This window comes from Hyperoodon ampullatus (assembly GCF_949752795.1).
Source record: "Hyperoodon ampullatus genome assembly, chromosome: 17".
Classification (NCBI taxonomy): domain Eukaryota; kingdom Metazoa; phylum Chordata; class Mammalia; order Artiodactyla; family Ziphiidae; genus Hyperoodon; species Hyperoodon ampullatus.
Window position 1 is genome coordinate 70,143,400 of NC_136930.1, and position 72,089 is coordinate 70,215,488.

General features: G+C 50.6%; 1 protein-coding gene across 1 annotated transcript; it reads right to left on the bottom strand.

Annotated features, from left to right (window-relative positions):
- Window positions 1-24,457: 24,457 nt before the first annotated feature.
- ST3GAL1 (ST3 beta-galactoside alpha-2,3-sialyltransferase 1) lies at window positions 24,458-44,946 on the bottom strand (the record flags this gene model as incomplete). Its single annotated transcript, XM_079722447.1, has 6 exons — window positions 24,458-24,631; window positions 26,539-26,658; window positions 27,780-27,825; window positions 29,095-29,274; window positions 30,431-30,627; window positions 44,635-44,946. 6 exons carry the CDS (start codon window positions 44,944-44,946, stop codon window positions 24,458-24,460), a joined length of 1,029 nt encoding a protein of 342 aa, XP_079578573.1.
- Between the last annotated feature and the right edge of the window lie 27,143 nt (window positions 44,947-72,089).

Genomic DNA, 72,089 nt, shown 5'->3' on the forward strand with positions numbered 1-72,089 from the left:
GGCCTCAGCTGCCATCTCTGTCCTGGCTATCACGCTGGCTCCAGGTTGGGGACACTGGCAAACATTCTCTGGCACTCCCAACATGAGCCCACAGTTCGTGTTGGCTTCAGAGTTTCATGAATAATATTTGTAGAGAGACAGAAAAACGGGAAGAAAAATGACCACCAAGAGAAGCAAACAACAACCTCAAAGAAGTGCTGGAATCTTCCAAAGTCCCCACGGCACTGTCTTAGCTGATGGGTGTATGAGCTTCCTATGGCTGCTGTAACAAATGGCCACCAACTTGGGGGCTTAAAGCAAAAGGAATTGGCTACCTTATATTTCTGGGGGTCATGAGTCCAAAATGAGACTGTGTTCCTTCTGGAGGCTTGAGGGGAGAATCATTTGCTTGGTCTTTCCAGCTTCCAGAGGCTGCCCACCGTTCCTCGGCTCAGGGCCCTGCATCATTCTGCCGTCACATCTCCCTCTGGGACGCTGCCTCTCCTGCCTCCTTCTTATAAGGACCCTTGCGACCACTTTAAGCCCAGCCAGAAAATGCAGGATGACCTTTCCACCTCAAGACCCTTAACTTAATCACATCTGCAAAATCCCTCTTGCTACCATGTAAGGTAACATGTTCCCAGCTTCTGGGGTCAGGATGTGGACATCTTTGGGGAGGGGGCCATTATTCAGGGGGGCACAGTGGGTTTGAGCTCTCTCTGCAATGAGCACTGACAGCCCCATTGTCCTAAGGTCACCAAGCTTCCCACTGACCCTAGACACAGGAATCCCAGAATCTCCTTCCTTATGGCCTGCTCCCCAGGCCGGGAGGAGCCTTCCCTGAGGCTGACATGGCGCAGCTGTGCTCGGCGGGGGTGGCACTCATGCTGCCAGGAATCAGCCCCTCTGGGCACATCCTCACCCTTGGATCCTGATGGAGCTCTAGCTCTAGCTTCTATTCTCTTTTTTTTTTTTTTTTTTTGCGGTACGCGGGCCTCTCACTGTTGTGGCCTCTCCCGTTGCAGAGCACAGGCTCCGGAGGCACAGGCTCAGTGGCCATGGCTCACGGGCCCAGCCGCTCCGCGGCATGTGGCATCTTTCCGGACTGGGGCACGAACCCACTTCCCCTGCATCGGCAGGCGGACTCTCAACCACTGCGCCACCAGGGAAGCCCTTTTTTTTTTTTTTAAAGAAGATGTTGGGGGTAGGAGTTTATTAATTAATTAATTTATTTTTGCTGTGTTGGCTCTTTGTTTCTGTGCGAGGGCTTTCTCTAGTTGTGGCAAGCGGGGGCCACTCTTCATCGCGGTGCGCGGTCCTCTCACTATCGCGACCTCTCTTGTGGCGGAGCATAGGCTCCAGACACGCAGGCTAAGTAGTTGTGGCTCACGGGCCCAGTTGCTCCGCGGCATGTGGGATCTTCCCAGACCAGGGCTCGAACCCGTGTCCCCTGCATTAGCAGGCAGATTCTCAACCACTGTGCCACCAGGGAAGTCCTCTAGCTTCTATTCTCAACCAGGGCTCCTCTCTCAGCCTTGGCTTTGGAACCAGACTTGGCCAGGCCAAGGTCATGAGTAACACTGGACAGATTACTCCCGTCTCTGACCCTCCATTTCCTCATGCACACAAGAGTGTCAATGCCATCTCCTCCCCAAAGCTATTGTGAGGACTGGAAATGGCAAACTGTAATTCAGATAACTCAGACACCCATAAAGGTCTCTTTGCCCTTTGGAATAAGGACAAGATCTCTGAAAAACACAGCTCGGATTCTGGCACTCCCTGCCTGAAATGCTTCAGCGGCTTCCGGTAGTGCTTGGGTTAACATCAGGCTCCCTCCCGAGGCTTCCTGGAACAGCAGAGCCAGGCCCCTGCCCACCTCTCTCCTCTCACCCCAAATCATCCCCACCGGCCCACTTCCTTTCCTTACATACATCAAACCCACTTCTGGGATTTGTCCTTCTCTTTCTGTCCAGAACATTCTCACCCAGCTATGTGAACCAGTCTCCCACTCGCCCTTCGGCTCTTAGCTCAAATCCCATCTCTTAGGAGCATTCAGTCTGAGTCGGTTCCTCCACTTCCTCTCCATCTGCACACCGTGTCTCTTTCCTTCATTACACATGTCACTTTCCTCCTCCTCCTGGACATCCATCTGGACCACACCTCCCGCCTTCCTTGCAGTGGGATGTGGTCACATGACTGTGCCCTCTCCGCCAGTGGCACATGGGCAGGAGGGGTGCCCACCGTTACATCAGTCTGTTATACAGATCTCCTGCACGGTCCTCCCTGCTCTCTGCTCCCATCTATAAGGCCAAGTACAGAGGATCTGGGGAGGATTAGGAGGTCCTAGCAGATGGGGAGGGGGCCACATTCGAGTAAAGCCTGCACCCCCTAATCCGAGAAGACCTGATAAACACCTATATTGGATTTCTCCATAAGAAATAAAGTTTTATTGTTTTAAGTGGCTGAGATTTGGGGGTTGTTGGCCAACCCTGACATTTTTGTTTGTGTCTGCTTCCTTGTTTATTGTCTATCTCACTAAAATGTCAACTCCAGGAGCACAGGGGCACTGGATGTCTTGGTCCCTGTTGTTGTCTCAGCTCCGAGCACAGTGTCTCTGACACAAGGTAGGTGCACAACCTAAGCTTTTTGAATTAATAAATACATGAGTGAATGAATAAAGTTGGCCTGACTCCCCTTTCTATGTTCTATAGAAATCCGAAGCCCACCCCACGGTTTTGCAAATTCCCATGGACTTGGGCTCAAGGGTTCAGAGTTCTGGCGTTTTGCTCCCCTTTCCGCTGGATTATTTAAGTCTAAGCATCTTCATTTCATCATATTCACAGTTTGATAAGTCAAGCGTGGAAACCCATCTCTTTCTGTGTGCGCATGCTCACATAGAGCCATGCACATGCACACACCAGCCCAAGACTGACTAAAGTTCGTGGAGGGAAGAGGATGACATTGCATGCAACATCCAAATGAAGTCAACAACTCATTTTCACTTTCTGGGGCCACCCACTGCTCCGCCCAGGCACTCTCCCCAGACATTTCCCTCTCTATGTTGTTCTCACCGCATGGCCCTTTTCTGGTTCTCTTTTTCCTCCTCCTCCTCTCCTCTCTCTCCTCATGGCAGATTGCGCCAAGATTGCAGCATCTTCTCCCATCGTGCATGCTCTTCAGCTATGGGACCTCTCCACCCTCCCGTCAAGAGGTGGAGTCTCCGTCCTCCTCTTAACTCTGAGCAGGTCTGTGGCTGCTTCACCCCGATACCATGAGAGGGAGGTCACATCACGTGATTTCTGAGCCCAGGTCATGACAGGCAATGCAGCTTCTGCCTGGTCCACTGGGATGCTTGCTTTCGGGAACCTTGGCTGACATGTAAGAGGTCCAGCTCCCCTGAGGCCGCCATAGTGTAAAGAAGCCCAGACCACGTGGAGATGCCATGATGCTGGCTGTGGTCACCAGCTCCAGCTGAGGCTACACCAGCCACCAAACTGGCGAGTGCAGATGCCTTTTGTTGCTACCTGCTGTTGAGACACCCTATTCGGCTGAGTCTTCCTGTCTGTGCTCCACCCCAATTTCCAACCCACAGAATTCATGAGCGTAATAAAATTGGGGTTTTCCAACAGCAGGTCTTGGGGGGCTTTGCTCTCCGGTAATACAGCAATTGAAACATCCCTTCCCAGCTCTCCCAGAGGCAAAAAAAAGATTTTCCTCATTTTCTTAAGCATCCCATTAGCCACTTCTTTTGTTGTCCCAAGTCTCTGCCCTCAGGGTCTCAGATTCCATCCCAAGTAGCTTATTAAGGTATTTTCCTAAACAAAACTTCTCTCTGGGATGTGTCCTGATGCCAGCAATTAAGATAGCAGAGTGTTTTATTTCTGCCAATTTTTTGAGTGCTTGGCATCTAGAGATGCTGAATTAATGTTAGTTTTGAATTCCGTCTTCTTCTTTGAACTCCTGGGGAGCTGGAAGATGAATAGAAGGCTGGGGTAAGGGAGCAACTTTAGAATTCCAGAAATAAGCCATTGGATCCTGGTGGACTCGGCATTTATATCAAGCAGGATCCAGCAACGAAAGAGCCCTTACCAGGAAGTTTAATAGAGAACATTTAATACAGAAAGTTATTATTTTTTTTCCTGAGGAGCCATGCATTTTTTTTATTAGTTTCTGCTTTATAACAAAGTGAATCAGTTATACATACACATCTGTTCCCATATCCCTTCCCTCTTGCATCTCCCTCCCTCCCACCCTCCCTATCCCACACCTCCAGGCGGTCACAAAGCACCGAGCTGATCTCCCTGTGCTATGCAGCTGCTTCCCACTAGCTATCTACCTTATGTTTGGTAGTGTATATATGTCCATGCCACTCTCTCGCTTTGTCACAGCTTACCCTTCCCCCAGAAAGTTAGGTACAGTAGTGTAGGAAGAATTGAGAGGCCTTACATGTAGGGTCGCCAGATAAAATACAGGACGGTCAGTTAAATTTGCATTTCAGGTAAGCAAGAATGTTTTTTCACATAAGTCTGTCCCATGTAATATTTGGGAATACTTACTTATACTAAAAAAACAATGTGGGGCTTCCCTGGTGGCGCAGTGGTTGAGAGTCCTCCTGCCGATGCAGGGGACACGGGTTCGTGCCCCGGTCTGGGAGATCCCACGTGCCGTGGAGCGGCTGGGCCCGTGAGCCATGGCCGCTGAGCCTGCGCGTCCGGAGCCTGTGCTCTGCAACGGGAGAGGCCACAACAGTGAGAAGCCCGCGTACCGCAAAAAAACCAAAAACCAAAAAACAAAAAAACCAAAATGATGTGCTGTTTATCTGAAATGCAAATTTAACTGGGCTTCCTGTATTTTTATTTCTTAATTCTGGTAAACTCTACTCATGGGAAACTCTGAGGCAACCTAGAATTTAGCAATAGCTGGGGCTGGGGGACAAAAAAGGAGGGGCTATTACCAGGGTCCAGGGGCTGAGGCTGCTCCCTGGAGCTGGTACCGTGGCAGGGAATGCCTCGCTGGGGCTGGGGCCCAAAGCTAGGAGAAGTTCCTCAGCCTCTAGGCTATTTTCCCAAACAACTGGATTCTGTGGCCTGAGGTTGGCCTGGCCGCTTCTGGGCAGTAGCTGCCACGGCTTTATTAGTGGAAGAAGCTAACAAGCTTACCTTCAGACAGCTACTGGAAGTCCAGACCCCTCATCAAGTACAAGGGATTCTGGAAATTAAAGGCCACCATTACCTAACTGGAAGCTGCCTTACTAAGTACCAGGCTTTACTCCTTGGCTCCCCAGAACTAACCCTTAAAACCTGACGCACCCTCAACCCGGCTACATTAATGCCTGCTGAGGCCCGGAACTAACACATTCCTGCCCTGAAACCCTTGACCAGGTTTATACCTGTAGGCCTGATCTAACAGATCAGGCCATAGAAAACCCTGAGGAAGAATGGTTTACTGATGGCAGTAGTTTTGGAGGGCAGGGTATGCTACTGTGGGCGCTTACAGTGTTATATAGAAGCAAAACCTTTGCCACCTAACACTTCATCCCAGAGGGCTGAGCTAATAGCCCTAACTGGAGCCTTAACCTTAGGGGAAGTAAATTATAAATATATATACAGACTCAAAATATGCCTTCCTTGTGTTACATGCCCACGCAGCTATCTGGAAGGAAAGGGGACTTTTAAATGCAAAAAATTCCCCTGTAAATTACGGGCCTGAGATTTTAAATCTTATAGAAGCTGCTCAAAAACCAAAACTAGTAGCAGCCATTCACTGCCGCGGGTACCAAAAGGAAATTCTCAAGTTACCCAAGGGAACAACAGGGCAGACCGGGAAGCAAAGAAAGCAGCCCTGATGCCCACACCAGGTAGAAACCAACACTGAGAAAATTCGACAACAAGCCACTTGGCTTCAGCAGGCAATTAACCACCAATCCTTGCTATTTGATATGGGTGAGGAAATTGAAAACTGGTTCTCTAGTTTGTTCTCTTGGATCCCACAAGGTATAAAAAACTTTCTGGGGACTTCCCTGGTGGCGCAATGGTTAAGAATCGCCTGCCAATGCAGGGAAGACAAGTTCGAGCCCTGGTCCGGGAAGATCCCTCATGCCGTGGAGCAACTAAGGCATGTGTCACGACTACTAAGCCTGCGCTCTAGAGCCCATGTGCCGCAACAACTGAAGCCCACGCGCCTAAAGCCCGTGCTCCGCAACAAGAGAAGCCACCACAATGAGAAGCCCGCGCACCACGACGAAGAGTAGCCCCTGCTCACCGCAACTAGAGAAAGCCTGCGTGCAGCAACAAAGACCCAATGCAGCCAAAAATAAAATTAAAATAAATTAAAAAAATAAACTTTCTGGCAGGAGGCTTTTATTTTCTTATAACCCTTTTCTTTTCAGTCATACTGACTTATGCTGTTTCATCTAGTGCTCCATTGTCTTCCCTACTGTTGTAAACCTGTGACTAAGATTTTCTGTCCAAGAAGGAGACCTGGGACCAATGGGTCCAGACCTTCCATTCTAAAAATAGAGAAACACATTAAACTTTAACCCTGAGATTAACAAAAATACATACCCAAGCAGAATGGCTTTTTGGCAGGGGTGACATCACCTCCCCTGTCTGGTCAACGGTTAAGGAAGCCCTCCCAAAGTTAAGCTGGTTCCTTCCCTTTCCAGGCCCTTTAATGGCTATTGTTGTTCTTCTCCTTTTTGGCCCTTGTTTATTTAACCTTTTGATTGAGTTTGTGTCTTCTAGGCTCCAACAGTTTGAAGTAAGGCTCATGATGACTCAAGAATTCAACCCATTCCTGCGGAGGGTGGCCCAGGTCCCTACAGGTCCTTGGAACAGTCAGCAAGGGACTTCTACACCTCTAGGGGAGGCTAGGGTCTGTGGCCCCTGTCCAGGAGGAAGAATTTTCAGAAGAAGAGACCTCTGGTCCCTTACCCCTTAAGAATAAGAGTGTAGAGTCTCTTAGGGGGAAATGAGACCGGCTGGGACCTGGGACCCTTTGCTGCAGTGCTTCAGTGCTCACACCTGGACAAACCTCTCCTCCAGCAAGAAAATACAAAGAAACTATAAGGGACTAAAAATAATTTCATGCATGCACAGTTGGGGCAAATTCTGGACAAAAGGTACAAAAGACCAAAAAACTCAACTGCCACTTCTGAAGAGCTGGGAGCAAAAACAGGGCATTGGGAGCAAAAGCTGGGTACTGAGCATGCCCCCTGCACTCAACACCACCTAAGTGGTGGGCAAAACACCTAAGCTACCCCTCCAGCCCGACTCCTGGACACACCCCTACCCTCACCCCACATAAGGAACAATCTCACCCCCCAACCCGGGAGCCAGCAAGCAAGGGAACCTGTTGTTTGTTCTCACTCCCCGCTGCTGCAGCAGGGGCCCCAATAAAGCTTGCCTGAAAAAAAAAAAAAATATATATATATATAAGGCTTCTTTAACCATTTCTTGAGCCCTCACAATATTTGTAGCATCATATCGAGCAATTCATAAGCATCATGTCCTTCAATCCTTAACCAAACTTCAAGGAAGACACGATTCTTTTGCACATTTTACAGAGGAAGACATTGAGGCTCAGTGAGATTAGGAAATTTGCCCCAAATCCCACGTATAGTACATGGCAGGGTCAGGTCTTTGCTATACCAGCAGGAGGTACATCAGCCCTGTGGGCAGGATGGGAGTCAGAGAACCACAGCAACATCAATTCATCATAGACTGTTGGGTCTGGAAGGGACGCCATCTTGATCCATGTCCATAGGCTCTGGCTAACAAAGTACCTGAAATGCCTTCTCATTCTTGGTCTTCCTAAAGGCATTCAATCCATTAGTTCTTCCATTCCAACACCCCCAGACTCACCTGTTGGCAGTCCCGTGTGGTAGAAAACAGCAGAGTATACTAGTTAAGAGCTTGAACTATGGAGTCAAAGGGCCACTTCAAATCCTGGCTCTGTCATTTACTAGCTCTGTGACTTTGGGCAAATTCCTGAAGCTCTCTGTGCCCCTCACTCTTCATTTATAAAATGGGGCTGATGATGACAATGATGATGGTGACAATGATAATGATGGTGTCTACATTACAGGTAGGGTCACCACGCACAGTCACTGCTGCAGGCTGCATATGGGTCGCTGCTCAAGGCTGTCTCTACAAGCAACAGGCCAGGAGCAACCCTGCCCATAGCTGTGCACCTTCAATGGATTCATCTATGGGGGGAACCAGTACAGCGCCCGGCCCATAATCTGCACCTGATAAATGTCGGCTGTTATTATGTATATACTACAGAATTGACTAAGTGCGGGGCACTATGGGAAGCACTGAGTGTACAAACCTAAAAGCCCCCGTGAACCGTGTGATGGGGGAGGGGAAGGGGGCGGGGAACCACAGCGTTTTAGCAAGTTGTACTGCGTGCTGATTAGGGCACTGTCGTTAGCCCAGGGGGACAAAGGAGAGAAGGGACCAGTTCTGGCTGGAAATAAACATCAGGACTGGGAAGGAGTTGGTCTTACAGAAAAGGGCATCAGAGGGGGGAGTAGACAGGGTGTGGGCATGGAGGTGGGGCGTGACGGGCAGGTGTCCGAGGGAAGGCGGGGAGAAGGGGCGTGCAAGATGCAGAAGGCTGGAGAGGTTGGCAAGGGGCAGGGCCCTCACAAGGAACCCTGGCTGTCTTCAGTGACAGGGAAGCTTTTCAAGTTGAGAAGTTGAAAAATCTCAGCAGGAGGGCAGGAAGGAGCATGCTTGGTGTCAAGCCTGTCACTGTTTTCCTCGCCCCACCAGCACCGATCGGCCATCACTTTGTTGCACTGAGGCTGGCATGCCAAGTAATTGACACACAGGGTCCCGGGCATCCGGACTTACTGAGCGCTTTCTCTTGGGTCAGTTTTGCATGTGAACAGAGACCTTCAAAGCCTAATGAAGGGTGGCAGTGTTATGTGTTGTGAGGTCCTGGATAAGCCACCGCTCCTCCCTAAACCTGGAGCTGGTGCCCTCTGCTCCCGGCTGTATGCACGGGTGCAAGCAGCAAATATGGTTGTGGACACGAATGCATAAGGGGAAAGTCAGAATTTGGAATACTACGTGATATTCCTGGGGACCCCTGACTCCTAGCACAAAGTACCCCCCGATCCGTCCACCCCTCGTCCCTACCCCAGGTGGATCCTTCCAGGTGATGTATCTTGGTCCAAAACTGCTGACCTGAGACTTCGGCCTTGGGAAAACCCCTCCATGCCACCTAAGGCCCCAGGCTCCGAGTCTCATAGAGGATCAGATTAGGAGAGGCCTTCTGGGATTGGGTCGTCCAAAGCCCTTACTTTACGGCCGAGAGAACCAAGGTCAGAGAAGGGACAGGGAAATCCTATGGCTTTCCAGTGGGTCTGGGATGACGCAGGGAGGACTCTCCGATCTTCACACTTCTTGCCCCCTATCCTTCACATTCAGCTTCATCTCTTCCATTTACCTGTCCACCTATCCAGCCAGCATTTTTTTTTTTTTTTTTTTTTTTTTTTTGCGGTACGCGTGCCTCTCACCACTGTGGCCTCTCCCGTTGCGGAGCACAGGCTCCGGATGTGCAGGCTCAGCGGCCATGGCCCAAGGGCCCAGCCGCTCCGCGGCAGGTGGGATCCTCCCGGACCGGGGCACGAACCCGCGTCCCCTGCATCGGCAGGCGGACTCTCAACCACTGCGCCACCAGGGAAGCCCTGAGCCAGCATTTTTAAAGTGATGCCTTTTCCCATTCAGCCAGCACTGCCCGAGCACCTGCCAGCTACCAGGCACTGTGAGAACACAAGGAGGACTCCGCCAACCCTGACTAAGAGCTGCTAATTTTAAAATAAATAAATAAATAAACCATTTTATTTATTTATTTATTTTTCATTTTTTGGCTGCACCACACGGTATGTGGGACCTCCCTGACCAGGGATCGAATCCGTGTCCCCTGCAGTGGAAGCGTGGATTCTTAACCCCTGGACCCCCAGGGAACTCCGCAAAGAAACAATTTTGGTGCAGAATAAGCATGTTCTTCTGAGGATGGATGGCTGTCCTGGGAGCTCTGGAAGCAGGATGAGACATGAGATGTAGGTGCCAGGAGGGAAGGGGTGATCCATCCTTCAGACCAAGCTGAGAGGGCAGTGGATGACTTTCCTGTGGCCCAGAAGGCTGCTCCTGTCCCCATCCAGTCAGTTAACACCAAAGCAGGAAGGGAGGTGGTCCACGGCAGGCCAGCAAGGAGATGGCTGGCAGAGCTGGAGGTTGGGGACGGGGCTGGGACAGGGCTTTGGTCACCTGGTCACCTGGGCTGGGACTCGGAGCCCCCGGGGAAGAATCTGACCAGAGGCATCACCTGATCAGCTCTGCTCTTTCTAACCTTCCACTCTCAGCCGTGCCTACGTGCGTCAGGACGGAGAAACTTCCACTGTTTATGCAACTATGACCTGGAGAGGCTGCGCTGTTCATTTGCTACCTCTATTCGGAAAGTTCAGCTGGTAAAGGGGAGCCACGTGTTTGGAACAGGAAGTCGGATTTCCAGGACGTGCCTGCAGTCACAGCTCTATTTCTGGAACAATTCTCGGGCTCCGATTTCTTTAGAAAACTTAAATGAAACCCTGCAAGGCCAGCTTTTCTCTCTCGTTGTCTCTGGTCCTGACTCGCCCTCCCTGCCTTCTCCCCGTCCCTCCTGCCCTTTGCAGAGACCCGGCTGTGGGGAATGTGTAACCTGGACACCTTCCTTCGGGGCTTCGAAAAGAATCCCCTACCCATCGGACACAAGGCTGGACAGCTGCCCAGAGACTCCGCCCAGAGGGGGCTCCCGTCTCCCTAACCTCTGGCCGTGGGCCCAGTGATGCAAACACTGGCCCCTAGATTCTTCCCCAAAGCTGGACAGTCAGGGAACCTGGTCCAATCTTTCTCCTGCTGCTAAGACCCTGTTAGACTCTGAGCAAGCCTTTAACATGCTGGGCCCTGGTTTCCACGTCCATAAAAAGGGATTATTAATCCACAGTCTGCCCCCCTCATAGGGCTCATCAAATGGGAGAATATAGGAAAACAATTATTGATTACTATTTTAATCTTTTAACTTATGCGAAATGTAGATAATATATAAGTAAGCATTTTAAAGTATACTATCTAGTGGCATGTGGTATTTTCACAATGGTGTGCAATTACCGCTTCTATTTAGTTCCATGACATTTGCATCAACCCAGAACTTACCCCTGTACCCGCTGAGCAGTTACTCCCAGCCCTCCCCCTGACCCCACCTCCAGCCCTTCCTGTCTCTGGATTGACAAAGTATGGATACTTCACAAGGATGGGCTCATATCACAGGTGACCTTTTGTGTCTGGCTTTATTTGCTTAGCATAATAATCCACATTGCAGGTGTATCAGTACTTCACTCCTTTTTATGGCTGAATAATATTCCATTGTGTGTGTACATCACAATCTACCCACTCTTCTGTTGATAGACACTTGGGTTGTTTCCACCTTTGGGCTATTTGAATAGCACTGCTACAAACATTAGTATGACAATAGCTGACTGATACAATCAAGTTTGGGTTTTAGTAGATTACATGCATATGGATAATGAATTGGAGAGTGACAAGTTGAGTAGCAGAGAGAGGACTTTATAGTTAGTAGGTCCTTGATATTAACTAATTGCAAGGTAATAAGGAAGGCTTAATGGGGGCTGAGGGAATGGAGCTGGGGAGAAGAGTAGATGTGAGCAATACATGTTCTAGAAGCAGAATGGACAGGGTTTGGGGGCGGGATAGCTGTGGCGGGTGGAGAGAGGGAGCCCCAGGGATGCTACCTTGTACATCTGTTTCGCAGAGGAGGGAGGCCAGTGGAGACCCCAGGAGCAAGAGCAAGGGAGGAAGATGATGGATTTGGTTTGGATTTGTGGAAGGTGAAGGGCTTTGGGACATAGAAAGGAGGATATGCAGAAGACACATGGATATGTGGGTCTGAGGGAGGAGAAAGGGAAAAAATAGAGAGTCATGGCACCAGCAGTGAGGGGCAGTGTGACTGTAGTTTGTAAGAAGAGGACCAAAGATGGCGCCTTAGGAAGCCCAGATATATGAAGATGAAGTGCGAGATGGGGAACGTGCAAAGGTCCAAGAAGGAATCAGAGAGGAAGGAGGCATGCCACAGAAGCTGGCCCTTCAGCTGGGGAGGCCCTTTCCCTGATTTTCCCTTTTTGGTAAGCTCCTATTTTACCCTTAGCACCCAGCTGAGTGTGACCATCTCCTCTTTTTGGAGCTGCACCAGTACGGCTGCACCCTCCACCCCAGTCTGGTCAACACTCTTGGCCAAGGTGAAAATTAACCTTCTGGCATCCCTGGGCATTCCCCGGACTGGGCTGGCTCTTCTGTGATGAATCAGCCCACGGGGCTCACCTCCAAAATGCCTCGGTTTAGGGCAAAGCTGAGTTCCCTGTCCCCATGGCCTTGGTGGCGGATGGAGCACACATAATCCTTAGTCATGACTCATTTCATTCCTAGCATAGTTTATCTCTAGGAGCTTGTCCTCTGTATGTCCCACGGCCTTAGGTGCCTCAAAGGTGTTTGACAGCTATTTTGGGAGACACTGCAAGGGGCTTAGGGGTTCCGAGTGCAGGCTCAGAGCCTGACTGCCTGGTTTACATTCAGGGTCCACTGCTGATGGGCTGTGTGCCCCTGGGCAAGGTGGTCTACCTCTCAGAGTTTTGGCGGGTTTTTTAAACTTTTTATTTTACATCCGAGCACAGTTGATTAACAATGTTGTGTTAGTTTCAGGTGTACAGCAAAGTGATTCAGTTAAGCATATACACGTATCTACTTTTTCAAATTCTTTTCCCATTTAGGTTGTTACATAATGTTGAGCAGAGTTCCCTGTGCTATACAGTAGGTCCTCCTTCATTATTCATGGTTATTCATTTTAAATATAGCAGTGTGCACGTGTCCATCCCAAACTCTCTAACTATCTCTCCCCCCCACCCTTCCCCCTGGCAACAAGTTCTCTGAGAGTGTTTCTGCCTTGTAAATAAGTTCACCTGTATCATTTTTTTTAAGATTCTGCATATAAGGTAAATCATATGATATTTGTCTTTCTTTGTCTGACTTACTTCACTCAGTATGACAATCTCTAGGTCCATCTATGTTGCTGCAAATGGCATTATTTCATTCTTTTTAATGGCTGAGTAATATTCCACTGTATACCTGTACCACATCTTCTTTATCCATTCCTCCGTCAATGAACATTTAGGTTGCTCTCATGTCTTGGCTATTATAAATAGTGCTGCAATGAACACTGGGGTGCATGTGCCCTTTCGGACCATGTTTTTCTCCAGATATATGCCCAGGAGAAGGATTGCAGGATCATATGGTAGCTTTATTTTTAGTTTTTTAAGGAACCTCCATACTGTTCTCCACAGAGGCTGTTTTGGGTTTGTTTTTGCAGGTCTTTTTTCTTCCCTTCCTCTCTTGTGGTTTGATGACCATTTTCAGTGTTGTGTTTGTGTTGCTCTTTCGTTTTTATCTGTAAAATGTGCATGCCAGGAAGAATACTTGCCCCTGGAATTGTGTAGCAGGTAAGTTACATCCTGCAAACACTACAAACAGACTGGAACATGGGAGATATTTAATAAATGTTAGCAGTCATTCTATTTAAACTGAATAAATTCCCAAAAGCTCACTTAGTCAAGCAACACAATTTTCGAGTGCCTACTACATGCCTGCTACTGTGCTAGGAGCAGGGAATTCAGAAGGGAAGAAATTGACACCATTCCTGGCCTCAGGGAACTTCTGTTTGTGACTTTGGGCAAGTAGGAGATTAGATGTCCTTCGGTATAAAGGCTTGAAACACATAGATTTTGTCCAGATCCTCCAACGTACAGAACTGGAAACGGAGACCCCAGAGCCAGTGTGTGGTCCAGCTGCCATGCTGTCTGCAAGAATGGGAATGGCTTGGAGTCACTGGTAAACTCCACCCTCTCTTCCCAGTGTGTCTTTCCTGACGTCCAAATTGCTCTTAGCATCTACCAAAAGTGGTTCTCTGGCCTTTGCTCAGACAGCTACCAAAAGAGAGCCCACTTCCTTCCTGAGACAGCAGCTCATGCCATCGCTGGGGGGTCTACATTGGGAAGAACCATCTTGCACAGAAGGAGCCAGACAAAGGTAATGCTAACAGCCGCCTGGACACACCAAGCTTCTCATCTGCACAACAGCCCTTCGGATAATAGAAGGCATTGATGAAGACGAGGCTGAACAGCCTTGATTCCACTACCCCTGTCTCTGTGGTCCTTCCCTAGGGTCTGGGCTGGCCTGTCTGCATTTTGCTGAGCCTGCAGAACGGAGCGCTCTGCCCAGGTACACTCAGGACTCACAGGGCAGAGCCAGGGGGCCTCTCACCAGCACCTCTCTGATGTCTGTGACGTCAAGGAAAGACGTGGGTGGAGATACTGCTCCTCTACTATCCCAGACACTCCACCGCATTCCCAGCCTCCCTTGCAGCTTTGTTTGGACCACGTGGGTAGTTCTGGCCACTAGACCTTGAGTGGAAGTAGTAGGTGTGGACTCCAAGTTAAGATTTAGTGAGTCTTTTCCATCCCCTTGTCCCCTTGCCATTGGCCTTGAAGGCCAATTGAAGTTGAAGCTGGTACTGTCACAAGATGAAAACAACAGGGGAGCCCAAGCCACCACATGGAGGGCCCATGTAGGGAAATGGCCAAACCCACCAGACTCTGACACAGCAAGAAATACACGTCTGTCGTCTAAGTCACTGGGATTCTCGGGCTTATTTGTTGCTGCAGCACTAGGCTGTTGTATCCTGACTGATGGAGTCGGGTCTGATCTTGAATTCTCTGATCCCTCATGGAGTATGTGGCCACAGGCAAGTAGCTAACAGTCTCTGAGCCTCAGATCTTCCGTGAAGGTGGTAGCACTATCGCATCCAAGGGAACTGAATGAGAAGATGCATGATGAATGCCTGGTACAGAGAAAGAACTCAGAAAGTGTGATGCTGCCATCTTTGCTTTCCATATACTTTTTCATTTAATACTCATTCTACAGATTAAGAAACTAAGTCCAAGAAATCAGGTTTACCTCATAGATTAGAAAGCTAACGAGTCACAGAGAAAGGGTGGGAGTTTGAAGCTAGTGAAATTCTGAGGTCTGGAGGTACAGCAGGGGCCTGGGCCCAGGTACGCTGTGTGACAATGCGACACCATGTAAAGCTTTTTAGCCAGTCCTCATTTGCTTGGGGTCTTGACCTTTTCCAACTGCGTCCAGACTTTTCCTCTTGACCCATTTCTCTTGGCTGAGTGACAAAGATCTCAATCTCCTTATCTGGAAGTGGTGGACTTGATAATAACCAAGTCTTTTTAAGTTCTGACCTGGGTGTGTGTGTTTTTTCACGTGGTTTTCAAACCCTTTCTGCGTTGAAAATCCGGCTGAAGGCGATTCCATTGCACCCTCTGGTGGCCACTGTCTCTCCATGTTCTGGTCAGGCTCTTTCAGTTTGGAGCAAAGCAGACAGTCCCCCGTCCTCACACTCCTGTGGGGAGCTCAGCACCTTGCGGTTGAAGTCCTAGTTCTACCCCTCCCGCCCTGACAAGTTACTTCATCTCCTGGAATCTCGGTTTCCTTGTTAAATTCTCCTCTAGAAGGAACAGTGCCTCTTGGCAGGATTGCTGCAGGATTAAATGAGATTAACGTAGGCAAAGCACTTAGCGTGTGAAAGGGAACTCTGATCATTATTAATAATCTCCCACTTTTCCTGGTGTTACTGTTGTCTCCCCTATAAGACTGTGACCTTCTGATGGTGCAGAACCTGTCCTGCCGAGCCCCCAGTGGCTCTCGGTACATATTTATCAAATGAAGTGTACGTGTATCGGGACATATTTATCAAATGAAGTGTATGTGTACATAACGTATGTTAGTTTCTCATACACTCCCATGAGACAGGCAAATCAGGAATCATCGTTCCTACTTTACAGAAAAGGTCCATGTCTTTGACTCCCAGGACCTGTGTGTGCCTGTGATCCAGCCAAGCCTCCTTCTTGGGGGACTTACAAAGGAAAGGAATCTTCCAGTGATCCACAAATCTACACCAACTCTAACTCCCTGTTTTGGATAAAGTTTCAGGAAAGCCAGTCCAAGTGTTTTAAAACATGGAGGGGAAGGAGTTCTCAGAACTGGTCGGTCCCCATAGGAAGCTGAGCCTGGACATACACGGATCTGAAGGTGCCCTCAGGGCACTCAACTTACCACAGTAATAGGTTATACGTAAGCACCCCTTCCCCAGGGCTGGAGAAAGGATGCTCTGAATTGATAGCAATCAGGACCCTTTGCTGAGGCCTTCCGCAAGCCAGGAAGTGTGCTGGGCATGGGGCGTCCAGGGGATCCCTGGCCCTGAAAAGAGGGTGGTAGCTCGTTGCCCTGTCTTGTGAGACGTGCCTGGAGGGTCCTGTGGGCACGACTGCCACCCCAGCCTATGGCCACTCACATCCAGCTCTCAGCAGCAGTGTCCAGGGTGAGGACCATGTCTCCGCTGGCCACACTGATGTTTCTGGACATCACACACGCCCATTCCCCAAACCCTCCTTTGCAGCGTGTGCCATCTGGGTGCAACACGTGCCTTTCCCTATCACTGGTACCCACCGCCTTGCTGCCTACTTTCCCTCATTCGCGGCAGACTGCAAATTGGGGCTGTGAGTTTCTACTAACTTGTGCCCTTGGCCTGCAGGCTTCCAGCCAGATCCACGGCCTCCAAGGTCCATAGCCTGACAAGGCCCAGGTCTCTGATTCCAAATGGCTGGGGCCTTAGGGCCTCAAGCCCACCTTACTGTCCTGAGCTCTGGGGTCATGGCAGGATTGCTTCAGGAGCCAGTCAAAATCAAACGCTAATTGTACTTCAGGTCAAGCTGAATTGGAGAGTGCGGCCTAGAAGTGGAGCAGAATATTCAATTCCCTTTTGCTTATCTCATCCAGTTGAACTGACGTTTCTATCGCTGATTGCAGCAGCCAGGACAGCCTGAGCAATGAGCCACGTGGAGATCTGGAGATGGAGGAGAGATGGGAGGAGGGATGTGCTTCCCAGAGCCCAGCTGGGATCTGGTTTTGCTGAGCTGCCTTCTCACTAGGTATCATCTTAAAAGGGCACTAATCCCATTATGGGGCCTCATCGAAACCTAACCATCCCCCAAAGGCCTCATTTCTAAATACCATCACACTGGGGGTGAAGGCTTCAACATACGGATTTTGGGGACACAATTCAGCCCGTAGCAGTGGGACTGGAGTTGAGTGTAACCAGTCTCTGAATCCTTCCACGTGACCACAGATAAAAGGTGTGGCGAGGTGCCTAGCCTCTCTGAGAAGCAGGTTACCTGGAATTTGCTGATTCCATGAGGATCTGATGCTTCAGCTGAAGATGACCAAAGAGCTGTGACTCTGACATGTGGAAGGGGCATCGTCTTGCTCTTCAGGGCTCCAGAGTTTGGACAGACCCAGTGGTGGGCTTTGGGGGCGGGGGCGGGGGGGAGGGGAATAATGCATCACCATCATCGTCCCACAGATGGATACTGATGAAGTAGGACTGGTTAGTACCCGAGCCCCGGAGCTGTTTGGTGGGCGCTGACTCAGTGAACGAAGCAGAAGTGAAGGAGAAGCTGGCCCTTCCCCAGCGGGTACAGAGGGACCCACGAATCAGTGGTGGTGTTTCTTCTCAGGCCCTTAGAAGCACAGCATCCTGGACCTCACATGACCTCCTTGCTTAGGAAGGGACAGACCTTTGGTGACATGACTTTAGTGAATCCTGGTGTAAATAAACCACCTTCCAAAGGCATTTGGAGGACGGGGCGCCAGAGGGCCTGGGGACGCCTCCACTTGGTGGGTGACACTCAGGCGGATGGGACAGGCACGCTCCGAGAGAACTACTCACTCACGCACAGGGGCCAAGTGACATCTGAGGCAGATCCCTAAACACAGCTGGACATGAAAAAGGATGATGAAAAAGAAAGGAAAAGAAAAAATGAGGGGGCGTATATGGAAAAACACTGAGGATCGCTGAATCTAACACCTGGGATCATATACTCTCTCCTTTCAATCTTTGTGTACATGTAAAGACCCTTATGGTAGAAAGTTAAAAGAAATTAGAAATTTTTTTGGTTGGTTTTTTATCTATTTTTTAAAATTTTACAAACTTATTATTTTTTTAATTTTGAAATAATTTTTATACAAGTTTTAAAGGTTACTTTCCATTTACAGTTATTACAAAATATTGTCTATATTTCCCGTGTTGTACAATACACCCTTGAGTCTATCTTTTTTTTTTTTTTTTTTGCGGAACGCAGGCCTCTCACTGTTGTGGCCTCTCCCGTTGTGGAGCACAGGCTCCGGACGCGCAGGCTCAGCGGCCATGGCTCACGGGCCCTCACGGGCCCAGCCGCTCCGCGGCATGTGGGATCCTCCCGGACCGGGGCACGAACCCGTGTCCCCTGCATCGGCAGGCGGACTCTCAACCACTGCGCCACCAGGGAAGCCCGATCTTACACCCAGTAGTTTGTACCTCCCTCCTCCCACCTCGTGCCCTCCAGATTGCTGCCCCCCATCCCAGCCCGTAACCACTGGTTTGTTCTCTGTATCTGTGAGTCTGTTTCTTTTTTGTTATTACTAGTTTTTGTATATTTTAGATTCCACATGTAAGTGATATCATGCAGTATTTGTTTTTCTGTCTGACTTACCTCACTTAGAGTCATGCCCTCCAAATCCATCCATGCTGTAGTAAATGACAAAATCTTGTTTTTGTTTTTGTTTTTATCCCATTAGCTCTTTGTTGAACAATCAAGTGCGTGTTTGGAGCAGCCTGAGGGGTGTTGTTGGGTGGATTTCCCCAGGGTTCCCACAACCAGATCCTGGGGGACCTGCGTTTGTGGGAAGGGTCGGGTTGTGCAGAGCAGGCTGGCTTTGGCTTGTCTCTGGCGGGTGCCTGAAGGGTCGTGAAGAAGTGCCTTTAGATCCTCGGGGCTCCCTGCGGAGGGCCCTGGCTGATTCCTTTCCCTGCTGGGGGCTCCATGGAGTGAAGAGTTCCTGCCTGGCCGAGCTCATCCAGTGGGGCTGGGGTCCATGTGTCGGCACCTCGTGGTCACTTGTCCACATTGCAGCTCTAATGTGATATCAACTAGAAATACATTTGGGGTAAGATGGGTCTCTGATGGAGTGGAGGGTCAGGAAGCCCGTGAACCATTGATGAGAGAAGGTCCCAGTATGGTATAACTCATTTAACCCTCAACGCCTGTTTATAGGGGAGGTACTTCATCACCCCAACTTTATCCATAAGGAAATATGCACAGAGAGGTTAAATAACTCGCTCACACTCACACAGCTAATATGTAGGAGCCCAGGCAGCCTGACTCCTGGGCGCCTGTGTTCATCTCTGCACCGTCCTGCCTCTGGGGGCTGCCTTCAGAAAGTCACCACAGACAAACTTCTCAAGTGACTTGGGCGGTGTCACCGCAGAGAGCAGGGAGCCCCAGATCTGGAGAGGGAAGGCTTGGCTTGCACCTTACCTCTGCCCTCAGCTGCCTGCACCCATTCACCAGCTCTGCAGTGCTGCTGAGAGAGTTCAAGATGGTGCCTAGGGAGGCGCTGTGCAAACTGTAAAGTGCCACGCAAATCGGGAAGTAGTATTATTTACATCAACTTTACAGAGTCCTGGTAGTGGATTGTTGGACCTATTTTAAGAATTGGGCAGTTTGTGCCAACTCTGGATCAGACTTGCATCCATTCATGGACGAGCCTTCTTGGGGAAGGATGGACACTAACTCTGCCCACATTGGGCTATTTCATTCAGCAAACGCTTGGAGCAGTGGGCTTGTGTCTCCTCCAGCCTCCTACGATGCATCTATTCTTGGTTTCACACTCCCTCTGCTGGCCCGTAGAGTGGTCCCCATTGGACAGATGAGGCAGCTGAAGTTCAGAGAGGTTGGGCGACTTTGCCACAGTCACACAGCAGGGAGAAGGCACAGGTGCATCTGAGGAGAGGCTGTCTCTCCACGTCCTGAACATCTGGGCACTTGGTTCAGGGCAGACGCTAACACAGGAGGCGTCTTTTTAGGACTGAAAACATCTCCTGAGTGGAAACCTCAAGAGACGGCACCGAGGTACAGCCCTCACAGAAAAACGACAGACACAGCCAAACAATAAAATAGCTCTTTTTTATTCACTTTGATTCGGATCATTGGAAATGTTCAACAATAAATTAAAACTAAAAAACAGAGCAGAGGCTGAGGAAGGCAGACTCTTGCCAACTTCATTCGAAAAGCATCCAGATGAACAAACATTTAGCTGCAAAACATGGGAGTGAGGCAGTGGGGGGCAAAGAAAGCAGATTTTAAAACACCACCAACCAACCCAACAAGATTGCGAAGAGGAAACAGTGCTCAGGGAACTGTGGCTTTGACATGAATTCAGTTAAGTGCTAACGTGATGGTGCACCCATGTCCATCGCACCGGGGCCCAGTGAGGGCTCCCAGGTTAAAGCTGATGTCTGGACCAGAACGTTGGGCAGGGGGGCGACAATGGCAGTTCAGAAGCTGAGCGACGGGGTCAAGTTCAACACGAGAACGGACCTCTGATGGTCTGGGAGGGAAACAGGAGGCCAGAGGCTGGCTGCTTGTAGGAAATGCAGTGCTTTGGGTAAGGACAGGCTATGTGATGCTGCTTTGCCTGGCCCGCTGTGCCTCCTACACCCTCTTCTTTTGTTTTGCAGAGGTGTCGTGGACTGCCCCCCAGGAGGGCTCAAAACTTGTTAGCCCAGACCCCAGGAGAGGATGACCAGCCAGTGGCCTGAGGCCACGTCTGCTGCAAACCAGATTCCATGATGGACACAGTGATATCCCCGAACTCTTTGGAGGAGCGAGGACAGTTGCCGGTCCCTGATGGCACGTGGCTGGAGTCCAGCCATCTCTGGCTTCCCTGGAGAAAGCATTTCCGACCACAACCACGAGACGGAGAGTGCGCTCTTTTCAGTTTTCCACTTTTCCTTTGGGTTCAGGCTGCCTTGAAGAGAACAGTTAAAGCGAACATCACAGTTCTAAATATTCTCTGCGATTCTATTCCACCTTTGATCCAGAGGCCCAGATTGCGTCGAGGTAGGATTGGCCTCTCGCTGGCCCTTCTGGCCAGGGCAGAGCCTGGGATGCCATCAAGTCCCCGAACCCACCCCCACTCCCCGCGACAAAAGTCCCCTCCCCCCTTCTAACCTGGCTTCTCTCTTTTAGGTCCTATTTCCTTGGATCTGGCTTCTCCCACTAAGCCCAGCCCACGTGGTTTGCTGGACGATGCCTGATGAAGCCAGGGTTTCAAAAGGCATCAATTCAAGAACTTTTTTCTCTTCCCCAGATTACTACAAACCCACCCTCCTTTCTTCCCCTACAGGTGGGTGAGGAGGGGCTCCAGAGGTCGTGTGGCTGCAGGCATTGCTTTGCTCCAGCTGAGAAAGCAGCCTCTTCACTCCTGGGGGAGTCAGATGTCTGGGATGTCGGTGACATCTTTCTCCCTCATCAGTTCAGCCTTTCGGCTTCAGGCTCAGCAGTGACTGTTGCAAGCTTTGTGCCCGGGGCTGGCCTCCAAGGAGCTCTCTGTCCGCGGAGTGGACAGGGCCCTGGGCTGGGATCCCGGAGCCCCGGGGAGCCCAACTGCGTAAACTGTTCATGCAAGAGCCTCCTCGTGTGGGTGCTTCTCGTCCTCCAGCCGATGGCCAAATCCCCGTGGGAAACACTCTTGTCCAGTTCTCAGCCACCTTTACCCCGTTATGGGCCCCGCTGGTTTAAGGCAATGGTGCGTTAATCCCGGCCACAATGGCTGGCTGGATTCGGTTAGGTGGCGGTTGTTAAGCCACAAGATGATGTCTGCCCCAGCTCTGGGAAAGCATGATGCTGTCTCCTCCACTGGAAGGACGGTGTGAGAAGGCCGAGGTTACAGCTTGCCTCGGGTCACCGTGGGCAGCCTGAGAACGAAGCCCGGTGGTGAGAGGCTTGTAGTCCGAAACCGACACCGACTACAGTTCTTTGAGGGGCTGGACGAGCCTGGCTGGGAAAGCCCACCTCTAGATATTATAACGTGGAGCCAAGAACACCCTATTTTGGCTCAAAATCTGTTTCACAATTGGTTCACTTTTGCAATCACTTGCCTTCTCTGGCGTTGCTTTTCTCATCTGTAAAATGGGATCCAAGGGCTGAAAGACATCTCACAGTGAACAGCCTACTGGGAAGGAGAGGTGGAGTGGGGACCAGGCGGCCGACCCAGGTGGCGTGCAGCTCAGCTGAGGACACCTGTCTGCTCTGGGGACCTGACTCAGCACATCCAGGAAAGCTGGGTGCTCTCTCTGGCCCCATCATCCTGAACAGACTCGGCTTTCAGGAGAAGGAGAGAGCGAGCTCAGGGGTCAGCCCACACCACTCCCTGCGCCAGTGTCCATTTCTGAAAGGTTTGTCCCTGGGATTAATCAGCCAACCAGCACGTTTGCTGAATTCTTCACGTCAAGTACTCCCATGAGCTCTAGCCTCTGAGGATTTATGCTCGGAATAATGACCTCACAGCAATTTACAAGCCTTTTATCAGTCAAGAGGGTCTTCAATTTTGCAGAATTTTAAAGCTGGAACAGGTTTTTGTTTGTTAGCTTTTAAAAAAACACTTTCTGGATCCTGAATCTTTGAGAATCAAATAAAAACTGGAGACTCTCTCCAGGAAAATACTCATATACAGGGACTCAGGGGAAAAACAAACGTAGTGTGTGACTTCTAGGGATGCTTGTGAATGCCCGTTGCTATCTGTGGTCCGTGACCTTCATAATTCCTCCCTCCCCATTTGCAGAGGGAGAAAGTGAGGCTGGGGAGGGCAGGACTTATCCAGAGGGCTGCAGGGAGCAGCAGAGGCAGCCCCCTGGCTTCCCAGACCAGGACACAGTCACAAGTCCTCAAAGTATCAGTGGCCTTTTAGAAAACGCTCTTGACAGAAAAAAGGACTGTTTTTTTTTGTTTGTTTGTTTGTTTGTTTTGTTTTGATTAAATGTCAGCAACTGGAGCCAAAGCTCCCTGTCCTTTTACGCCTGTGACTCCACTCCCCACCCGGCCCCAAGACAGTGCCGCTGCGTTTGGGATTCCTAGCCTGAGGCTCAATCTAAGCCCGTAATGAGAGAGAAGAAAGGTAGGACTGGGAGAGAAGGAGGTAAGAGCATTCTACAAACCTACCGACCTGACACCCCAGGATCTGCCCACCAGCAAGCCCTCAAGCCCTAGACACCACGGTACCCCAAGTCTGAGGATTCCTACAAAACTGGCTTTGAGCGCCCACACCCCAGCTGCCAGCTGAAGCGAGAGCAATTGAGTCACAAAGTGCAGATGATGTCAGCTGAATTTTAAAAACAAAACAATAAATAATCAGGAAGGCGGACGAGGAAGGAAGAGCAGCTGGGACGTGAAGGATGAGGTATGACTTCTCCCCTGTGATGGTCACATTCCTAGGATGACCCTGCAACCCCCAGGACACCACACAGGTGGCCAGGAGGGATCTGGCCCAGAGCGTAGACCCCTGGGGGAAACTGCTGGCTGGTGTCGGCCTCCTGCACAGCTCTGGAAGGTGACGGGCACCAAATCCAGCAGTCTGTGAAAATAAGAATGGTCAGTCCATGGCTGATGGGCCTCTGGATGGAGCCGAGTATCATCCGAGCTTTGTTCCAACTCAGACGCTGGCTCAGGAAACTAGAAAACTGTCCCCAGCTACAGAGTCAGGGGAGTGCACGGCTGCGGTGCCCTTTCCCAAGTCGGGGCTTTTGCCTCATTTCAGCCAAGTGCATGCATCTCTCCCGCCAATACAAAGGCACACGGAAGGCGTCAGATCTGCTCTCAGCCATCATGATAAACAAAGATTGATTACTCAAGGGAACAGCAGCTTGGGAAGGAGACATCTGGATATTTAGAGTCTCTGAAGACCTTTGAGTGAGGAGCCCTCCTGGCCACCATAACTGAGCTGTGGGCAGAAAGGGGAGGCGTGGTGGTCCTACCATGTGAGGGAGGCCCCACATGGCCGTCCTGGGGGTCATCCTCACCCAGGAACTTCCCAGCGAGAATCAGAGACCTGGCCCCGGACCCCTCCGCAGAGGAGAGTCTCTGTGCATCCTCCCCAGGAGACCATCCTCTTCTTTAGAATGCGGGAATCTTCGGATTGGACCTCTCCCCAGTCTCCCCACCTTCCCCAGCCCGGAACAGCAGCGAGAGGGGTGTCCCCACCCCAGAATGGTTCTGAGACTTGCTCTGCAGCCCCGGCAGGGCTCGGCGACCTTGCTGAGTAGATGCTGCCAAATGTTGGGGTGCGAGAGGCTGCGAGGGGCACCTGGACACACCCCTGAGGCCGGCCCTCCGAGTTCCCAGAGCACAATGGCTCCGGCGAGAAGCTGGGGCCGGATGTGGAGAGGTGCGCTCCGGTGCATCTGTCCTCAGCCCTTCACAGCGTCATCTTCCCTTAAAGATCCGGATTTTGTTGATGGATGCCAAGGCGGCCGTCACATTGGACTCGAAGTCCCCGTCGTGCACCCCAGTCTTTCGAAAAGCCCCTGCCGATGGGTTGTTTTCCCAATAGTGGTGCCAGTTCCCTCTGCTGTCCGCCCCGAAGCCGTACAAGTCCACCTGCCGGGGCAAAGCACAGGTGAGAACTGGACAGCAGGGCTGCAGGTGGACCCTCTAACAAAGAGAGCCGGCAGGCACCCCCGGAATCTGTAAGCACCACTTCCAAGGATTCACATAAACCCCTCCCCAGGAGCCTGGAACTCCCAGAGGCTTGGTGAAGCAGAGGCAAGTTGAGTAATAGTCAAGTCCAATGCCAGAAGGCACAGTGGGAGGCCACTGCTTGTGGGTGGCCCTGAGAGTGCTGGGTCCGCCTCTGGGGAGGCACAACCTCTTCTCCAAGAGGCTTCGAAGCCCAGCAGCCTGCCCCGAATCCCAGCTCTACCTCTTGCTGATACATCCTGCAAGTGCCAAGTCACTTCTCTGAGCCTCACTTTCCTCATACGGAAAATGGGGCCAAGAGTGAGGACCACAGTGAGGTGGGCGGTAGGTGCGGATCCCTGTCTTCCCTTAGGCGAATACCCATCTGGTCCAGGGGTCCTCACTGTCCGGTGGGCGGGGCAGGGGGGGGGTGCTTCTTACGCATGAGAAACTTTTACTGAGCACTTATTCTATGTCAGGTGCTGCATTAACTCCATCAGAGTTCAGGCGGATGCTGGCGCAATCAGGGATGCAGGATTCAGGTTTCAGCCCCTGGCGCTCCTCAATTCTAACAAGCACCAACCGAGCCCCCGTGGGGGACAGGGGCTAACGCCGGGGCTCCCTCAGCACAGAGGACGCAGGGGCAGGAGGCCGGAGAGAGCAGAGGGAGCTCTTTCGAGCAAGGGACGCTTGAACTGGGTCTTGGAAAATGAGCAGAAGGTGACCAGGAAGGGACGGCAGGAGGGGCTTCCAGGGAGAGGGAAAGCTATGTGGGCCGCAGCATGGCAGACAGCTTTCAGGGGCGGGGACCCACCAGGGGCAGGAGACAGCTCCGTGGCAAGTGCAGCCTTTTCCGAAAATGCCAGCAGGGACACGGGCCCGCCCCAGAGCACGCGCTACGGGATGGGCGGGGCATTTCTGAGGCAGAGGCCCACGGGCTCTTTGACCAGCCAGCTGGAGGTAGGGGCTTGGTGGGGAGCTGCGAGGCAGGTATGGTTTCTGGGGTGAAAGGCAGGCGAAGATGGTGGGAGAACAACCGAGGCAGAGACGGTGGGTGGGCCTTGCTACGCCCTCGACCCCTCCTCCCTGCAGTGTCCACTGATGAGCCTGATGGGGTGAGGGCGGGGTTGGGCTGTACGTGACAAGAAGGGACAGCGGAGTGCCCTGCCTGAACCCAGGGCCAGGGGAGAAGCAGGGGGCACTGCGGTCCCCGTCCTGCTTCACTGTCCAGGGGCAGCGAGCACCCCAGATCATTGATGGAAACCCAGGCCCAGGCTGGCGGACGGCGAGGCGAGTCCACGATCGGAAACGCACGGTTGGCAAAATCACTGATTCTCAACCTCCGTGAACGGTGGAACCCCTGGGTGCCAGGTTTCCAACCTCAGGAATTCTGGTGGAAGTGGGCTGGGCTGGGGCCTGGGGGCCGGCATTTAGCTCCGCAGATGATTCTGATGAGCAACTGAGATCGAAACCACAACCCCAGACAGCTCCCCCGATTATAATATACTCCTGGGGGCAAGATATGCTTATTTTGCCCCCAGATCAGATCTGAGCTTCCATCTGCTGGGCCAGGCTCTGCCTTGGGACCTCACACACCAAGAGAACACGGCTACTCCCCAAAACTTCCTGTGCGGGAGACAGTGCAAGCCTCACCGTAGAGACAGGATCGGAGCTTCTAGAAGAGACAGGCTATGCCGGGGCCGGGAGGGGGGATGGGGGTCTGCCTGACTGCAGGCGCTCTCGCCGCCCCTCTTGAGAACACGGAATGAGGAGCCCTCGGTCCCCGACCCCCCGCGGGGGGCAGGCAGGCATGGGGGAGGGGGTCCTACCTCATCACAGATGTGTAGTGAGAAGATGACCGAGAGGATGCCGGTGGATGGGTACCGCCCGTGGCCCTGCAGCCAGGTGTCGAAGACGTACTTGATGAAGGCTGGGTGGTAAATCAGGATCTGCGGGAGGGGAGGACACGGTGAGGGGTCTGGAGAAGGATACCAGGCATGTGTTAGGGGCCACAGGCTACTGTAACCTCAGGGGACCCTGTGTGACCGGAACTCATAACCCTGCACTTGGGGTGGGGGGTTTACGTACTAGTGGAGGAGATGGACCGTGACCTAAATCACAGAGACACAGAGGACGCTAGAAAAGAATGACGAGACTGTGGAGACAAACAAAGCAGAGGAAGGAGATAAGGCGCTGGGGTGAGAAGGCTTGCAGACAAGGTGACATCTGAATTACAATCCAGTGAGGCCAAGGAGTGGGACATGAGGCTGCAGGAGAAGGTTCCAGGGAAGAGCATGAGCTGGGGACAAGGACACTCCTGTCACACTGCAGGAAGGCACCGAGCCACCCGTTCTGCCTAACACGGGCCTGAATGATCTCCAGTCCCTAAAATGACCCCACATGCCAGCTCTCCCTCTCCTCATGTTACAGATGAGGAAACCGAGGCTCAGAGAAGCTAAGTGACATGCTCAGTGTCACGCAGCCACCATCGGGAAGACATCAGCTCCAGCCATACAGTGAACTAGCTGTGTGTCTCTGGGCAAGTTACCTGACCTCTCTGAACCCGATCTCTCCATCTACACATGACAGTGTATGCAAAGGTCTGGTGTGGTGGACACTTCATTTCCTGCATCCCTCTGCCCTTTGCCCACGTCTTAGCCAACCCCATTCCCGGGCCCACTGGGGAAGGTGCAGATATGGAGACAGGTGACGAGGTCTGGCTTTGAGATGCTCATGCTGTGGGGCAGTGGTTCTCGAACAGCACCAGAATCCCTGGGGGGCTTGTAAAAACCCAGCGTTTCTGATTCAGCAGATCTGGGGTGGCCTGAGGATCTGCATTGGTGACAAGCTCCCGGGTGGTGCTGCAGGTCCAGGCGCCAGGCTTAGGGAACCTCCAGGGTTCGTCTCTCCACTCTCTAAGTGGGGGGCCACCACCCCCACCAGCCCGGGGTCCCAGGGGCTCTCCGCCGCCAGATGCTGGCAGAGCGGGGAGATGGTGCTCTCTGCCCTCGTGCAGAGCCTTGAAAGCGAGGCTGAGCTCAGAGGACAAGGCACCTGAGCCTCGACTCACCTTATTCTTTTTCACCTTGATCTTCGTGGGGACAGGAACGTAGGTGCTGCGGGAGGACAAGGCAGGTGGTTAATGCGGGAGGGGGCTGGTGGCCTGGGCATCAGCTGGTAGCGGCAGCTGGAGAGGCAGGTGGGGCAAGCGGGAAAGCACACTCATTCCCCAAGGGACCCCACCTCCTCGCAGTGGCCCATTATGGACACCAGAGGGCGATCGTGGCTCATTCGAGGACCTGCTGCTGCATTATGCCGCCTTCTCCCAGAAAGTTGAAGAAGGGGGATTGCTCCAAGCCGTGCACACAACACAAGAAGCACGGAGCCCACAACACCCATCCCCCGCTGCTGGGACGCTGGCTGATAGGCCCACAACGGCCCCCTTTTCATCGGCAAGATTTCACGTACCCCCAAGATGACGGTATACGTGCCTGGCCACCTGGCCTCACGTTGCATCTACCTCGGGGACAAGTCACGTAACAGCCTGTGGGACCAGCAGGAAGGAGCCGGCAGCGGAGCCCGGGCTGGTCCAGCTCCACCCCTGGCTGAGCCCGCTTCCCTCACTGCCCTCCTCCTCCGAGCACAGCCCCCCGGTTTCCCGCACCCAAATCCCTCGGGCTTCCTAACCAGGCCTCAGACAAGGAGGCTTTTGGCCATCTGGGCACTAAGCCACTTCTCTTCAGGCAGGTGCGAGCCTGGCTCTGCGTAGGGGCCAAGTGGAGGCTGGAGGTCATGAGAAGGACTAGCGGGAATTCACTGAGACCCGTGCCAAGTGCCCGGAACACATCAGAAGATGTGAGCTCCTCGGTGCTAAAGGCAGCCGGAGCCGACGTGCTCCGCGCCCAGTCTCCCCGCCCACCCACCCAGCGCAGCCGGGGCCATTTTGACGGTTTGAGAAGCGGGGGTGGGCGGCGGCTGCCATCAACAGGGAGCACCCCAGAGACGAGGACGGGGTCACAACTAACACGTGCTGTGCCCTTTCCATCGGGGCTCCCTCTCCCGAGGGGTTTCCAGGGTGTCTAGGGAAGCAAACCTGGGAGGTCTATTCGGGGGAGCGGGAAGTCGCGAGGAAGAGGAAGGCCGGAGCTCTGGGTGCATCGGGGTGATGGGAGGAAGGGTCCCAGGAAGAGCCGGAGGGTCTGGAGGCGGCCGGGGGGCTGGGGCTCTGCCCTCCAGGAGGCGGCCTGGGGAGGGGAGGTGGTCCGGGGGAGGAACAGCACGAGCGTGGCTGTAGGGGGTGGCGGGGGGCTCAGAGGCCCTCACACAGCAAGGAGCAGCAGCGGGACAAGCAGTGACCCTCATCCAGACGCCCCGAGGGGACTTACTGGGAGATGGTGCCTGTGGTGGTAGCGCTGACCACCCACTGCAGGTCGATGGTCTTGAAGGGGACCAGGACCATGCTGACGTTCTCCGCCAGCTCCCGGAAGCTCTCGGGGTACACGAGGTGGTGGGTGGTCTTGCTGCCCACGTCGGCCTCGAACCCTGCCGTGGGGGCCTTGTTCATCCTGGGAGGGGGAGGGAGAGAGGACAGGCATCACACTGGGGCACCGATGCTGAGGGTCAGCTTCAGCTCCGCGAGGCTGCGCTGTGCCCCTTCCACTGGGCCCCAACTTACGCATCTGTAAAACGGGGGCGACTGCGGCACAGCTCAGAGGCTTTTGCTACTTTTTTCTCATTTATGATCTCGAGGGAGCCTGACCACCGCCACCATCGATGGCCTACTCCGTCCTGGTCCAGTGACGCACATCACTGACGTTTAATGATGACGGTGTCCAGTACATACTTTATGGTCCTATTCTTATGGCCAAAGAAGTCTGAGTGCAAAGAATGTATCCCAGGACACAGAGGAACCCAGAGGCAGCCTTGAACTCAGGGCCTGTCTGACCCTGAACCTGACTCTTTTCCCTTCACCATGGACATTCCTACTGGACACCAGGTACACTGAGGCTCCCTGAGGCCAGGTGAGTGGTCTAAAGACATAAAGTCAGAGACCACAGAAACAGCGGATGGTTCTAGAAGGCGCCTGTGCTTCTCACCTGAGTCACTGGTGCCCCTGGGTCGGGTGACTGGTGTGGGGATGACAAGAAATGCGGGAGAGACGTGGGGCATCTTCCTGGAATATCCATTTTACTTGGTGACAGGGAAACATATTTTACATTAAAAGTATATAGTTATGTTATGGCCTAGATGGCAAAACAGAGATGGCTTTTGTTTTATTTATTTTTTTGGCTTGTGCAGCTTGTGGGATCTTAGTTCCCAGACCAGGGATCGAACCCCGGCCCCTGGCAGTGAGAGGGCCGAGTCCTAACCACTGAACCGCCAGGGAATTCCCAGACAGGGATGGATTTTAAAGATTAAACGAGAGTCCTCAAGTTAGCCTTGCCCTCTGGCCAGGCCTCTCAAGGCCAAGCTCCCAGCCCCCTGGGTACCTCTGTGTATGGTTTCCTCTCTCCATCCGGAGAGGCCCTGTTGGTCCATCTGCAATGCAGATGGGGAAACTGAGGCCCAGAGGGGGCAGGGAGGGGCCCGAGGTCCCCAGGTAAGGCTGGGTATACCCGGACTGGGGTCTTGACCTCCTGACGCTGAGCCATGAAGCCCCCTGCAGCTCCAGGGGCCCGGAGGGCAGCGGGGCGGCCTGGGGGATGAGGGGCTGGCACTCACCTGAGCACGAAGTCGTGACTGTCTATCTGAGGCCCGTACCAGGACTCTCTCAGGTTGCCAGAGTTGCCCACGACGGCACAGCGCCGACAGCCCACCAAACTCTTCTCCAGCAGGGGGTCCACGTTCCCGGGCACCACCTGGAACAGCTCCTTGATGGTGTCATTCAAGTTACTGGGCTGCTTCTCCCGCTGGAGCCTCTGTGGGCGGAGGATGCAGGACACAGTCAGCCTGGATGTGTCACCTCTGGTCCCCGCTGCTGGGCCCTGAACCCCCTGTGGTTGGTGACCCAGCCCCTCCCGAGTACCCTTCTCTCCGCTGGGCACCAGGAGAGGCAGGCGGCTCAGACAGCCACCTCCCCTGCCACGAGCCCAAGGGCCACTCAGGGAGATGGGAAGGCAAGAGATCACTCACTCATTCTACAAAGGTTTATTGAGCACCTACTATGTGCGAGGTACAGCTCTGGCCTCGACGCAACTATGTGCGAGGTACAGCTCTGGCCTCGACGCAGTGAGACTGGCTGGTATGAGTAAAGCACATGGGAGAAGGGTCGGGTGACCCTCCACGCTCGCCTCCCCTCCCCTCTGTTCCCCCCACCCTCCCGCCTCTCAGCTCCCACAGCCCCAGGATCACCGGGCTCCAGCCAGACTCAAGAGTCAGCCCTTTGCTGGATGCATCAAGGAGTCCAATGTCTGCTTAACAAATTGTTTTCACACCCACACCCAAGGTCACCTGCCCTGGGACCTCTCTGACCCACAGGTGGAGGCAAACACCGGGTTTATCCTGAGGGTGACCAGCCACCTGGTTGGCCCAGGGGTTTCCCTAGAAGCAGAACTCTCAGTGCTAAAAATGGGACGAGCGGGTCGCCCTATTGAGCCCTCTCTCTGTACACCCACGTCCATCCACTGCCTCAGGGGGAGCTCGGCCACGCTGCATGGTGACCACTCGCTGAGGCACATTACTCCCCCACTCGAGAGTGAAACCTGGAGAGATTTCCTAAGAGCCATCGCATCTGCCTGTGTCACCAAGCCGCAGGGCTGTGTCACTTCAAAGGCAGATGAGAAAGGATGCTCTGGGGCCCAGGTCGGTTGAGCACGTGTCCCGAATCCAAAGCAGGATTTGAAACCAGGCTTTTATAAACCCACCTTGAAGTCTCTCCCGCAACATCACCCCTGCCTCAGAGCCCTGGAACCTTGACCTTTGGAAAGCCCAGTCCCTGAGCTTGGGGAGGGGTAGGTGGCTGTGGGGTGAGTCCCACCAGTCACTCCCAGCCCCAGGGACAGGAGAGGGGCTGGGTGAGAAAAGTGAGGCTAGCAGCTGCTTTGGTCACTGTCTAGGAGGTCAGTGACGGGGGGGATTGCGTAGGGAGATCCCCAGGCGTCTGCATCTGGTCCCCACCTGGCATTGGAGGAATCAGCATCCCCAAGGAGAGGCACACCAGGAGACCTGGATGGCCCTCTAGATAAAAGCACCTAGCATCTCCTCTAGCCTAAGACACTCACATGCTGCGAGAGCCACAGGCAACGACATCAGGACCGCAGACACACTTCTACTTAGAAACATCACTGGTTACAATAAAAGAAAAAGGGAAAATAGCAAGCGTTGGTGAGGACGTGGAGTATCTGGAACACTCGGGCTTTTGCTGGTGGGAATGTAAACCACTGCAGCCACTGTGGAAAACTGTTTGGTGGTTTCTCGGCAATTCCATTCCTAAGTATTAAAAAGAACTGAGACTTCCGGGTAAGATGGCGGAAGAGTAAGACGCGGAGATCACCTTCCTCCTCACGGATACACCAGAAATACAGCTACACGTGGAACAACTCCTACAGAACACCTACTGAACGCTGGCAGAAGACCCCAGACCTCCCAAAAGGCAAGAAACTCCCCACATACCTGGGTGGGGCAAAGCGGAGAGATTCCCGCGCAGGGGATCGGTGCCGGGCGGCGCTCACCAGCCCTAGAGGCTTGTCTGCTCGCCCGCCGGGGCGGGCGGCGCTGGAGGCTGGGGCTCGGGCTTCGGTCAGAGCGCGGGGAGGGGACTGGGGCTGGCGGCGAGAGCTCGGCCTGAAGGGGGCTGGTGTGCCACGGCTGGCCGGGAGGGGGTCCGGGAGGGCTCTGGGGCTGCCGAGGAGGCGGGGGACTTGTTCTTCCCTCTTGGTTTCCTGCTGCGCGAGGAGAGGGGATTGGGAGCGCTGCTTGGGGGGGCTCCACAGGCGGGCGCGGGTCGCGACTGGGGGCGCGGAGCCCAGTGGCGGGCGTGGGACGCTGGGGCTGCTGCTGCCGCCGCCGGGGGGCCCGTGTGCGAGCGCAGGTCACTGTCCGCGCCGCCCTTCCGGGAGCCTGGGCGGCCCGCCACTGCCGGGGTCCCGGGATCCAGGGGCGGCTTCCCTGGGAGAGCGCACGGCGCGCCTCGGGCTGGTGCGGCGTCACGCCGACCTCTGCCGCTGCGGGCTCGCCCCGCGCTCCGTGCCCCTCCCTCCCGCCCGGCCTGAGTGGGCCGGAGTTCCCGAAGAGGCTGCTCCTTTAACCCTTTCCTGTCTGAGCGAAGAACAGACGCCCTCCGGCGACCTACACGCAGAGGCGGGGCCAAATCCAAAGCTGAGACCCGGGAGCTGTGAGAACAAAGAAGAGAAAGGGAAACCTCTCCCAGCAGCCTCAGAAGCAGCGGATTAAAGCTCCACAATCAACTTGATGTACCCTGCATCTGTGGAATACATGAATAGACAACAAATCATCCCAAATTGAGGAGCCAGGAGTCAGTACTGTGCCTCTGAGGTGGGAGAGCCAACTTCAGGACACTGGTCCACAAGAGACCTCCCAGCTCCACATAATATCAAACGGCGAAAATCTTCCAGAGATCTCCATCTCAACACCAGCACCCAGCTTCACTCAACGACCAGCAAGCTACAGTGCTGGACACCCTATGCCAAACAACTAGCAAGACAGGAACACAACGCCACCCATTAGCAGAGAGATGGCCTAAAATCATAAAAAGTCTGCAGACACCCCAAAACACACCACCAGACGTGGACCTGCCCACCAGAAAGACAAGATCCAGCCTCATCCACCAGAACACAGGCACTAGTCCCCTCGACCAGGAAACCTACACAACCCACTAAACCAACCTTAGCCACTGGGGACAGACACCAAAAACAACAGGAACTACGAACCTGCAGCCGGCAAAAAGGAGACCCCAAACACAGTAACATAAGCAAAATGAGAAGACAGAAAAACACACAGCAGGAGAAGGAGCAAGATAAAAACCCACCAGACCTAACAAATGAAGAAGTAATAGGCAGTCTATCTGAAAAAGAATTCAGAATAATGATAGTAAAGATGATCCAAAATCTTGGAAATAGAATAGACAAAATGCAAGAAACAGTTAACAAGGACCTAGTAGAACTAAAGATGAATCAAGCATCGATTAAAAACACAATAAATGAAATGAAAAATACTCTAGATGGGATCAATAGCAGAATAACTGAGGCAGAAGAACGGATAAGTGAGGTGGAAGATAAAATAGTGGAAATAACTAATGCAGAGCAAAATAAAGAGAAAAGAATGAAAAGAACAGAGGACAGTCTCAGAGACCTCTGGGACAACATTAAACGCACCAACATTCGAATTATAGGGGTTCCAGAAGAAGAAGAGAAAAAGAAAGGGACTGAGAAAATATTTGAAGAGATTATAGTTGAAAACTTCCCTAATATGGGAAAGGAAATAGTTAATCAAGTCCAAGAAGCACAGAGAGTCCCATACAGAATAAATCCAAGGAGAAATACGCCAAGACACATATTAATCAAACTGTCAAAAATTAAACACAAAGAAATCATATTAAAAGCAGCAAGGCAAAAACAACAAATAACACACAAGGGAATCCCCATCAGGATAACAGCTGATCTCTCAGCAGAAACTCTACAAGCCAGAAGGGAGTGGCAGGACATAATTAAAGTGATGAAGGAGAGAAACCTGCAACCAAGATTACTCTACCCAGCAAGGATCTCATTCAGATTTGATGGAGAAATTAAAACGTTTACAGACAAGCAAAAGCTGAGAGAGTTCAGCACCACCAAACCAGCTTTACAACAAATGCTAAAGGAACTTCTCTAGGCAAGAAACACAACAGAAGGAAAAGACCTACAATAACGAACCCAAAACAATTAAGAAAATGGGAATAGGAACATACATATCGATAATTACCTTAAATGTAAATGGACTAAATGCTCCCACCAAAAGACACAGATTGGCTGAATGGATACAAAAACAAGACCCATATATATGCTGTCTACAAGAGACCCACTTCAGACCTAGAGACACATACAGACTGAAAGTAAGGGGATGGAAAAAGATATTCCATGCAAATGGAAACCAAAAGAAAGCTGGAGTAGCAATTCTCATATCAGACAAAATAGACTTTAAAATAAAGACTACTAGAAGAGACAAAGAAGGACACTACATAATGATCAAGGGATCGATCCAAGAAGAAGATATAACAATTGTAAATATTTATGCACCCAACATAGGAGCACCTCAATACATAAGGCAAACACTAACAGCCATAAAAGGAGAAATCGACAGTAACACAATCATAGTAGGGGACTTTAACACCCCACTTTCACCAATGGACAGATCATCCAAAATGAAAATAAATAAGGAAACACAAGCTTTAAATGATACATTAAACAAGATGGACTTAATTGATATTTATAGGACATTCCATCCAAAAACAACAGAATACACATTTTTCTCAAGTGCTCATGGAACATTCTCCAGGATAGATCATATCTTGGGTCACAAATCAAGCCTTGGTAAATTTAAGAAAATTGAAATTGTATCAAGTATCTTTTCTGACCACAATGCTATGAGACTAGATATCAATTACAGGAAAAGAGCTATAAAAAATACAAACACATGGAGGCTAAACAATACATTACTTAATAACGAAGTGATCACTGAAGAAATCAAAGAGGAAATAAAAAAATACCTAGAAACAAATGACAATGGAGACACGACGACCCAAAACCTATGGGATGCAGCAAAAGCAGTTCTAAGAGGGAAGTTTATAGCAATACAATCCCACCTTAAGAAACAGGAAATATCTCGACTAAACAACCTAACCTTGCACCTAAAGCAATTAGAGAAAGAAGAACAAAAACATCCCAAAGTTAGCAGAAGGAAAGAAATCATAAAAATCAGATCAGAAATAAATGAAAAAGAAATGAAGGAAACAATAGCAAAGATCAATAAAACTAAAAGCTGGTTCTTTGAGAAGATAAACAAAATTGATAAACCATTAGCCAGACTCATCAAGAAAAAAAGGGAGAAGACTCAAATCAATAGAATTAGAAATGAAAAAGGAGAAGTAACAACTGACACTGCAGAAATACAAAAGATCGTGAGAGATTACTATAAGCAACTCTATGCCAATAAAATGGACAACCTGGAAGAAATGGACAAATTCTTAGAAATGCACAACCTGCCAAGACTGAATCAGGAAGAAATAGAACATATGAACAGACCAATCACAAGCACTGAAATTGAAACTGTGATAAAAAATCTTCCAACAAACAAAAGCCCAGGACCAGATGGCTTCACAGGCGAATTCTATCAAGCATTTAGAGAAGAGCTAACGCCTATCCTTCTCAAACTCTTCCAAAATATAGCAGAGGGAGGAACACTCCCAAACTCATTCTACGAGGCCACCATCACCTTGATACCAAAACCAGACAAGGATGTCACAAAGAAAGAAAACTACAGGCCAATATCACTGATGAACATAGATGCAAAAATCCTCAACAAAATACTAGCAAACAGAATCCAACAGCACATTAAAAGGATCATACACCATGATCAAGTGGGGTTTATCCCAGGAATGCAAGGATTCTTCAATATACGCAAATCAATCAACGTGATACACCATATTAACAAATTGAAGGAGAAAAACCATATGATCATCTCAATAGATGCAGAGAAAGCTTTCGACAAAATTCAACACCCATTCATGATAAAAACCCTGCAGAAAGTAGGCATAGAGGGAACTTTCCTCAACATAATAAAGGCCATATATGACAAACCCACAGCCAGCATCGTCCTCAATGGTGAAAAACTGAAACCATTTCCACTAAGATCAGGAACAAGACAAGGTTGCCCACTCTCACCACTCTTATTCAACATAGTTTTGGAAGTTTTAGCCACAGCAATCAGAGAAGAAAAGCAAATAAAAGGAATCCAAATTGGAAAAGAAGAAGTAAAGCTGTCACTGTTTGCAGATGACATGATACTATACATAGAGAATCCTAAAGATGCTACCAGAAAACTACTAGAGCTAATCAATGAATTTGGTAAAGTTGCAGGATACAAAATTAATGCACAGAAATCTCTGGCATTCCTATATACTAATGATGAAAAATCTGAAAGTGAAATCAAGGAAACACTCCCATTTACCATTGCAACAAAAAGAATAAAATATCTAGGAATAAACCTACCTAAGGAGACAAAAGACCTGTATGCAGAAAATTATAAGACACTGATGAAAGAAATTAAAGATGATACAAATAGATGGAGAGATGTACCATGTTCTTGGATTGGAAGAATCAACATTGTGAAAATGACTCTACTACCCAAAGCAATCTACAGATTCAATGCAATCCCTATCAAAATACCACTGGCATTTTTCACAGAACTAGAACAAAAAATTTCACAATTTGTATGGAAACACAAAAGACCCCGAATAGCCAAAGCAATCTTGAGAACGAAAAATGGAGCTGGAGGAATCAGGCTCCCTGACTTCAGACTATACTACAAAGCTGCAGTAATCAAGACAGTATGGTACTGGCACAGAAACAGAAAGATAGATCAATGGAACAGGATAGAAAGCCCAGAGATAAACCCACGGACATATGGTCACCTTATCTTTGATAAAGGAGGCAGGAATGTACAGTGGAGAAAGGACAGTCTCTTCAATAAGTGGTGTTGGGAAAACTGGACAGGGACATGTAAAAGTATGAGATTCGATCACTCCCTAACACCATACACAAAAATAAGCTCAAAATGGATTAAAGACCTAAATGTAAGGCCAGACACTATCAAACTCTTAGAGGAAAACATAGGCAGAACACTCTATGACATAAATCACAGCAAGATCCTTTTTGACCCACCTCCTAGAGAAATGGAAATAAAGACAAAAATAAACACATGGGACCTAATGAAACTTAAAAGCTTTTGCACAGCAAAGGAAACCATAAACAAGACCAAAAGACAACCCTCAGAATGGGAGAAAATATTTGCAAATGAAGCAACTGACAAAGGATTAATCTCCAAAATTTATAAGCAGCTCATGCAGCTCAATAACAAAAAAACAAACAACCCAATCCAAAAATGGGCAGAAGACCTAAATAGACATTTCTCCACAGAAGATATACAGACTGCCAACAAACACATGAAAGGATGCTCAACATCTCTACTAATTAGAGAAATGCAAATCAAAACTACAATGAGATATCATCTCACGCCAGTCAGAATGGCCATCATCAAAAAATCTAGAAACAATAAATGCTGGAGAGGGTGTGGAAAAAAGGGAACACTCTTGCACTGCTGGTGGGAATGTGAATTGGTACAGCCACTATGGAGAACGGTATGGAGGTTCCTTAAAAAACTACAAATAGAACTACCATATGACCCTGCAATCCCACTACTGGGCATATACCCTGAGAAAACCATAATTCAAAAAGAGACATGTACCAAAATGTTCATAGCAGCCCTATTTACAATAGCCCGGAGATGGAAACAACCTAAGTGTCCATCATCGGATGAATGGGTAAAGAAGATGTGGCACATACATACAATGGAATATTACTCAGCCATAAAAAGAAATGAAATTGAACTATTTGTAATGAGGTGGATGGACCTAGAGTCTGTCATACAGAGTGAAGTAAGTCAGAAAGAGAAAGACAAATACTGTATGCTGACACATATATATGGAATTTAAGAAAAAAAAAAAGGTCATGAAGAACATAGGGGTAAGACAGGAATAAAGACACAGACCTACTAGAGAATGGACTTGAGGATATGGGGAGGGGGAAGGGTAAGCTGTGACAAAGTGAAAGAGCGGCATGGACATATATACACTACCAAACGTAAGGTAGATAGCTAGTGGGAAGCAGCCGCATAGCACAGGGAGATCAGCTCGGTGCTTTGTGACCGCCTGGAGGGGTGGGATAGGGAGGGTGGGAGGGAGACGCAAAAGGGAGGGGATATGGGAACATATGTATACATATAACTGATTAAATTTGTGATAAAGCAAAAAATAAAAAAAAAAAAAAAAAAAAAAAATTTTATATTAAAAAATAAGAAATCTATTTTTAAAAAACACTAGGTCTAATAAATTCCTTTGGCAGGGTCTTAGGGTAGAGGATCAATGTACAAAACTCAATTTATGTTTATACATTTTTGCAAGAAAAAACTTGGAATATGAAAGACTCAATACTGTTAACCGGCAACCATTTTCAAAATACGCTATAAAACTTAATCTCAATCATCATTCTATAGAAATGAACAAGTTTATTCTAAAATTTATACGGTGTTACAAAAGGCCTAGTAGTAAATCCAGAAATAGACCTATACGTTTATGGCCAATTGAGCTTCTACATAGGCATGAAAGTAAGTTAATAGGAAAAAAAGAAAAAAAGGATTTTTCAACAATATTGATAGACCCACTTGAATATCCATAAGGAAAAAATTCAGTCTTGACTCTACCTCCCCCACACCATGAAGAAAAATTGATTTGAGGTTGATATATGAACTAAATGTATAACCTAACATAATAAAGCTTTTAGAGGAAAACAGAATATCATCATGAATTTGAGGTAGACAAACATGTCTTAGGATCAGAACGCAGTAAACAGAATAGAAAAACAGGTATGTTGCTCATTATCAAAATTAAAAACTTTAGTTCATCAAGACACCGATAAGAAAATGAGTGATCAAGTCAGAGAGTGTGAGAAGATATTCATAAACTATCTATCTGAGAAAGGTCTTGTATCTAGAATATATAAAGAATTGTCAGAACTCAGAAACAAAAAAAACAAAGAAATAGAAAATAGACAGAAGAATTGAAAAGACACTTCACAAGGGAAGAAATACCAAAAACATAAACACATTGAAAAATGTTCAACATCATTTTTCTCCAGGGAAATGTTAAGTAATACCCCTCACACCCCTTACTAGAATGGCTAAAATTTAAAAGATAAAAAACACCAAATGTTGATGAAGATGCAGAACAGCAGACTCTCGTATTTTGCTGGGGAGAAATTTTCATCCAGCAATCCCACTCCTACTATCTAAGAAAAAACAGTTTATGTTCAAAAAAAACTTGCACATAAAAGATCATAGCACCTTAATCTACCACAGCCAAAAGCTGGAAACAACTCAAAAGGGCCAACAACCAGAGAATCGGTAAACACATTGTGCTATGTCCATACAACGGAATAGAATTCAGCAATAAAAAGAAATGAACTACCGACGCAAGCACTGACTTGGATGAACATCACAGAAATCATGCTGAGTGGAAGAAGCCAAACATAAAAGACTACATACTGTCTCATTACCTTCACATAAATTTCTAAAACAGACAAAAACTAATCTAAGATGAATAAAAATACAGGTTACCTATTGGGGGGATAAGATGGAGCTTCCTGGGATGAAGGAAATGTTCTATATCCTCAAGAGGGTGTGGTTACATACCTTCATCCATTTGTCAAACAGGCACAGTTAAGACATGAATTTCAGCATATGTACATTTTACCTCGACAAAATAACTATCACAACAAAAACACTGGGGGGAATGGATGGAGGTACAGATCATACAATGATAGCAAAATGTTGATAATTATCAAAGCTGGGTGATGGGTACATGGGAGTTTATTATATCATAACCATTTTGTAAATGTTTGAAAGTTTCCGTAATAAAAGCTTTTAAAATGAAAAAAAAAAAAATAATAAAAAATAAAAAGAACTGAAATCAGGGAATTCCCTGGCAGTCCAGCAGTTTGGACTCCGTGCTGAGGGCCCAGGTTTAATCCCTGGTCGGGGAACTAAGGTCCCACAAACTGCAAGGTGAGGCCAAAACAAAAACAAAAACAAACCAAAAAAAAAGAACTGAAACCAGGGTCATGAGCACATACTTGTTCACTCGTGTTCACTGCAGCATTACTCACAATAGCCAAAAGGTGGAAACAACCCAAGTGTCCATTGACGGATGAATGAATAAACAAAATGTGGAACATCCAGACAATGGAATATCATTCAGTTATAAAAAAGGGACATGCTGATATATGCTCCCAATGGACGAATCTTGAAAACACTTATGCTAAGTGTTATTTCACTGGCTTATTTGCCGGACACAGAGGACACATATTGTACAATTCCACTTACAGGAGATACTAGAATCGCCAGATTCTAGCATGTAGAATGGTGGCTGCCTGAGGGATGAGAGGGGTGCTGAGGGGGGTGGTTATTAATGGGTACAAGGGGCTTTTGTTGGAGGTGACGAAAGTGCCAGGTACGGGTAGTGGTGACGGTAACCCAACATCGTGAATGCATTTAATGCCATGGAATTGCACACTTATAAAACAGTTGATAAATATTATGTTATGTATATTTTACCACAATAAGACAAAAACTATATCCAGATGAAACACCTCTGATCGGATCTCCTGGGGCAGCTCTGGGCTCCTGAACCCACGATCACCTGGGCAACAGAGCCATTTCTCACAGGCTCCCAGGTGATGCCGCTACTGATGCAGGGACCACTCTCTGAGAACCCCTGGGATCGAGGACCACAGCCAAGCCGCCTGGCAGGGACCTCCTTGGGGGCCCCCACCCAGGAAGAGCCCTGACAATGTGAAGATGCACTCAGAACCAGAGGGTGTCCTCCATCCATGTCATTACCTCGGGGAGCATGACACTGTATGCTGGGTTAAGGGAGCAACACGGCATTCTTTAATCCAGCGCTCAGCAATATTTACTGAGCACCTACTATGTGACACATGTGCCTGCTTTGCCTCGGGGGCCCCGGGGTTTGAAGGCTCACAGCCGGCAGGGTACCCACGCTGGGAGTGCAGCATCACGTTGTCCCGTCCACCTACTACTGACTTACCCCTCTTTAACGATTCACTTTAAAAAGTAAGTTTATTTTTAAAGGAAATCTCATATTTCTGCCACAAGCGGAAAGCAAGAGTTACTTGGAAAAAGTTAAAAAATCTGTCCAAAAAAAAGGGGAAAGTGTCCAATACAATGAAAACAAAACCACTTTATTCGATTCCAGCTCCATCCTGTTGCTTGCCCAGGCAAGCCGCCCTCCTCTGCTAGAACCAAGATGGGCAGGTGTTAAAGAAGCACATCGTGAAACAAGGAGCGACATTTAATCCTTGCAACTTCAAAGATGGAAAGAGAATTAAAGCCGAATGACTTCCTCGCCCTGAGCGTGATGCGATGCTCTTAAAGGCCCTGCCCCTGTATCACCAGGAATCACGCTGCCGCACCGGCTCACACTTCAGGAACCTTGGCTCTGTTTCAGACCCTCATTGGCAGGAATGGAGATTGAGGCCCAGAGAGGGAAAGATCTAGGCCACGGGGTGAGTACAGAGCTGAGCAGAACTCGGGGACAGCGGGCTGGAATCGAGCTGTGTCTCTGGGGGTTAGAGCCCTAAAGCATCCACTCACCAGCTGGGGTAGATGAGGCTGGTCAAGTACCGCTATGTCCCTGTCGTCCTTGGGAAGGCACTCTCTGACTTCTCTGCCTTTTGTAAATGACAACGGAAGTCCCAGAGGGCTGCTGACATGTACGCAGGAGAAAAAGGGCAGAAGTTCCAAGACACCCTCTCCCCTCTCACTCTTCCTGCCTAGTTTCCAAGTGGTGTATTTCTCTGTCTACAATCAGCGCTCAAGCAGTGGCTGCTGCTGGTTGTCAGAGGCTCCCTGAGGAAGCATCACGTCTTAAGGCAGAGCCTGGAGGCAGAGGCTGAGACAGCCAGCATCACCCCACTGCTGCGGGACACGGGGGGACTTCGCGATACCCAAGGCACCTGAGCTGTCAGCCCCCAGCTCCTGAAGGCTTCTTCCTGATTCCCCCTCGCCTGCCCTCCCTCCCATGTGGGTCTGGAGGAGCAGCAGTGGGCAAGAGGACGGGAAAACAAGGGTGCCTTGGGGTGGGCGGCCGGGTCCCAGGCCTGGCTCTGTGTGGATGGCTGAGTGACCTCAGTCAACTCCTTCCCCTCGTCCCGGAGACAAAGTAGGAGAAGAGGCAGCAGACACGAGGGGTCTGCTGCAAACCAGGGCTCCGAGGAGGTCTGGGGAACAGCGTGTCTAGGGCCAGCCCCTCGGACACCTGGCATCAATCACCTTCTGCGGGTTCCCTGCCAGCCGAGCATCCTTCAGGGCATTTCCCACCAGGCTCGTCATACTTTAAGAGCAGGGGCTCTGTGTTTGGGGTCCTAAATCTGGATCTGTCAGAGATCGTCCTGGCTGTCTGGGGGCCTTTATGCAGAGCTACGGTGCCTGCTGGAATTCCCAGGGTGGTTTTTATTTCAATATTCTGTGTCTCCGTCGGGAGGGACGGGAGTGCTTGTCAGATGTGGTGCCCTGATTCTTTATTCAAAACATGTGGTCTGTGTGTTGTCAAGGAACCCAGAAGCTCTAAAGCCTTGCTCCTTTTTGTTGATTTCTATTCATGAGGAACCTTCTCGCCTTCCTTCCTAGCCTGCAAAATCCCTTCCAAGAGGGTAAACTCCAGCAGAGAAGGACTGCACATAACGGCTGGGGTGGGGACGTGGGAGGACAATTTGATGAAACGGTAAGAGCCACATGGGAAAACACTCAGCCTTCCTGTGTGCTGAAAGAATGCAAATGCATTTCCCCTTGTCCATTAAACCAGCAAAAATAAATAAAAATGTTAAAACCTAATGTTTGTGGTGCTATAGAGAAACCTGCTGAGGTGACTATTATTACCTCAATCCGAGAATCTGAGATGAAGAGCTTCCTCAACATCACTCTTGATAAAATACAGAAAGTCAGGAGCAAAACCCAGGGACCCTGGGTGCCTATCACCTACCACCCTGCCTTCTGATGATCTGTTTTCCCTTCTCTCCCAACCATCCCTGCAAGCTAAAAAGGGAAGGCTGTTTTGTTCCATCTCAATATATTGGCATCTAATAGATGCTCAATAAGTCTTCAATGAATGGATATTTCTCACTCCTCTTCAATCCACTTTGCACTGAACAACTAGATCAGATCATGGACCTCCCCTAGTTAAAATTCTACAGTGGTTTCCTGTGGCACTGAGAACAAACCCCAGACTCCTGGCTGTGGGTCCTGCCCACTCCCAGATGTCCCCGCTCACGGCCACACACAGCTCCAGCTCCTCCAAGACACCAAGCGGATGCTGCCCCAGTGCTCTTGCACTCGCTGTCCCCGTGCCCGGCGGCACTTTCCCCAGATCCTCCCGCAGCCGGCGCCCTCTCTGCCTTTGGGTCTCAGCTCAATTCCTGGCTGCTCAGAGACCTTCCCGATGAGCCCATTTACGGAGGCCCCTGCCCCAACTTTCTCCCAAACCCCTTTGATCCTCTTCCGAGCACTTCTATCCGAGTCTGTCTTGTTTATTTGTTTCTTATCTGTCTCTCTCTGCCAGAATATAATTCCATGAGAATAAGGATCTGTTTTTTTTTTTTTTTTTGCTTCTCCATACCCAGAGTGGGTTAAATAGTGGCCTCTAAACAGATATGTCCAAGTCCTAATCCCTGGAACCTGTGAATGAGGCTTTATTTGGAAAAGGGGTCTTTGCAGATGTCATTAAGGAATTCAAGATGAGGCACCTGGAGAAACCGACCCCGCTGACACCTAGAGCTCAGGCTTCTGCCTCCGGAATCGCGAGAGAATGTGTTTCTGTTGCCGTAAGCCACCAAGCGTGCCGTCACCTGTTACGGCAGACACAGGGAACTGCTACAGGGCCCTCTGCTCTGATTTATAACATATACAGGAGATGCTCAATAACAGAGGCTGAATGCATGAACGAACGAACGTACGGATGACCAGTATTCTGAATCCTGCCAAGCGCCTGGCAGGGCCCCTGGTGCACACTTGGGCCTGAGCGTTTGGCAGCCGGGGGCCGCCCACATCTCACCCCCAGACCCACACTCAGCCCCGGCTCTCACCAGCCACCAGTTGTAGGTGTCTTCATCCAGGAGTGCGTTCTTGGCCGTCAGCAGCGGCTGCAGGGACCGGTTGAATCTCTCATCGAACCAGGAGGACACCCTGCGCTGTCCGATGCAGCGGGCGCAGGTGCAGGGCCTGTGGGGGTAATTCACGAGCCTCCTGAAGTTCTCCGAGAGCTCGAGGACCATCTGCTTGGGGAACCACGCAGTGGTCACCGTGGTGTGGGAGTAGTTCAGGAAGAAGGAGGTGAGGAAGATGAAGAGGATGAGGAACGTGAGCACTTTGAGAGTTCTTTTCCTCATGGTCACCATTTCTGCTTTCCTGATGGGGGGCCTCCCAGGGATGGGCTGGAGGAAACCACGCCTAATTGAGGAGGAACTTCCAAGAAAGATCCCAGAGACAGAGGATCGATTGCAAGGCAAGGCGGGGACACCCAGGGAGCCTCAAAGCCTCCTATGGCCACTGCTGCTGGGCAACGGCCACCTGGCTGTGCCCATCACCCGTGATACTCAAAGGCTAAGTGGACCACTTGTGGCGGGGTGCCTCTGCTGGCATATAATTTGTCTTTTCAGGAAATAAAGTGGCCTGCTTCGTCAGCAATCCTTAAACAGCCGATAATGTCTCCTGATGAAGCTTTAATCGAAACTTGATAACAGTGATTTCCTTTCCCATACAAGGGGGTTGAGGGGTAATTAATCCTTGTGACAGTCCAGGGTCCCTCAGAGGTGAGGGCCTCGAAGGAAGGGTCGTGGTACAGGACAGGGGCAAGCTGTCTTTGTCACTGCCCTCCAGAGAAGACAGTGTGTGACGATCCTTAATTAGAACTTGGTCTTGCCCATGCTGTCACCAGAGATGCGACAGTGAAGCAGCCGGCTTGACAAAGGCACTGAGGGTTGTCTGTCATCTGCACAGAAAAGGAGGAAGAAAACAGGATGAACTTCTATTACCTTTTTATAAAAACCATTTCTCTCTCTCCACTTCCTCCCATCATCTTCCGTTCTGTTGTCAAGCCAATGTGGCAGGTGGCTACAGACAATTTTTTACCCTTTTGAGCCTCAGCGTGTGCATGTGTACAGTGGGATGTTAACGCCTATTTTCTTCAAGGTTGCTAAGAGACACGGAAGGTGGCCCACCCATCTTTCCTGCAACCAGAGCCTAGTACATTGAAGAATCAGACCTAAGTTTGTGAAATGAGTTAATAATGCACGTACAGTGCCAGGTACACAGAGATTGCCAAGTACATGCTACTTTCTCTCTCCTTCACTCTCTCTCTCTCAGATTCTAAAGTTCAACCACAACCAAAATGGTATGCTTAGGGGGTGGCCCAGGCTTCCACCTGGTCCAGGTTCAAGTACTGGTTTACCAGTTGTATGGCTTTGGGAAAGTTATTCAACCTCCCTGACCCTCAATTTTCCCTTCTGTAAAGTGGGATAATAATAGCTCCACTTACAGAATGGTTATGAAGATAAGACAAAATGCTATATGCTGGGACTTCCCTGGTGGTGCAGTGGCTGAGAATCTGCCTGCCAATGCAGGGGACACAGGTTCGAGCCCTGGTCCAGGAAGATCCCACTTGCCGCGGAGCAACTAAGCCCGTGCGCCACAACTACTGAGCCTGTGCTCTAGAGCCCATGTGCCACAACTACTGAGCCCACGTGCTACAACTACTGAAGCTCGCATGCCTAGAGCCCGTGCTCCACAGCAAGAGAAGCCACCGCAATGAGAAGCACGTGCACCACAACGAAGAGTAGCCCCCGCTCGCCGCAACTAGAGAAAGCCTGCACGCAGCAACAAAGACCCAACGCAGCCAACAATAAATAAATAAATTAATTAATTTTTAAAAATGCTATATGGTGAGTTTCTGGTATTCATTAAGTAACTGCTTACTGAACTGCTTATTCAGAAACTTTCATTTTCCATTTTCAATGTATGAATGAATGTTCTTGGATGAGCCAGTAAGAGCCAAACAGGACGGTACACTCATACATATCTATTTCCTCGGATGACTGACAAAGTATACCATCAGCTAGATAGGGGTTTCCGAGGTTGTCCTAAGAAGAAACGGAGATTCAGAGAGATTAAATGACTTTCCCAAGGTCATGGGGAAAGTAAGAAGCAGGACCTGAATCCAGATCCACACCCCTCTGACTCCATGCACCTGGAGGGGCCAGGGTACCAGAAACACAAGCAGGAGGTCTGCCCTGGACGGGACACCCTGTCTGTAAACTGGGCTCCAGATGACCATAGCTGGAGGGATACAGAGAAAGCTGGGAGTTATTTAATCAAAGAAAGCAAACCAGGACCCCTCAAATGCTTGTAACACAAGTTCCCACACCTCACTGACTTTCCGGGCTTCTGCAGAGTGCAGCTGTGGTCACACCTCTGCACCTGAACATGATTCCCTTTGGTACTTGCCTGGAACGTGCCCCTATCTCTATCGGTCTGATCAATTCCTTCCCCATCCTCAACGTGTAGACTATCAACAAGCAGGATACATGTTTTCCAGGAAAGCAACAGTGGAAGGGAGATTGATTACCTTTTTGGTAGAAAGAGGGGCAGCTCAAAGATCAGATTAAGTCCACAGTGCCTTCCTGGAGACAGCCAGGGCTCAAGATGTGCTGCTTCCACTGCTTCCTCGACACCTCAGCCCGGGTGGCAACGTCTCTCCACTGCTCCACTTCCTACTTGTCGTGACAACGTGACTTGTATGTAGAACCTAATGGTGTCCAGAGCTGTCCCTTCCAGCTGTCCCCTGCTTCTCCATCAAGCAACCAGCTCTGTCATCTGAGTTAGATTAACCTGCTTATCCTCAAGGACAGGCTCTGATTTAAGTTGGCAGGCAGAGGGTTCCCACCCCTCCTACCGCAGAAATTGGTCCAGGGATGGATATGTAGCCTAATTCATCTGGAGTGAAACTCCTGGGCAAAGAAACGTCCTTTGGCTCTGGCCAGTTTGCTGTTTGGATGCGAGGTCAGGGTCGTCCTGGACACTTTGCTAGCTCACTGGAAGAGGCGAACAGTGTTGAATCCCCAGTCAATCCAGCCCTGCAGCCCACCCTGTGCCTTGACTTTTCAGGGGCATGAGAGAATAAAGCCCCTTTGTTGTGTAAAGCAGAGTGTAACTTGAAGCAACATGACTGACCCACGGGTCACAGTTGCTCCTGCCTCTGGGCACCTACCCAGACTGTTCCTACCGTGCGGAAAATCCACCTCACCCCACTTGGCTCTGATTCATTCTTCAGGACTCCGCTGGCACTGAACCTGGAGGGAGGCCTGCCCACTGCCGGCCTGCGTAGGGGCCTCTCCTGGCCTCCACAGCATCCTGGCTCCACTCTGCCTGTGCTGTGCACTTAATCTGTCTCCTCCCTGAGCTGGGAGCTCCAGGAGGGTAGAAACTCAGTCCCACTCGTTGTCGTGGCCCGGAAACCGGGAACACACATGGCATGAAGGAATGCAGAGGTGAATAAAGGGAAAGAGCCGCCAACTCAGAGTGGAGACCTGAGCAAGAACGCACAGACTAAGAGTCGGAAGATTCTGATTCTCATCAGGCTGCACGACCCATTTGCTGTGTGACTGTGAACAGGTCACCGACCCTCTCTGAACCATCCCTTCGACAGGAACATGGGGCTGACAACACAGATTCTGCCCACTGCTCAAGGCTATTAACCAAGCAAGGTCTGTTCATTCACGTGATTCACTCGCTGCATATTTGCTGGGGCCCTGAGCTGTGCCAGGCTCTGGGCTGGGTGGTGAGGGACCCGTCATGAAAGATTCTAAGGTGGGAGCTTCCCAGGCATCTGCAAGGCTCCAGTGCCTTTGGGAGAAAGGAGGCTGGTGTCCTTGGATCGGAGAGGAGCATGTATGTGGCATGTATGTGGGTGGGTTCGAGGGTGTGTGGGACTCAGAAGCCATGATCAAGACTAAGTTTCTCTGAGGGATATGGAGACCACTGGAGGGTCTAAGCAGAGGACTCACGTGGTCTCATTACATTTGTCTTTGTCATGAGCAGGGCCCATGATGCTCTTATTGACTCTGTATCCTGATGCCAAGGGCAGAGACAAGTTCACTGAAATAGATGATTACTGAATCACGTTGATCGAATAAAATTCTGAAGGAGAGGTTAGGTTCCCTACAACGTCCCAGCTCCACGAGAGATATTAATGTTCTACACTGACGCTGGCGGAGGCCGGGGGAAGGTGTGGTGAGAGTTGGGACAGAGAGCAAGGCTGAGCTGCCGAGGTACAGATTGTGACACCCTCCTCCCGTCCAGCTGGGACGTCCTGGGAGCTGCACCTCTGAGGCCAGGGTGCTCGTTCTGAGCCCACCTACCAGCAGACACTTCCAGGCTGGTATCAATTAGCACTTTTGAAAGCCCTGGAAAAAAACTGCAGTGGAAAAGCAAGAACAGCCCTCCACCTTCCCCCCAGCCCCAGGGAAGAAAGGAGGAATGCGTGACTTTCTGTACTCTGCGATGTGAGGCAGCCTGCTGCACACGAGGAGCGCCAGCCCTGGCTCCCGGAGATGGAACTGAGGCCAAGACACCATGGGCCACAGATCTCCACGAGCCAAGAGTGCGGCCAGGGACGGAGGCTGGCCAAGCCTCCCAAAACAAAGAGGACGAGGAGAGGGAGGGGGGAGGAGGACACAGCTCCCTGTCCCGTCTGCAGAGAGACAGTTATCTCACGGCCACAGACGGGAGTTCTGGGAGAGGCACACAGGACGTGGATGTGATGGTCTAACGGGGTCACTGCAAAAAGCTGACGCAAGCTGGTGCCCTTTCAAGGACTCACAAAGTAAGGATTCCCCAAAGGAGGGTCCCTAATGAAGATATACCCCCCCCTACCCCGTCAATAAGGAGAGGGCAGCAATTACCAGCCACTGAGAGAAGCGTTGTTTCCAATACTTGGAAAACCAAATGAACGGACAGTACGGGTTTGTGAATGTTTATTTAATGCCTGCTGAACTGCACAGTGGTTCTCACAAGGCTGGGATGCCCTCCTAGCTCTCTGCATAGCCTCCTGCCCTATGACTGTTGGTGAAATGACCGAGTGAACGCTAGGTTGTCGGTAATATCAGCACTTCTAATAAAGAGCTGCCATGACCATCCTCCACGGGATCCTCACGTCATCTGGGTGAAGTGAGCCATCATGCTTATTTCTCTGAAAGGAGAAACTGAGGTTCAGAGAAGGCAAGTGACTTGTCCAAGGTCACACAGCGAGATGGTGACAAAGTCAGCACTTTGCTCCAGGCTCCTGCCTCCTCCTGGGCTGTCCTCTGTAGACACAGCTAATTGTTCTACTTCCATCAGGACTTCCTCTCGTTTTCATTTCCTGTCTTGTCATTTCTTTGGGTTTGTAACCTGTCATCTTTTCAGCTTCCTGAGATGGATACTACCTGGTCCATCCTCTCTTCTGCTGTGTCTAATCTGTTTAAATTATATCCTATATTCATTTCAGTTGTATTTTTCAGTTCTAGCATTTCCATCTGAGTAATTTTTTAAAAATAAGTTCTAGTTTTCAGGTGAAAATCTGCACCTTGTCATCTATCTTCCTCCAATGATCCATCACAGTTATTTAAAGACCGTCTAACCCTCATGCCATTTGGAGGAGATGTGGGTCTATTTCTGTTGTCTAATTTCTCTCCTTATCTCTCTTTGGTCATTTGGCTCCGTCTCCTGGCACGCCTGGCAACAGTGGATACTGCATGTGCTGGAAGTGTAGCAGTTGAGGATAAGGCTGTCCTTATTCAGGGAGGAATTTGTGTGCTCCTGGAGCTGGGTAGAGCACGGGCACACCACCTTGTTCCAATTGGTGACCAGGTTGATTGGGGCCACACTTTGTCTTCGTGATGACTAGTTATTTCTGGCTTGCCCTTCCTTACAGGGCATAGCCCTTCTTAAAGGAAAGCTAGGATGCCTACCAAGGACCTCTCCCTTGCACGTTCTCACTACCAATTTCTGTCTCCCCTACACGGTGAGATTGTCAAAAACTCAGTCTAGCTTTTCAACCTCTCAGCTGCTGTTTCCAGCTTGTTTCCTTAGGCTCTGGTCCCACGCAACTTAAATTCCGGCAAATGCCTTGAAAGGAAAAAGAGGTGCGGAATAATGACTCTCTGCCTGTGGTTTCTGTTGCTCTAGGTTCTTGGCCCCTTCATTTTAGCTGACTTGGTAGTCCTGCACTACATTTTTATTTCATTTCTTTACTATTATTTTTTATTTCCAGCCTCGTGGGACTGCTCAACACTGAGCTGCTTCTCTCCGTCTGTCCTCTGGAGCCTCCCACGAGCCAGTGCATCCCTTGGGCGGGCGGGCGGGAGGAAGCATCAGGCTCACCCCCGACCATTTCTCTCCTTCCAGGGGTCTTCGTCCCTCAAGTCCTGGCTGCCTGGTTGTTCTCTAAAACCTTCAAAGAGCTGAATTTTTATCTTATCCAGCTCTTATAGTCCTTGGTGGGATAAGTGGTCTGACACAAGCTTCAGCCACAGCCAGAAGTGGAAGGCATGGAATCTTTTCCTTGCCACTCTGTGTGCTTGGCGTGGCGTCCTGCACATGATGAGGGTGAATCCGGAGAAAGGGGAGGGGCAGAGAGTCCCCAGAGGTGCCAGGGCAAAGCTCCTTGCACCAGCTGAGTGAGCAGACGGTGGGAGGGAGGGAAGGAAACAAACCAACAAGCAGAGGGTTGCAGCTGCAGCCTCTCATCTGCCACCACTTCCCTGTCCCCGAAGAGGCCCAGCCCCATCTGCTTTCACTTTGCTTCCTCACACACCAGCTTTGGGACACACAGCGAGGTGACTTGCTGGTTCAACCGTCCTGAGAACATGAGGAGCAGTGGTGGGGAATTAGCATCTGTGAACCTGCTGATCACGGAAAACTGGATCCCACCACGTCCTGGCCTTTGGGGTCCTGGCTGGCTTTACGTGGAGTCACAGGGTGGCATGAAATCAGAACACTGGTGAAGGGCTCCCAAACCTTCCATCAGAGAAGAACAACTCTGGGGGAGTGGCCAAGATGGTGGAGTAGGAAGCCCTTAAGTCCACCTCCCCCCATGGGCCCAATAAAATTACAACGATTTACAGAATAACTATTGATGAGAAAGACCAGAATCTAGCAGAAAAGATCTTCTACAACTAAAGACATAAAGAAGGAACCACAATGAGATGGGTAGGTGGGGCAGTCTTACGTTATAGTCAGGACCTCAGGTAGGCAACCCACAAACGGGAGGGTTATTACAGCCGCAGAGATCTTCCCCAAGGAGCGAGGGGTCTGAGCCCACACTGGCCTCCCCAGCCTGGGGGTCCTGAACCAGGAAGACGAGCCCTCAAAACATCTGGCTTTGAAGGCAAGCAGGGCTTGCTCTGGGGAGAGCCAGAGGACTGTGGAAAATAGAGCCTCTGCTCTCGAAGGGCACATCAAAACCTCATACGCTCCGGGACCCAGGGCAGAAGCAGTAACTTGAAAGGAACCTGGGTCAGACCCTAATGCTGATCTTGGAGAGGCTCCCGGAGAGGCAGGAGGCAACTGGAGCTCACCCTGCGGACACAGACACTAGAGACAGGCTTTTTGGGATGCTCGTTCTACCACGAGGACGCCGGTGCTGGCAGCACCATTTTGGAATCCTCTCTATAGCTTATTAGCACCAGGACCCAGCCCTGCTCAACAGTCTTTGGGCACCAGTACTGGGATGCCTCCGGCCAAACAACTAACGGGGCAAGGTCACAGCCCCACCCACCAGCAGGCCAACACACTAACTCTGAGACCCCCAGGGCCCTGCAGCCAGAGACCCTGGAACTCAGCTCTTCCCATCAGCAGACCGACACTAGCCCCAGGAGGCCTTGGGCCCCAGCCCAGCCCACCAGCAGGCCAACAACCAGACCCAGGAACCTTCCTCCCACCCACCACCGAGCCCCAGCCCTGCCCACCAGTAGGCAGGCCAACACCAGCTCCAAGACACTTCAGACACCTCAGCTAGCTGCCCTGGGATCCAGCCCCACTTACCAGCTAGCTGGTAACCATGTCAGGATCTGACCCTGGCCACAGCAGGATAACACTAGATCCAGGAACCTCGGAGCTGCAACCACTCACCCTGGAACCCAGCTCCATCTACCAGTGGGCCAGCACTAGTCCTGGGGTCCCCTAGAGACCCATGTCTAGGTGTCTCATTACCCAACTACTCCCAGCAGTGGCTGGCACACTCCATACAATGCAGGGCCTGGCAATTCCCCAGACTGGGGGTCAGCCACACCTACCAGGCCACCCACAGTAGTCAGCCTGCCACAATAGAGAGACCCACACAGCCCACATAGGGGGCACTCCCTCTGTTCCATCTCCCAAGACTAAATCAGGAATAAATATAAAATATGAAGAGACCAATGACCAGTAATGAAATTGAATCAGTAATAAAACAACCAAACAAACAAAAACCTCCCAACAATCAAAAGTCCAGGATCAGATTGCTTCACAGATAAACTCTACCAAACATTCTGAAAAGAGTTAACACCCTTCCTTCTCAAACTATATCAAAATATTGCAGAGGAAGGAACACTTCTGAGCTCATTCTATGAGGCCAGCATGATACCAAAACCAGACAAAGATATCACACACAAAAATATTACAGGCCACATATCACTGATGAACATAGATGTAAAAATCCTCGGGATTTCCCTGGTGGCCCAGTGGTTAAGAATCTGCCTGCCAATGCAGGGGACATGGGTTCATGCCCTGGTCTGGGAAGATCCCACATGCCGCGAAGCAACTAAGCCCATGCGCCACTACTACTGAGCCTGCGCTCTAGAGCCCGTAAGCCACAACTACTGAAGCCCACGCGCCACAACTACTGAAGCCCACGTGCCTAGAGCCCAAGCTCCACAACAAGAGAAGCCACCGCAATGAGAAGCCTGTGCACCGCAACGAAGAGTAGCCCCCGCTCACTGCAACTAGAGAAAGCCCGCACACAGCAAAAAAAGACCCAACACAGCCAAAAATAAATAAACAAATTAATTTTAAAAATCCTCAACAAAATATTCGTAAACAATTCAACAATACATTAAAAGAACACATACCATGATCAAGTGGGATTTCTCCCAAAAACGGAAGGATAGTTCAATATCCACAAATCAATCAATATAATATATGACATTAGCAAACTGAAGAATACAAATTACATGATCATCTCAATAGATGCAGAAAAAGCTTTTGACAAAATTCAGCATCCATTTATGACAAAAACTCTCAACAAAGTGGGTATAGAGAGAACATATCTCAACATAATAAACACCATATATGACAAACCCACAGCTAACACCATACTCAATGGTGAAAAGATAAAAGCATTTCCTCTAAGATCAGGAAAAATACAAGGATGGCCACTCTCACCAGCTTTATTCAACATAGTACTGGAGGTCTTAGCCACAGCACTCAGACAAGAAAAAGAAAAATAAATAATAAAAGGAATAAAAATTCCTTTATTAGGAAGGAAAAAGTAAAACTGTCACTGGTTGCAGAGGACATGATACTATACATAGAAAATTCTAAAGACACCTCCAAAAACCTAAATCAATTCATAATGAATTTAGTGAAGTTGCAGGATACAAAATTAATATACAGAAATCTGTTCCATATCCATACACTAACAGCAAACTATCAGAAATAGAAATTAAGAAAACAATCTCACTTAAATTACTTCAAAAAGAATAAAATATCTATGTATAAATCTAACTAAGGAGGTAAAAAAGACCTATCTATACTTGACATTATCAACAAAACAAAAAGGCTGCCTGCTGAATGAGAGAAGATATTTACAAATGATATAGCTGATAAGGGATTAATATCCAAAACATACAAAGAACTCATACAACTCAACATCAAAAACATATAACCCAATTAAAAAATGGGCAGAAGACCTGAATATATGTTCTTCCAACAAAGACATACAGATGGTTGACAGGCACATGAAAAGACGCCTAACATCACTAGTCATCGGGGAAATGCAAATCAAAACCACCATGTTATCACCTCATGCTGGTCAGAAAAGCTATTATCAGAAAAGTACCACAGGGCTTTCTTGGTGGCGCAGTGGTTGGGAATCCGCCTGCCAATGCAGGGGACACAGGTTCGAGCCCTGGTCCAGGAGGATGCCACATGCGCCGTGGAGCAACTAAGCCCATGCGCTACAACTACTGAGTCTGTGCTCTAGAGCCCATGCGCCGCAAATACTGAGCCCACACGCTGCAACTACTGAAGCCTGCGCACCTAGAGCCTGTGCTCCGCAACAAGACAAGCCATTGCAGTAAGAAGCCCACGCACCACAACAAAGAGTAGCCCCCACTCACCGCAACTAGAGAAAGCCCACACAGGAATGAAGACCCAACGCATCCAAAAATAAATAACTAAAGTAAATACATTTTCTAAAAAAGTATCGCAAATAACAAGTGTTGGTGAGGATGTGGAGAAAAGGGAACCATTGTGCATTGTCAGTGAGAATGTAAATTGGTGCAATCACTATCGAAAATAATATGGAGATTCCTAAAAATATTTAAAATAGAACTATCGTACGATCCAGCAATTCCAGTTCTGGGTATTTATCCAAAGAAAACAAAAACATTAATTACAAAATATATACGCAGCCCTATGTTCACTGCAGCATAATTTACAACAGCCAAGATATGGAAGCAATCTGAGTGCCCATCAACAGATGAGTGGATAAAGAAGATGTGCATAAATAACTGTGCCATGAAGCAGATTTGCAATAGCATGGATGGACATGGAGGGTATCATGGTTAGTGAGGTTAGAAAGAGAAAGACAAATACTGTATGGTATCGATTACATGTGGAATCTAAAAAACAACAAATGAACAAACATAAAACAGAAATAGTCACAGACACAGAGAGCAAACAGGTGGTTGCCAGAGGGTAGGGGAGTGAAGGAAGAAAGAAATAGGGAAAGCAGATTAAGAGGTAACAAACTTCCAGTTGCAAAATAAATGAGTCAGGGGAAAGAAAATATACAGCGTGGGGAATACAGTCAATAACTTTGTAATATCTTTGTAGGGTGACATATCATAACTAGAATTATGATGGTGATCCCTTTGAAATGTACAGAAATATGGAATCACTATGTTGTGTAATAGGAACTAACATAGTGTTGTAGGTCAATTATACATTTATTATTATTATTATTATTATACATTTTTTATACATTATTATACATTTATATAATTATACAATTATTCAAAGACAAACAAACAAACAAACTCACAGAAAAAGAGATCCGATTTGTGGTTACCAGTTCCCACTCCTCCCACCCTCTCTGGTAGGAGTGGGAACAGGATGAAGGCAGTCAAAAGGTACAAACTTCCGGTTATAAGATAAAGAAGTGCTAGGGATGTGACGTACTACACGATAAAGACAATGAACACTGTTGTGTGTTACATAGGAAAGTTGTGAAGAGAGCAAACCCTAAGCGTTTTCACCACAAGAAACATTTTTTTCTACTTCTTTTATTTTGTATCTATATGAGATGTTGGATGCTCACTAAACCTACCGTGGTCATCATTTCATGATGTATGTTAAGTCTAATCATTATGCTGTACACCTTAAACAGTGCTGTATGTCAATTATATCTCAATAAAACTGGAAGAAAAAAACTCCAAAGAGCTCCAAATGACCAATAAAACATAAATTAAAAAAAGAAGAACCATCTTTCCTGCACTGTTCTGCAGCCCCTGGTCACTGGACACTAGGAATCCATCTATTCTGGTTCTGTGCCAGTGGATCATGGCCAATGGTTGTTGGAATAAAAGATGGCCCAGACATGCCTGGGTTCAAATCCCAACTCTTCCCATTCCCAGTTTTGTTCTCATGGGCAAAGCACTGCATCTCTCTAATACTCGGTTTCTGAATCCACAAAGTGGGACTAATAATGCCCAAATGGAAGGTTGCTGTAGGATAAAAATTATTTGCACAAAAGTGACCAGCTGGGTTTCTGGGACACAGAGAGGGTACGTCATAAATGTCAGTTCTCCTCCCTCCCTAAGTTTCAGGCTCCTCATTTGTAAAAAGCCCAAAAGAGTCCCTGGCTTGCCCTACTGACAGGGTTACATAAAAGACCAAACAAAATCAGGCATGAAAGAACAAACCGGGGGAATTATGAAAATTATGATTCCGACTCGCTTCATTAGTTGCTTCCATTCCTCAAGGGACGGGACAACCAGCGCTTCATTGCTCTCTGCTCTACCTCTGAGAACCTGCAGGGAAGGGGGTCCCAAAGTAGTCAATGGGCTAGAGGCATAAGGGGTATCTGTAATTCACACGGCCCAGATTCTCTCTTCAAAGGGTTAATTCTCAGGGCATCAACCCGTGTGCCTGTGAGGGTTTTGGGGCCATCCTGATTCCTTCTGCTTGCAGGGTCCCCCTGCTGGTTAGTGTCTGTGGGACTGGGGATTCCTTCCTCCCTCTGTGCTCTCAGCCCTGTGCCCGCAGGGGCTGGATGTCTAGAAACTATATTTCCCAGCTTCCGCTGACCGGAGGGCTCTGGATGCAGTTGAGAATCGGCCAATAAGAGAAGGATAACCACTGCGGGTCGTCCTCCCTCCTGCAGGGGCGGAGGCTGCTGTGTGGCCTGAGCATTGGACCCAGGCCCTCTGCCTCCCTCTGCCCCCTAGCCTGCAGGGCAGCCTCAGGTTCTGTGCTGGCTTCCTGTGGCTTCCCGGCCTCTGGGCCCCAGCCTGCAGCATCAGGACCAATATGCTCCCCATCACCTTTCCAACAACTTTGTAAGCACCAGATCCCCTGAACCAAATCCTTCTGCATGAAGCCTCTGCCTCAGTGAAGTGTCATCCATCACGTGGGGATAAGGTAGTGTCCACCTCACAGGGTTGGGCCGAGAAAGACTCGAGTCAGTGCAGGTAAAGCTCATAGGTCTGTGCCTGGCACACAGCGAGCGCTCCCTGAATATTACATCTGATTACTGGCATTCCTCCTGCGGTTTCCTGCAGGGAACGCCAACTAACACTCCCACCTACCCCCTCTCATTTCTGCCCCACTTCATTCAACAGATGTGGAGCCTGAGCTCAGAAAGGGGAAGTGACTCATCCAATGACACACAGCAAAGTCCAGAGCTCAGAGGGGAACCAGGCTCCCAACTCCAAGACGGGCTTGGCCCCTTAGAAGGAACTGGCTGTATTCACGCAGCTGCCCTAGCGTGGCTGTTTCTACACCTCCCAGGGCAGGAGCTCAGAGGGCGTCATGGGCCCAGATGGAGCCATCAGGGGTTGAGGTGGAGAGGTCAGAGGTCAGGAGTTAGTCTGGCTGCTGCAGCCAGGGGTGGGACCCTGCAGGAAAATCCTAAAAGCACCGAGCCCTTTACGGTGTAACCCAGGGGCACTACAGGCGCTGCCTGAGCTTCAAGTGCCCAATGTATAAAATGGGGTAAAAAACCATCCCTGCCTCTGAGGGGGCCGTACGGGGCACAAATTAATCTATTATCAGGGGCCACCTTCCATTCATGGAGGGGCTCTCCTTGCAGACCCTGTTTCAACCACGGTACTGGACAGTCACATGGCACTGGTACCAGCTCCATCTTTCAGAGGTGGGAAGAGAGGCCCACAGCTGTCCATCGACTTGCCCAAGGAGCCGGGATTCTGGGCAAGGGAAAGTCCAGTGGGTGGTGGCCCAGCCCTGAGCCCTGCGACGTCTGAGCTGAGAGAGAGGGACCGTGACAATCTGCACTCCATGGTGGCAGCCCGAGCACTGAACAGGGTTTACGTGCGGCCAGTTCAGGGCCTGGCAGGCAGCGGATGTGAACCCTCCCTTCCCGGTTTTGTTTTCTCCCTGGTCAGCTCCTCCAGCCCATCCCCACCCTCTGAGTCACACACGAAATCAGCAGCCAGGCCCGTCCTGGGCCAGCTCCTGTGCCGTCTCCTGTCCCCGCTCAGGAAGGACCAGCCTCGGCTGCAGCCAGACCCAGGTCCGTCCAGAAAACATCATCCAAGAGAAGCTCTGCCTGGTGCCGTGAGGCCTGAGAGATGGCCCCAGGCAGGCAGAGGCAAACAGGCCGTGACACAAAAGTAACACAGGGCTTCCCTGGTGGCGCAGTGGTTGAGAGTCCGCCTGCCGATGCAGGGGACACGGGCTCGTGCCCCGGTCCGGGAAGATCCCACATGCCGTGGAGCGGCTGGGCCCTTGAACCATGGCCACTGAGCCTGCGTGTCCGGAGCCTGTGCTCCGCAACGGGAGAGGCCGCAACAGTAACAGGCCCGCGTACCACAAAAAAAAAAAAAAAAAGTAACACAGAAATCCTGCCTGACTTTCCAGCCCCCTGGCTTGCCCTACAGATTTCACACACTTAAGGCCAAGACATCAGCTCTTGCCTAGTCCCCGGCCTGCAGGTCTGCCATCCAGGTTTTGACTTTGCGAGCCCCACTCGCAAAGCATGAGCTGATTCCTACAAATTCATCTCTGCGTATACACATACAGCTATTGTACTGGTTCTGTTTCCCCTGGAGAACCAAATGACCTTCAAGGCGACGGGGGATCGAGCGCGGGATGAGCCGGCAGGCATGCCGAGCAAGTGGTAGTGGCCGGAGGACTGCAGGATGGGCTGGTAACTGGGCAGAGAGAGCCAGGGCCGCCAGGCAAAGGAACCTGCAGGTGCAAAGGCCTGTCAGGAGAGCAAGTGAGTCTGAAGGAACTGAAAGACAGGTCAAGTCAAGCAGAAACCCAGAGAGGAAGACGCAGGATGGGGCTGGGGGGCGGGCAGGCAAGGTCGGGCAGCCCCCTAAGGGCTGGAGCCACATCTCAGGCACCATGGGAAGCCCCTGCAGGGTTTGAAGCCGTGGGGTCTCTTCTGATCAGGCTCAGGGAGGTCTAGACTTGCCTAAGTCACACCCGATGGAGGAAAACCAGGGGTGACAGCACAGCACCTCCTGCAGTGCCACCCCTGTCCCTGCCCTGCCTGCCAGGGAGGGCCGAATGTGGCAGCCGGGCCTTCCGGGGTCTCGGGAGGTGAGCCGGGCACCTTGACTTCCCTTCCAGATGGTCCCTCCACCTCTCGCACCCTTCTCCGTGCCCAGGGGCGACACGCACAGGTTCCCACACTGGCGGGCTCCCTGGGGGCTTTGGGCCATGGGGACGCAGAAAGGAGACTGGAGGGAGAAAGGGGGCTGAGGGCAGGTGCTTAGGGCCCTGGCCCCCTCCCTGGGGGTCAGCCAGGACCTGGTGGCCTCTGGCTCCGGTCAAGCGGCCCTCTCTATGCAATGGCTCCGTTTGGGGGTCTCTGTCCTTGTCCTCTTGCCTCTTTAGCCCCAAGGTTAGAAACACCCCAGTGTTTTCACTCCCAGGGACCACACTGTCCTGGTGTTTCCCTATCCCTTACCACGCCCTTGAGAATCACCCTGGCATTAACCTGCCCTCGGTGGCTCACTCTGAGTACCCCATCTGCATCCTGCAAGCAGTACCACCTGGAGGTTTGGCCCACAGGGAGCCCTGCCTCCCCACCACTCCTCCCTCCAGAGACACAAGCTGCTCTGAGAACAGCCCTGGCAGCTCAGAGGATGTGCAGGAAGAGCTGGCGCAGGCCAGCTGGATCCCCCTGTGCCCCGGCTCCCCTCCCTCCTCCTGCGCTTTCTGGAATCCTCCCAACCCTGCCGCTCCCAACGCTGCCTGGGACTCACCCATTGGGAGGCCTCCTTGTCCTCCTCACGCCATTGAGACAGCCTGGGGCAGGGACGAACTGGGGGTGGGGAGGCTCCCTGTGGGCACCTCTCAAGTTCCAGGCTCACCACATTCCAGTTCCCACTAGGGGGCGTGCTAACAAGCCCTGCCTCCAGGCTCCCTGGGGACACCCACCAGCCACCTCCCAACACTGCCTCCCACTGGATCGCAGGGGAATCACAGGGCAAGGCCCCTTGAGCCCTTGGCCGCTCTGGGCAGTGACTGGAGCTTGAACCCCACCCACTCCTGAGCCCCGCTCTGTGACCATTTCACCTGCTCTCTCCCACTTGTCAACTCTCTGACTTCTGCTGGACTTAAATATCCAGATACCAGAGAGAACCCTCATTGTTTTTCCTGCAGACTAAGGCCCCTAGAACATCTCTAACCAGGTCTGGTGGCCACTGGTAGTGTCTCCTTCGTCCTGTCTCTGGATTGATTAGGCAGCTGCCACCTTATCCCCATTTATCCATGCAATCCACCCATCTGGCAGTATCCGTATCTGACTCTTTATGTGCCGGACGCCTGGCAAGGCACCCAGAGGATCTCCGGGGCAGATACACTTCAAGGCTATGTAGCTTCTTAGGGACCAGCCAGGATGGGAATGAGACAGTTGCAGGTCGTGTGGGGAAGGCAGTGTTATCTTACGGAGAGGGAGCTGGGGTCACACGACTACCGAGGGCTGGGGTGGATTCCCAACCTTGCTCTTCAGTGCCAGCCTGCCTGGGCACGTGAGGACCCCGTAACACCTCACTGAGCACACCGGCCACGCCTCTCCCCACCGCTAGATGGTGAAGCCAGCCTGGGCCGCTCCAGGATCGTATGCATGGCAGTTCATACATATAACTCTGTGCTTGTGAGGGACCAGCATTTCCAAGGAGGGAATCCCAAGGGCCCCAGGGATACGGGAGTGGCGTGTTGGTGATAACCGAAGGGAGAAGGGAGACAACCTCTGTGGAGGAGGTGGCCATGAAGCCTGGCTTTGAACACAGGGGACCTCTGGCACTGATGGAGGGGAACGGAGAGGGTGGGGTAAACCAGGCAGCTCCCAAAAAGTGCACGGTGGAGGCAGCGGTGATGGGGGCACTTGGCACAGTTATGGAAAACAAGGTGCCCTTAGGAGTGACTTTGGTGGGCAGGGGCCTGGTTATGGAACTCTTAAGAGATATGGACTTTGGGATGAAGGCAATGGGGAGCCAATGATGCTTTGTGAGCAGCAGACAGTAGTGACACAATTAGCATATGGAGTCTGGACTGGAGAGGGTGCACACAGCGCCCCCTAGAGTCTGGAGAGCAGCCCTGCCTCCGTCTCGGCGCCTTGGGAAGCCTGTTTGGGAGGGCTGTTTCCCCACTCCTGCACTAACTTGACCGTTTGCCCATTTCCCCCACACCCAAGAAGTGTGGCTGGCTGGGAGAACCCTCCCCAGAGCTTGCAAATCCTCCTGCCCTCACCCTAGTACCTCTTGCCTGCTTCTTTGCTGGGGAACACTGGAGGAGAAAGCAGAGGTTCCCGGAAGCACAAGCAGTGCTTCAGAGCAGGTGCTTTGGAGAAGCGCCCCCGAGAAACATGATTAACCAGGATTAGGGTCATATGAGAAGGAGCTGGATAAATTTTCCTATTGTGAGCTGCACAAAAGGAATTTAAATCCACAAATCTTCTTATGTGTGTAGACTGAAGGGTGCTCAATTCGGAGTCCAAAGACATCCGTACAACATCCAAAGCGTGTAACGTGGTCAGGAATTTAAGGAGTTGCCCTGTATAGGCAGCACATCAGGAGGACATTGGTCCCCAGAAGAAAGAGGGATTTCCCTGATGTGGGTGGCACAGAAGTCATGACAAAGGAGAGACGATTCTGAACTCTGAATCTCCACCCCAGGCCCCGCCTCGGGGGTTGGGCCCCGACTCCAAAGAGCTTTGCAGAAGTGAATGGCTGGAGTCCTGACTGGTCTTAAAGAGATAACTTCCTCCCAGGCCCCCTAACTTCATGGGGAGATTTGTACTCTAATGATTAACAAGGGGCTTCCAGAAGGCTCCTGAAGGGGTTGGGGGTCGATCCCTGGTGATGCCCAGAACGGGGATTCAGACTGTCCGATAAACCCAGCAGCCAAAGTGGCGAGGACCCCGGCAACCCCCGCCCCCCGTGTTCTGGGATGGGCGGGGACCCCAGACAAGCACGTGTCTGGCACAAACCATCCCTGGAAAACAAGGGTGAGAGGGGTATCATGGCATCCAGTGGAGCCGCTGGGATAAAACTGCCCTGGCCCAGGGGACCTCCCTGGCGGCCCGGTGGTTACGACTTTGCCTCCAATGCAGGGGGTGTGGGTTCGATCCCTGGTCGGGGAGCTAAGATCCCACATGCCCCGCGGGCAACAACCACATAAAACAGAAGCAGTATTGTAACGAATTCAATAAAGACTTTAAAAATGGTCCAGATCAAAAAACAAATCTTAAAAAAAAACAAAATCTGCCCGGGCCCAGCTTCCCTCCCCATCGTCCAGCCGAGCCCCACTCAGGAGGAAAGGAAAGGCAGCTCAGCCCATTCAACCCCACAGCACTCGGGGCCCAAGCCACCTGCATGGGGCCCCCTCCCGGGCCCGGAACTTGGGAAAGGAGGGAGACCAAAGGAGGGAGACCTTGCCCCCTTGACAAGCGATGATGCAGCAGTCCAGTGGGAGGACCGAGAAGAAGGGTGGCTGGAGCAGATGCGTGAGGATGGTGTCATGGGGGCCAGGGAGCTTCCAGGGCAGCTGAGACCAGGAAGCCCGGGAAAGCCTGGGGCAGGAAGTCTGAGAGAACACGGGCCAGCCTGGGGCAGCAGAATCCCAGCGAGCAGGGCAAGAGCAGAGGCCAGGGATGACCTGGCACACAGTGGGAGGATGTGGCAGATGTCCCCAGAGCCCAGCGTAGCTAAGGTGGGCAGGAGGTCTCGGAGCCACAGAAGAGAGGGAGATCCCCGGGTTGCTATCTCTCCGTTTGCACCCACAGCTGGAGAGTCTTGGAGAAGTCTGTGCAAATGTGTGTCGGGGACCTGTCCCTAACATCTACAACTGTGCGCCGGGCACAGAGCTGGGCGCTTCTCCCAGGGCATAAGGGGGTGATGCTGCCTCTGTCATAGCCAACGCTGAGGGCACTTGTGCAAGGGCACACGGCCAGGGATGGACCTGAGATTCAACCCAGAGTCAAAGCTGCACTGCAGCCGCTGTGCCTACTGGGAGGCACTGCCCTGCAGGTATTTGTATCTTATTGGGAGACGTTAGGGAGTCTGGGCAACACCCGGATGACCCTCTCCCGCTGCTGGAGCTCCGGCCCGTCGGTCTCCCTTCTCACATCTGTAACTAACGAATATCATCTAGTAAGTGCTCATAAGTGCTCATCATCCAAGCATTTATTTGACCAAAGGGGCTCAGGCAGGTTAAAGGACCTGCTCACGGTCACCCATCGGGGCAAGCAGTGGATGGAGACAGACAACTCAGGCCAGCATCCATTTCCTGTGGGGGAAGTAGAAAGAGGACGGGGGCTGCAGTTCCAAAGCCTGATTAGCTGTGTGACCTTGGACGAGCCACCTGACCACACTGAGCCGTACCCAGCCCTTGTGTGCAAAACTGAAACAGTAAAGACCCATGCCTTAGGAGTCCTAAAGGAACGGAGTGAGACAAGGACAAGCTTTGGCCTCCATACAGGCCAGTAGCCTATCTGATCCCTCCTCTGTATTAATCCGATTAAGAGCAGACGTATCCTGTGCCCTGACTTTGGGCTGAGTGCAGCTCTTAGAGCTGGTCTAAGAGCTTTATTCCTGCGAACTTGTTGAATCTATTAATACACCCATTTTACAGATGAAAAAATGGAGGCTCAGGGAGGTTAAGCCATTTGGCCCAGGGCTGTACATTTTGTAGAATGACACTAAAAGGGGATCCAAGCCATCTGGACCCAAGTGCCTGGGCTCTGCACCAAAGTGCCCTGCAGCCTGACCTGCTTTCACAGCTGGAGTCCTGGCTGGAGCCCATCACCTCCCCTGCGGGCGCATCCATGCCAACTAGACCCCACTGAGGACTATTCCCACCCCCACCCCTCCCCGCAAAGTGCTCACAGCCACTACTTATCCTCTACGCAATGGAAGAGGCAACTCAAGCAGGAGAGAGGGAAAGAGCGAGCTACGCCGACCCCCAGATGGCGAATGCCCTCCTTGTGGTCAGCTGTGCCCCGGGGATGGAGCTGTTCTGCCCCAGCTCCCGAGGGCTGCGGGCGGGAGACTTCAGGGTTTGTCCCCTGCTGCCCATCAAAGGGCCTCCCACTTGGGGAACACAGCACTTTCAAAACCTCTCGTTCTGCCTAATTTGCTTTAAAACGCACAGGCGTCCTTTCATCTCCTCCTAAAATGCCTGTGGTGAGAGGCAGGCTTTGAAGAGGCTGGCTGCTGTCCTGGGGTCTCAGAGGCTGGCCAGGATGGCAAGTCCAGGCATGTCTCAGGGTCTGGCGGAGCACACCTGACACCAGTCAGGGTCTCCACCTGAGAGTCCCAGCGCTTCTATTTTGCCAGCTAGGTGACCTCGCCTAGCCACGGGGCGGTATCCCGGGTTGGCACAGGGACCGCTGGAGTTTGTGGGAGGGACATGGGGGTAACTACAGCTCTCTCCAGAGGTACAGCACGGGGTGGGAGTGAGGGACGATGAAATCAAATTCATATTTTATGGCAACTCAAGAAAAGTTTAAACACAAAAGTTTTCTTTGCCCATTTGGACCTCCTCCTTCCCTTTAGTGGGTGTTGTGCATCTGCATCCAGACCTCCTTGGAAGATAACATTCCTCCTTAATCTCTTAAAGAGTCACAATTCCTTAGGAGATAACCTTTCCTCTTAATCTCGTAAGGGGTCACGATGACCCATGACCCATTACTTGCTTTGGACATGTAGATCTGGATTGTGTAAACTGCCCATAATACCTCATTTGATGTCCAACCCTTTGTCTCAAAAACTTGTCTAACTGTGCTCTGACCTTTAACGGGAGGAACAGTCCTCAGAGCTTTCTGAAAGACTGTCTCCTGGGTTATAATCCTCAGGTTAGCTCCAATAAGATTTTCCATTTCTTTCCCAGATGGACTATTGATTCGTTTTTTTCATCCATAGGAACAAGATCTGCAGAGGGGCTGCCCCAGCTGTTTTCTCTGGCTCTAGGAGCCTGACCTCTGGGAACCTGACCCTTCTCACCGTCACATCCTTCCCTCTCCCAGTGAATGACCAACATCTTTATCAAGGAAGATACTGGCAGGTGAATTCTACATGGGTGTCTGCGTGTGTGCTGTGAACTAGAGCTGCACATCAAACAGTTTCAATCTCAGTTAAAAAAAAGGAATAATCTAAAACCTAGAAGGCTGAATTATTAGAATGAGTTTGCGTCCTCATATTAGTGCAAATAATAAGTACATGGTCTTCAGATTCAACTTATATTCACGAGGCCTCCACAATAGGCCCAGATGCTAATTTCCTTCCTATTTTATGGGTAGATAAGCAGGCTTAGAGACTAAGTGCCTTCTGACAAGCCATGACCTGGAATTCGTCCCAAGAACCTTCACTCCCTTTTGTTTCCTGAGCTCAGCCTCTGAAAGCACTGACTGAGCTAAAATCGTCCCTAAAATTTAGAAGAATTCACCCTGAGCTCAGGCTCCAGGCATGAAAGGAGTGGGGTCTCTGCCACCTTACACCAGTCTCTCTTCTCTGACCCAGGACTCTCCTGTCTTCTGCCAGCATCCCTGAAACACTAACAAGCTAGCTTATTAGCTTGTTAGTGGAATAAAATCAAACCTCAGACCTTACATCCATGCTTTTCTACTTTCCATATCTTCAAGTATTTTGTTATCAACCAAACGACCTTGTTGATGGAGTGGCTTTCTGCCTCCTGTCCCCTCCCAGATGGTGAATTTCATGTCTCCAGCATCACCTTCCCCCGAATTTCCCTGGTTCCCTCTCTTCCCCTTTTCCCCAGAATTCATACAAGACTGGGATGTATTGGATGGAACGGACCAGAAGAAAATTTGATTTGATTAAAGCAAAGAGAGACATTAGCTTTAGTTAGTAAACATAGAACGTGTTTCGCCAATGAATTTGTGGCAGACATTGTCGAAAACAGAAAACGTAGAGAAGTGAAAGTTTCTGAATATTTATATTTTTGTGACCTTGAGAGCGAGCTCAGTCACGGATTCTCCAGAGTTTGACCAAATGTAGAAAACAGTCAGGTTGAGCCTGAACTGCCCTTGAGAGCACAGACTGTGTCTTATTTAGTTCTGTGTCTCTGGTGCTGTGCCCTTGGTCCTGGCCCCTCATGGGGGCCTGTTAATGGGCAGATGGACAGGTGGATAGCCCAATGATGCTGATGGGCTTGCTGGTCGACCACCAGGCTCCCTGCACCTTGGGGAGGAAGCAGGGAGGGCTGAGCCTCATGGTACGTGAGCTTTTTGACCCTTTCTCATGGGAAACTTTCAAGGAACTCATGGTAACCAGGCAGAACTGCTTTCTGATTATTATTTTTCCGTTGAATGATATTAAGTTCACGGAAGACTTAATAAGTCCTTTTGGGCCCTGAGGGAAGATACATATTCCTTTGCCCCCGGAAATGAGTTTCTGGCTCTGCAGACCCAGGTCTCAGATCAGGGGGAGGTGAGGACTATTTGAAGCCCTTACATGAATGCCTGAGGCAGGACGGCCAAGGTCGTGCCCCCTTCATTGGGCCCCTCCCTGCTGAGATCCCCATGTCTACAGAATCAAAGGGAAGCTGCTGAAACTCTCTGTCCCTGGGCCTGACTACTGCCTGCTTTGAGGCAAAGGCTTGTGGCATTTCAGGATCGCAGAGGGTCATAGGGAGCAACACACATTTCTGCTTTTTCTTTTTTTCCAGGTGCAGAAACTAAGGCTCCGGGGTCGGGGGGAGAAGATGTGACTTGTCCAAGGTTGTAAACGAGAATGTGGTGGCAGCAAGATTCGAAGCTGGGGTCCCTCACTCCCAAAGCATGTCCCTTCTGGCACACCTGGCCCATGAGCTGCTCCAGCAAGAGCTAGACAAGCATCAGTACCAACACAGATACAGAGCAAACGGAGCCCCAGATGGGGCGGGCCTGCCCGAGATCGCAGCCTGCTAACAACCATGCCCCCGTCCCCACCCCAGGCTCTGTGGGCTGGAGCCCCCTCGTCTGCGCTCAGCTTGAGGTCAGCAGTACGGCTCCAACCTACTTTCTTGCTCTGTGTCTGTGATTTTGGAATACAGATTCCTGCCCTGCTTGGAAGCATGGGCCTGAAACAGTACATTACAGTGCACGGAAAACCCACAGTCTTGGTTGAAACACACATTTTGAGAATAAATGCAAAGCAAGAATGTGAAACTATTTCAAACGTCACCCAAGAGTGAACCGTGCAAAAGGGATGAAGAAATGAGATAAGTGGTTTCCTGTTAGAGATACACCGTCTCTCTGCCCCATTCCGTTCTGTTTGACTTTTCTTGCTCCACAACTGCTACTCCCTGCCACACCCCTAGACACTTGGAAGTGACAGATGGAGGGAACAATGGAGATGATTAGGAACTGTGTTGCTGGAAGGTGGGGAGGCAAGCACATAGAGAATCAGAATCCAAGGGTGCGAAGGTACAATAAACACATGCCCTGCCCCAGGGCCTTTGCGCGTGTCCCTCCCTCTACCTAGAAGGTGTTCTTAAGGTGGAACCCACAGGGCTTGCTCCTTCACTGCATTCATTCTTCTGCCCAGCTGCCCTCCTAGGAGAGGCCTTCCCTGATCACCCCAAGACAGTCTCGCTGTCAGTATCCCTTTGCTCAGCTGCATTTTCCTTCAGAGCCTTAATCAGAAAAATGACACTCCATTGTATACTGAATTCCTTGTCTGTCTCCTCCCCACCAGGAGGGCAGGAACGTCACCTGTGTCCCTCACCGCTGTGTTCCCCCCTACTGAGAACAGCGTTAGGGTCTCAACAGATATGTGTGGACCGACGGCAGAGTGAAAAGTGCTCCAAGCTCAGGCAGCAGAGGTTCATTCTGGTGTGGGCACAGTGAAAACGAGCGAACTTGGTCATTTCCGGGCCTCAGTGTCCTCATATGGTGAATGGGATGATTCCAATGACAAGCTCAACCAGCCTGGCCCATGAACGGCCGGCCACAGCACCCTGCTCAGAGCAGGTGCCCTCCGAACTCTGGACCTTGCGTCTTGAGGTTTCCTCTCCTAGCTGAGCTCTGCTTGTCCCCGCCCGAGCAGATCAGCCGTCCTCAGGGAGAGGAAATCAGGGCCCAGCCTACAGATTTCCTTTGGCTTTTGCAAAAACAGCGAAACCAAAACTACTACAAAACCACACTGTGTATCTGTACAGGGCTCGGAGCTGTGGCCAGCAGGTGTGAGTCCTGCCTGCTGGGCTCCTCTGGGGCAGGAAGAGGACACAGAGCACACAGCTCGTGAGCAGGCGCCTGGCTCCGCTGTGGGGTCCACGGGTCTGGCTCCTGAGATCTTGGAGCCTCCGTCTGACCACCCTGGAACAGTAGGATGGCCTCTGTCGGCCACGGGAGGCTCATTCCTGAACCCACGTGTGCATGTGGCTCTGGGTTGGTCCCGACCAGGGTATGCATGGAGGATGGGGTGTTTTTTTGTCAAATGCCACCCCCTTCTCGGCCCTCTGCTCCCACGGCTCTTCCCTGTCAACCAGGAATCTGCATGAGCATCATCAAAGGCTCACCGATGCCCCAGGTGGGAAACCACAGCCGAGGGTCAGCCTTGGCTGCACCTGGTCCATAACCCACTGTACAGATGGGCAAACTGAGGCCCCGTGAAGAGGAGGGCCTTGGCAAAGTCCACACAGTGTGATGTGGCAGAACCAGACCTAGAAACAGCTTTCCAGACTCCTGGACAAGGACAATGGTCGTTAGATTGTGGTTTTCATATTTTCTTTAAACTGAATCTCACCCAGGCAGCAAGTAGCTACTGAAACTCAGATTTTCCGGTGGACGCAAGGGTGGGGACTCCTGGCCCAGCTGCTGGGCCTCCTCACCACCCCCAAGGGGGTTTTAAAACCAAAGCCCTTCACAGACCACACCCACTGTCCGCTCTAGTAGCCTGTGAATGACACACCCACTTCCACCCCGACTCCAGGGTTTTCTTTGAGGACTTCGGAGACCAAATCAGGTAGTTTATTTGTGGTCATGTTACTAAATGGGGCTTGTTCATTCTCAAAGGTTTTTCAAAAATGAGTTCTAGGAAATCTTCTGAAAAGGAAGAGAGTAGGTTTCAAAGATGAGAAAGAGGAGACGGAAGAAAGGGGATGTGAGAAGCAAGAGGACCAGGAGAAAGTGGATATGGTCGGAGCCACAGTGAGGATGCAGGAGAGAGGCTGGTGGAGAGCGTGAGCACCCAGTGGGTGCCTATCTGCATGTGGGGTGGAGGTGCTGGGGGCCTCCAGGCTGGACCCACCTCCACGCCTGCCCTGCCTTCCTTCCCACCACGAAGTCAAGGGTCCTGCTTTTGGAATCACAAAGAAAGACCCATTCATCTTCAAAATAGTCTATAGATACAGTCTGTGCATAGAGTATCTGCACTTTATAACGGGGTTATAACGCATTTCTTATTTGCACGTGTTGGCTACTTGCTGATGCATCTGAATGTGGCAAAAAGGGGAAACACTTAGTTAACCAAGACTCCTCTATGATTAGACACACATCCCTATCCCTGAACATTGCATGATCGCGTGAGATTAGAAAGGACTGCCTTCTAAACACCCTGTAGGTACGGAGAGCCTACCGTGTCCTGGATGCTGTAGAAGGCATCGGAAGAAATATGATAATAACCAAGACACAGGCCTCCCATGCTTGGGTGGAGGAGGACGGTCATTTCAGCATGGTTTAAGGCACAGATAACAAGGCGATTAAGAGTACAGATTCTGGTGTCAAAGAGAGCTGGGTTCAAAGCCCAGCTCTGCAACTTACCGGCTGTGTGACCTCTGGGGAGTTCCTTAACCTCTCTGAGCCTCAGTTTCTGCATCTGAAAAATAGAAGAAAATACTCAGTCTTAAGGAGAGGGAGTGAAGATCTAACGAGAGTGCCTGCCTTCTACTCAGCTCAGACACAGAGTAAATATTGACTGCTGATGAGAAGAGGCATGCCGCGGTGTGGAGAGGGAACAGCGGTCACCTACAGAGCCCTGCGGGGAGTCAGGGGACCGGAATGTGGAGGCTTCCTGTTCCAAACTGTAAATGAAAGCTCCGTGCTGCCTGATCACCATGACCGCTTCCTGCTCTAGACAGAAGACAGAGGAGGGCGTATTCTGATCCTGAGACTGCTGTGCGCCCCACACTGAGCTAAGATTCTTCACATGTGGTTTAACCTCCCAGCCTCCGATAGGACAGAGGAGGAAACGGGGGCTCATCAGGCGGAGCCCAGTGGGGTCAGAGCGGGGCTGGAAACCTGTCTGTCGGGTCGAAGCCCTTCTCTACCCAGAGGACAGAGGGCAGACATGAGCAGGTGGCACCTGCAACCGAATTCGTGGCAAGTCCCAGATCACATGTGGGGTGGGAGGGGGTCTGACTCGGGCATATTCGAATTGGCAGCAAACAGCTGCACGTTTTACATTTGCAAAGGGAGAGAGAAGTTGAATCTGAGAGTTAGGAGGTGTCATTGCTATTTTAGCACTTTTTCCTAAATGTGGGGTAGGGGAAGGGCCCGCCCCAAACAACAAGAACGACATTCTATGGTATTATTATTAGTAATAAGCCTGCAGGCTTGCAGCTGCTTCAGCCACATGCTGCCTTAGCTCTTGTCCCCTGTGAGGTGTGCAAAACGCTCCTGCTCCTGGGGGTGGCGATGAAAACGACTTTCTGAATGGTCAAGACCTCCGGGTCCTCTTTCTCTCCCCCTCATCTGAGCACACCCGCGACCATGGACCTGAGCTGGCTGACCTCTGCCCGTCAATAATGGATGACCTGTGGACATTAGTATCACATAGCACCCGCCCCGGCCAGCAGGAGGGAGTCCCTGCCCAGGATGGGCCCAACCTGCCTCTGACTCTCCATGGAAACAACAGGAAAGGAGGAATTTTTTTGGTTTCTTATTGAAGTATATCTGATTTACAGTGTTGTGTTAGTGTCCGGTGTAGAGCACAGTGATTCAGTGATATATACATATTCTTTTTCAGATTCTTTTCCCTTATAGGTTATTACAAAATACTGAGTATAGTCCTCTGTGCTATATCGTAGGTCCTTGTTGGATATCTATTTTATATATATTAGTGTATATATGTTAATCCCAAACTCCTAATTTATCTCTCCTCCTTTCCCTTTTGGTAACCATAAGTTTGCTTTCTAGGTCTGTGGGTCTATTTCTGTTTTGCAAATAAGTTCATTTGTACCTTTTATTTTAGATTCCACATGTAAGCGATATCATATGGTATTAGTCTTTCTCTTTCTGACTTACTTCACTTAGTGTGATGATAATCTCTAAGTCCATCCATGTTGCTGCAAATGGCATTATTTTATTCTTTTTCATGGCTGAGTAATATTCCTGTGTGTGTGTGTGTGCGTGTGTGTGTGTGTGTGAGAGAGAGAGAGAGAGAGAGAGAGAGAGAGAGTGTGTATAAAAATAACATCTTCTTTATCCATTCATCTGTTGATGGACATTTAGGTTGCTTCCATGTCTTGGCTATTGTCAATAGTGCTGCTATGAAATTTGGGGTGCATGTATCTTTTCAAATTACAATTTTCTCTGGATATACATCCAGAA